Source organism: Podarcis gaigeae (assembly GCF_964106915.1).
Source record: "Podarcis gaigeae genome assembly, chromosome: 1".
Lineage (NCBI taxonomy): Eukaryota > Metazoa > Chordata > Lepidosauria > Squamata > Lacertidae > Podarcis > Podarcis gaigeae.
The window spans coordinates 87,231,357-87,303,445 of record NC_139678.1 but is presented as its reverse complement, the minus strand read 5'-3'; the positions used below and the strand labels follow the sequence as shown (position 1 = coordinate 87,303,445).

Genomic DNA, 72,089 nt, shown 5'->3' with positions numbered 1-72,089 from the left:
CCCTTCTGTACCATTTTCTTTTTCATTTACCTGCCAAGTTTGGAGTTTCTTACAAGACAGGAGGGTGTAGCACCCCATTTACCAATTAGTGGCCATGAGCATTCATTAGGAGGTTTGTCACTGGAACCAGCAGCCGTTTCAGCAAAGCCAGGTTCACTGACTGCTCCACATGAATGGTTTGTTTACAGCTCTGTATGTGACACTCTATCATGGACTTCAAAGAAATGGACCAGATAAGGAACCCAAGATTAGCTGGGGCACCCAGGCCTTTGTGGGGGGAAAGAAATTGAAAGCCAAAGTAAGCAAGTGGAGCTTTCAGATGAGGCCCACTAGAGGGATGGAGTTAGGCTGCAATGGCAGGACATGAAGCAGAGAAGTGGGCTATAGTGGGGCCATATTGCTAATATTGCTAAAGAATTGATGCTTTTGAATTATGGTGCTGAAGGAGACTCTTGAGAGTCCCGTGGACTGCAAGAAGATCAAACATCTCCATTCTTAAGGAAATCAGCCCTGAGTGCTCACTGGAAGGACAGATCCTTCCTCATGAGAAGAGAAGACTCCCTGGAAAAGACCCTGATGTTGGGAAATATGGAGGGCACAAGGAGAAGGGGACTACAGAGGAACGAGATGGTTGGACAGTGTTCTCGAAGCTACAAACATGAGTCTGACCAAACTGCGGGAGGCAGTGGAAGACAGGAGTGCCTGGTCCATGGGGTCACAAAGAGTCAGACAAGACTAAACGACTAAACAACAACAACATTGCTAATCTATAGATAGAAAATGATGGTTTAGAGAGTACTTGTTGGAGGATTTCCCCCTTTTTTCAAGAAAGAGATAGCCACAAACCAGAAACCATTAACATAAATTGGTGGAGAGTGTGTGATTTAAGTGCTGTTGGGTAGTGATTAAATAACTGAGCAAAGGATGGGGAGAAGATATTGTCAGGGATGTAGTGGAGCAGCGTCCTTAGATCTGATTGCCATATGAATATATGAAAAGAGGGTAGTGTAACCAAGGGGGTAGGTGTGACCCAGGACTCAAAGGAGTTCAGTGGCCATTTGCTCTTGGGAGATTATTGTAACCTCGGCTTCATCCGCTGACATGCTGTGTCCTCCAACAAGCTAGTTGGCTTGACCTCCTCATCCCACGGTCAAACCCAGCTTGAAACCCCAGGCAGGAAGTTCAGAGCGAACAATCCAGATTCTGATCTCTCTGGATAAATAAAGGACATAAGAAGCCTTGGCAATGAAAGTTGGATTCGACAAGGAAATGATATGTGGGTGCGGCAGGAGGCTGCCGATAAGGGAACAAGGCAACCTTAGAGAGAGCTAGCAGGTAAAGCCCTTGCATCCAACCTTACCCCTACTCTGACTCTCAGTAGCAGAGAGTTTTTACTTGAGGTTAACCTAGAAGAAAACTCCTTACTGGTGGAAACACCTGGCCTACAAAGGTGCAATTGAACCCCTGGCAGGCAGTGAAGACAAATTTATTCCAGTCAGTGTTTTCCTAGCTTGACCTTTTTGATGTTTTGATGTTTTTTTACTCTTTAATTGCAGGGTTGTATTTATGATTGTTGTGGTTTGGAAAGTTGGAATTAAAAAGTGTGTGTGAGAGAGAGTTAGGGTGCTAACTTCTGATGAGAAGCTTCAAGCCCCCTGTTGCTCTCCCTTCTAAGAGTTCTTCAACTTTAAATAAGACTTGGCCTGGACAGCCCTTTAAACAGAGCCTAGCAGAGAAAAGATTAGGTAACCCTCTCTCTCTCTCTCCCCATTCAAAATGCCCTCCTGCTGAGGTTGCTTTTATGGATAGCCTGGTGCTGCTATTGTGTTTACATTCAGAAAAATTGGCACAATTCATGACTGATAAAACTATCAGGGTTCAGCCTTGCCCAAACCTCAAACTTGAGTTCTCCTCTGATATGGAGTGGAACCTTCCACAGATATCCATACTGCCAATGATCCTGAGGACCCACTGGACTTGCGCATCTGCCCCAGGGCTGGAGGTCCCCACACTGGCTCTCAGGACCACCCCTCCATCATCCAGGGCCCAAGGAACAGAAAAAAAAATAGCAAGACAGAAAGAAATGAGGCTGCTGTTTAAGTGCCTGGCTAGCTACGGAAAAGTTCATGGAAACATTCACCAAGACCTGACAACTAAGGAGGGGTGGAGACTGCAAGTCCTATCTAAGTTGGCACTCTGAGCTATTTTGTTGCAGAAACTGCAGCTTTTAACCTAGCTCAAACCTGCCTGAGTAAGTCAAGTGAGCAAAAGCACAAAAGAGGTGGTCCCACATTAGCCTTTTCCTCTCCTATTACCATCTGGTGTTCAGACATTTTTTTTACAAAGCATTATTTCCCAAATTATTTTGTTTCCAAATTGCAAAATTGCAGGATTATATTTCTTCCTGCTGATCCCAGCTAGAGGAATTAGTGAGGAATTTCCCCTCAGATAACTTCTTTGTCAATTGCCCCTTTTCAGTGAGTGTGTGTGTGTGGGGGGGGTATTTATCATTTCTCTCTCTCTTCTTTTAAAAAAAAGGAAAATAGCTGCTTCACTCTTTTTAAAAGAAAAAAAAGGTAACTAAATGCTCACCCATTCTTACAGGAAAAGAATGTGACATGGGGCAATTCACAGAAAGGCTAGTTTGCTCACTAACCCCCCCAAATGTGATTAATAAGAATCTATAAAACCAGCTAATCCTGCAAGCGATATTTGAATTTTCCAGGGTCTTTTGTTGAATGGAACTTAACTTTTGATGATCTTGGCCATGGAGAGAGAAAACCTAGCTAAAATGGTCCTATATTAAATATTGTGTGGAATCTCTATTTCAATTCCATTTGCTCTAATTGTGGGAAAGTAACACCATAACAGTATTAATGGACCCTATCATGGAAGCATCTGAAGATGACTCAGAAAACACTGGAATGCAACAGGCTGGCAACAACATCATCTGGTTTCTCTATAAAAACTGAGTGCATGAATGCTTCCCATTTCAGAATAAACTTCGAGAATCTGGCTGAGACACAAGCCCAAAGCTCACCTCAGTGTACAGAGCAGAGGACTTTGACTACCATCATCTATGACCATTGGCCATTCTGGCTGGGGCTAATGGGAGTCCAATAACATCTGGAAAGTCTGACATTGGCTACCACTGGCACAGAGTGATAAGTTCTTTGCATCCTGGCTGAAAAATACAAACAACAGTTTCCACAGCACCAGAAACATTACTGTTATCCTCCACATGCCTGCACATCAACAGTTCGTACGCCTAGAATGTGTACTCAAAAATGCAAAAACAGAGATTCAGGCAATATGGTAAGAATAGCTGAATTTATCTTCCTTGAGGTTTACTTTGGAATAGCAAACTGGACCAAATCTCTTTAAGTTGTTGGGGTTGTTGTTTTTTTTACCCATGCTTCATATTCTTATACACATGGCTTTTTTACCTTGTGATTAAAAGTGAATTTCAAGAGCTGGCATGCACCACTCCAGTATTTATCAGCACTTTCTACATGCCTTGAAGATTTATGCATTTAAATAGCATCTTTGAAGACAGCTAAAGCAGGTTAATTATGGAATGACTTGGGCAATAAAGCTATTTTTAACAGCTCATTTCTTTCGAATTACCCTGCTGTGGAAAACCCCCACTGCATGATTAGCTAAACCTCTCCACCAAGGATGAATTTTGCATAGCTCAATGATTTTACAGCTCACTCATCATTTCCACCCTTCCTTATACAGGTGAACAAGTGCTGCAGTGAAAAAAAGCTTCCTTTATGGAATGTTTGTAATCTAATAATCCTTAATCTGACACCATTTCAAGTATTCAGGACTGGAGGAAGCCTTGCTAGTCTCTGAACACTTGCTCTGCAATCAGATCTGCACTCCCTGTGTCCTGAGGTGGTTTTCAGGGCAATAGGGTGGCCACATACGTATCATAAAAAAACAGATTTGCATAAAATTTGTCTATGCTGATTTCTAAGTATAGATGCAAATGTATAAATAATTACCTAAAAATTAGGTAGAAATACATCACACCACAGCAGGGAAGATTATGACCAGGTGGTTTCTGTGTTTGCTCAGTGAGTGCTAACTACCAGCAGGCAACTTTAAGGTCCTCACTCTCCATTCTTAGGGTTCTTTATCTTTGTACCAGACTTGATTGAAAAGGCCTTCAAGCACAGTGCTGTCCTCTGAAAAGGTTGACACTTGGCCCACCCCAAGGAAGCATTTCTCTGTGACCATGAGAACAGGAGAAGAAACTGGTACACTGCACTGGTTGCAATAGCCTCAAGAATCATGGCTTAGTGTGATAACCTTTATATGTGGATATGCCATTGTTAGTTCATATGGGTGGATGAAGGACGAAAGGAGGAGGCCTGAAAGGAGCAGGGACCCAAACCCATTGCTCCCTTTCACAATATTAAACAATATTGAAACTGGACCCAAAGATGAACCCAATTGTCTCCATCCAACTGGGGAGGTCATTTTGGTGTATATTCTCAAGGTAGGAAAGACTGAAGTTCTCCATGTTCAAGGAAGGAAGGAAAGAAGGAAATGTAGCAGAAACTTCAGTCCAACTCTCATTTGAACACATGCATGTCAGGGGGCAGTGCTTGTTGCCTCCCACCACAAGTATGTGCAGTGTATGAGCCCTCTTGTCTCATATACCTTATCACAGAAAGCATTTGATGTGTGGGGCTCCATGTAGTGACAAGCCTCCAAGTGACTGTAGTGGCTGGAAGTTCCACCAGCTTCCAAGTGTTCCTTCCAACTGCTGTTCTTAGACATCATTGCTCATCTGCTCGCTCACTTATCCTCTCCCACCTGGCTGCTTCTTGGACTCAGAGCAGCAAAGTAGTGAACAGTGAGTTCCTTGTTCTTCTCTGCTGCTGCAAAATCAAAGAAGGAGGCAGGCACTGCTAGAGGAAGAATGAATGAGTGGCTGTGTGGTGACAGTGCTCGGACAAAGTTGAAAGAGGACTTTGCACAGGTGACCATACAGCTGCTACAGTCATCCATGAATTTTTCCAGTCTCTGAAGCCTCATTCACCATCTTCGATGTGACCTGGGGCATCCTGATTTGTTTAAAGTCAATGGAAAGATTCAGTGAGGTCTGGGTTTTATGGACCAATTTGGCAAATAAATATGGTTCAGTGCCTTTGGAAAGAAGTTCAGAAAAAAATATTTAAGCTCTGTCATCACTCATTTAATTTTAGAGTAACCATTTGGATATTTCTGGCAATGTTTGGGCCCATTGTGCAATTGTTCATTTGTGTTGCTTAAGCTAAATGGAGATGGTTTTAAGTAATTTGGCTTCAATCATATACTCTGCTACCTCAGAGTATGCCCCACTGAACTCAATGGGATTTACTTCTTAGTGGGCAAGAACAGGATTATGCTGTTGTTTTCCGGAGTGGGGAGAATAAACAATATCAAAGTGAAAATGGCAACACACTGTAGATTATAATCACAAATGTGCGCACACATTTTTTTTCTAAGCTAATTGTTCGTTAACAGGGTTAAAAGGCTACTCAAAGGTATGTCCAGATGCCCTAGTATATTTATTGTTTAGAAAAGAAGAAGTGACCAGATTTGATTATATATGCAGGCCTGGGGAAAGTTATTGTTTCCTCTACAACTTGACTGATCATAGAACAGAATTATCCAATAAACATAAGGAGAGAACTGAATTCTCATCCCTGGATGGCTTTGAGATAGACAAAGTCTGTCTAGGTAAAGGTAAAGGGACCCCTGACCATTAGGTCCAGTCATGGCTGATTCTGGGGTTGCGGAGCTCATCTCGCTTTATTGGCCGAGGGAGCCGGCGTACAACTTCCAGGTCATGTGGCCAGCATGACTAAGCCACTTCTGGCGAACCAGAGCAGTGCACAGAAATACCATTTACCTTTCCGCCGGAGCGGTGCCTACTTGCACTTTGACATGCTTTCGAACTGCTAGGTTGGCAGGAGCAGGGACTGAGCAATGAGAGCTCACACCGTCGTGGGGATTTGAACCGCCGACCTTCTGATCGGCCGTCCTAGGCTCTGTGGTTTAACCCACAGCGCCACACATGTCCCAATCCACCCGCGTCCCGTGCATCAAAGTGAGGGGTCTTTCGTTTTAGATAATATTGCAAGCTTTTTAAAATAATTGGACCAGAATCCACTTAAAAACATTAAGACCAATTGACTTAGTGTACTTATGTCTGTTTTGTATTGTTTGCAAGAAATCTGGTCTAGAACTTAAAATGTGATACATAACCACAGATATGTTCTTTGATGCTCCAGGAATTGAATTCAGAGGCTGCATACACACCATACATTAAAAACATTATTTCCCTAAAGAATGCTGGGAAGTGTAGTTTACCCCTTCCAGAGCTACAATTCCTGCCCCCTTTTGACAAACTACAGTTCCCAGGATCCTTTGGGGGGAAGCCATGTGCTTTAAATATATGTTGTGTACGCAGCGAGAGAGCTAGGAGTTACAGCATAAATACCACCCACAAAGAGAACAATATTTGTCAATCCACATTCAGTAAAGCATGCTCACTTGCTCCTTATATGATCAGTTTCATTTCATTTAAAGCTTTAATCAAAAAAATCCAAAATGACTTGCTAAGCTGCAGAGGCATGAGAAAATGTTAAATATTCTCATTTTCTATATAAGAATGTTCTGTATTAAATACTTTAATGAGTGCTAGCTGAGATGTTAGAAATGAGCAATGCCAATAACCCATCTGGGACCAATATTTCACCATCATTGACGTTCAGTAGCGACTGTACCCTGCACTAAGCCTTTGGAACAGGACAAACTGTAAATCCAAATAAATATATAGCTAATAATTTAATTGCTCTTGTGTGGGTGGAGTGAACAATTTACATTCAAATGCCTCTGGCTGTTTGTACCATTCACGTGTGGGAGTGTGTGGGAGTTTTTAGTCTTATGCTTGTCATCCAAATCTGATGCTGCTGTCTGTATACCTGTAAATGGAAGATATGATCTGTTACAGCTCCTTTTAAGTCATTTGCCTTCTCAAGCAACATTCCCCATATGCTTCATTTGTTCTAAGTAAGGAAAGCACCTTTCAGACATCTACAAAATAAATTACAGAATCAAAGGACCCCTTCAATTCAGCTAGCCAATCGGATGAAGTCCAATGGCTGTGCCTCAGATGACCTCTGAGACAAGGCCTCCCTTCCTTGAGCAAATCTGCTGTCTTCCAAATTTCCACTTTTCTTTCACATCATCTGTGGGTCCCATTAAACTCCTGCATGTATGCTACATACCTTTGTATATTGAAAGTAAAATATGCACAGGGCCCAAAGACTGCAGCATTCAATCCAGCGACTGACTCCCCCCCACTCCCGGAAGTTAGATCAAAGAAAGTCTCATCTCTCCTCTGTTTGAACTTTCATTCACCTTTCATGTGCTGCACTTGCTATAAATCTAAGCAATTTAATGAATAATTACAAAAAGAATTAAAATGCAGGTTCCCTGTCACATGGTATCAACGACCATGACAATACAGTTTAATTATGTTCACAATCTTTTAGAAATATGATTTCTCTAACCTGAGATGACTTCAGCGTTTAACTCATTATTATTTTATTAAAATATGTACCCCACACATTTAATTTAAAGAGCTTGTGGCCTAATAATAATATTAATAATTTGTACCCCGCCCATCTGATTGAGCTGCCCCAGCCACTCTGGGCAACTTCCAGCATATATAAAAACACAGTAAAACATTAAACCTTAAAAAGCTTCCCTATACAGGGCTGCCTTCAGATACATTACAGAAAATATAATGCAAACTTACATAAAGTATAACATTTAAGTAACTCTAAAACTAAAATACAGCAGCCAACAGCTCAACTGAGCCAGCATTTCTGAAAATATTTTTTTCTGATGAAGTTTCTGAGATTTTTTTATGTTGCTCAATTTCCCCATCTTGCAAGTTTTTCTCTCAATCTTTCCTTACATTTGTGTGTGTGTGTGTGTGTGTGTGTGTGTGTGTGTGTGTGTGTGCAGGCCACCATTATCTGTCTTTGTCTCCTTCTCTCTCTTGTGTAGGACCATGTCAGATTGGGGACACTGTAGAAGATGCAAAATGGAGCCCATGCTGCCATTTTTCAACAAAAGCAAAGCAGAACAGAACCTTGGGGGGGGGGGAGAAGCTGTACCACAGTCATTAGAAATGGTGGGCCTCACACCCCTCTCTTGTTGAAGAGTTTCTTCTCCTCCAGGGAAAATTTGATGAAATATTTTCCCAAATTCCTCTGCCCATCAATAGGATTAAGAAGTTTAAGAAGCCACTTGCATGAAGCTCTAGCCTAGCCTACTCAAAGACTAAGAAATTCTGAGGTTGTTTACGCCTTATGTGAGGGTCATCTTTTGGGGAAACTTGGTCTGGATAATGTTTTGATAACTCCCAGGGATTATCATGCTATTTTATTGTTTTCTGGGTAAAGAAAGTGCCCTGCCTAACATATGTTCCATCTTCTTGACCAGCCAGCTTCACTAGGCTCACTGTGCTTTGTAACTGACTCTGCTGTTCTAAGTGGGAGTTCTAATATGGGCTAACCTTGCATTCTTCTCTGTTTTATGTTTCTTTTGACATGCTTTAACATCTATGCCATTTCCAAACTCAGGATCTCTGTGGGTACAGTGGTACCTTGGTTTACGAACTTAATCCAATCCAGAAGTCCGTTCTTAAACCAAAGCATTCTTTAAACCAAGCCGTGCTTTCCCATAGCAGCGCGGGACTCAATTTACAAATGGAACACACTCAACAGGAAGTGAAACATGTTCTGCTTCCATGGCAAAGTTCACAAACCAAAACACCTACTTCCAGGTTTGCAGCGTTCTTAATCCAAGTTGTTCATAAACTAAGCTGTTCTTAAACCAAGGTACCACTGTATATCGTTTTAGGGACTTACAGTTACTTTGGAGATATGAGTGAGGTGACAAAATAATGAAGCACCGAAAATTTTGAGGAGCAAAAAGAAAAGGGGAATAATTGTGTCAATCTGAAGAAAAGGACATAGGAACTCAAGGGCATGTATTTTAATGATATGGACATGATCTTTGAGGTTTTTTGTAGCCACTGCTTGTCACAGCTGTGGCTTTGGTTTATTGAAATGAGCTGCCTGTAGTTATTCGCAGAACTGCTGTGCTGCAATGGAATGCTCACAAATATTCTAACAACAATGTATCTTTCTATGTCTGTCTCTTAATATTTTGGAGATGCTGGCAAGTAATTTCCCTTGGTTGACAAATCTATTTGTCTCTTTTCAAGCAACTTTCCATGCCCACATTATACTAATTGTACATCATTAGATTAAACAGAAAATCTACTACAAGGTCACCCCGTTTTTTAAATTTAAACAACTGTATCTGAATCCAAATAACAGCAAACCTCTAAGGTCACACCCACACCATGAATGTAAAGCACTCTTATGCCATGTTAACAGCCCTGGCTCCCCTCTCCCCAAAGATGCCAGGAACTATAGTTTGTTAAGGAAGATGTGAGTTGTTAAGAGACTGGTAACAAACTACATGGCTCTTAAAGTAGAATAAGAATGCCTTAAATGTATTGTGTGGATGTGACCCTAGTATTAGTTGCTAAGCAGCAACAATGGGGAAGAGTTATTGGCTTCCTCTCATGCCTGTAGGCTTCCCAGGTGCATCTGGTTGGCTTCTGTGGCAAATGGGATATTGACGTACTCTTGATCTGATCCAACACAGCTATTGTTTGGTCCTTAAGTCCTTAGGAGGCTGTGATAAAGGAAGGTTCTGCAGAGTTGGATGAAGGTTTATTTAACATAGTTGTGTGGAGGGAGTGTCACTGAAGCCAATAAAAGTTCAGCATATAAAAATGTTTGTGTGAATTTAGTGACTCCCTCGTCTCTTTCCTAGTAGCAGAAACATGAATCATTGTACAGAGAGGTAGTCGGGCTGTTAGGATGGAAACTCACTCAGATATTATTATTCTCCTGTCCTTCTGATTGGATTTTTACGAGAGAGAGAGAGAGAGAGAGAGAGAACTTCTCTGCTTTGCTCCATGAAGGGCAGAGCAATTACTCCTACCCATTTGTCTGGATGGCAACTCATATTATATGTCTTGTTTCATAACTTTACATTGGGTGGAGGAATGTGTCTCGAAACATACAGCTCTTTTCCTGGGGCAAACTTGGCAGCTATACCTGTTGCTATAAGGGGGAAATATGCAGCAGCCTTCAATGTGTATGTTTTTCCTTCAAACTTTCTGGCCTGGTAAATGGCTCACAGCCACAACACCTTTAGGTTCCAAAACACATGCACATACACACTTCAGTTAGATGTAGACTATGGAAGATAGGAGGAACTATTAGTCTGTTTGGCTAAAGAGTGGGTGAAAATGTTATTATTGATATAGCTTATCTAGAAATATGGCAATCATGGAACTACCTAGCTGTTGCCCCATATGTGGCAAGGTACTGGTTACATGGCTTTTCTCTTGTGGAAACTCTGCAGATTCCAAATAGCTGGAAGAAAGATGGGACTTGTTTAATTTATCTGATTAATAAGGACTGTGAAAGGGGAGACAGAGAGCCTGTCTCCTTCCTCTATCCCAACAGTTGCTCTATATCAAAGCATAATTACATATCAGGGCTAGCCTTCAAAGTACCACTACCCATTCTAACCGTTCCTCTTTACTGTCATTCAAAAAGATTTCTTCCAGATCTTCAGGGCTGTTTTGCTTCTAACAAATGTTCAAGTGCTAGAACATCCCCTATTAGCACATCTGTCCTACTAAGCTGTCTTGACTCCTTCCCTTTTCTGTCCTTATAAATTTGCACAGGCAACTCCAGCCAGAAACACACTGGTGTGATGGGTCACCCACCCAGGCATCACAAACCCAACTTCTGCTAATTAACTGCCCGCGTTTGGATTGTATATTGGACTACAGTATCAAGATTAGTCAAATCATATGAAAGGAGAAAGTAACGCTAATGAAACACAGAGGCAGCTGTTTTTCATTTGACACATTGACACTGCAAGCTTTTCAGCATGGAGAAGTTGGAAGAAACATGGCCTGGGATAATCCATATTATTTTAAGCATTTTGGGAGGGGGAGGGCCATAGCTTTGCATGTAGAATGTCTAATCCACAGCATCTCTAGGTAGGGAGAGGAATGCCCCCACCCAAAACCCCGGAGAGCTCCTGCTGGTCCGTGTAGATGGACCAAGTTTCTGACTCAGTGTAACACAGGTTCCTATGATCCTAACAACACAGATAATAAAAATAATAAAGTACCAGTGTTTCAAGAGTGTAAATGTGCCTGACTTAGAAATTGTTAAGAGAAGGGAAATAATCAGTGGTGGGCTCAAGGCAGCTGGAGGACCTACAACACAAAACAGAATCAAATATAGAGTGGGGGGAATGCTCTCATTTTTTTTGCCGCAGCCTCTTTTTAAAAAGCATCAGCACCAACTGAGTCATTTGGAACTAGCCAGAACAAGGCAGCTGAGGGAACAGCTCTAGCAAGATCCAAAAGAAGATGGGACATGATGATTGAAGATGAGCTAAGAAGCCTTTTAGCCTTTTCCATCTGGAAGTTCTTTGATTCTGCACAGGGCTTTTAATAATCGTCTTTATAGGCCTTTGCATAAAAGAGCTATGGCAGAAGATAATAGGACAGTGGAGCGTCCACATCCTGGGCGGTGCGTCAGACCTTCGACAAACGGAATGTGCTGGAAAGAACAAAGAGGGCAATTGTAAGTCTTGGAGAAGATTAGATGTTTGAAGCCGCTGCTGGCAAACTGGCTGGGGACCCTGGTAGCTGGGTAACTACAGATGAATTCATGCATCCAGACTCCTAGTATATCAGTTACCCCGTAGTTACATGCAGGTCTTGCTCACTTAACACAACACATTATGTGGAAATCTTTCGTCAAGAAAGCATTTGCATAATGAGTCAATGATTTCCATTAATTCCTATAGAATTATATCCAATGCAGGATTTGTCTGTTCTCATTCCCCACCCTCTCTCCATGGTTTCTTCCTAAAATGCAGCAATCAGCAAATGAAAGAGAAAGGAGGGGGGACCAGATTTGTCCAATCTCTTCTGCTCCCTGATTCGTCCTGCTCTCTTATACTGCTCTCTTATACATTCAATCTCCCTCCCCCCCTTACTCTCTGTGGTTTCTGCCTGAAAACGGCTTCCGCACAAACAAATAAGGAAGTAAGGAAGCTGGCTATTTGGATAAGTGAGTCTGTGGAGTGTACAGTGAGGTTTGGCCATAATTCTTTGCATGTGGATGTGAATTTTCAGATAGCGAGTGTGCAGATAGTACAACCTGGATGTACTCAGCCTTGCAGAGATTGACTTTCTATTGTCAGTTATCAGATTATCTCCCAGGTCTAAGCTACCATGTGCAGCAGATGAATCTGGCAGAATCTGAAGTGGTGGCATATACTTTATTTCTTCAGTCTGCAAAAAAGAGGATGCCATTTTTTAATGATACCCAAACTCCCTGCAGATGATATTTTAAACCAAACAGATCAGAGGAAATGTTTGTAGCCCAGCCCACTGAAAAACTCAGTTTTCTATTTGCCTATAGTTGTGTTTTCTTTGTTTGTTTTACAGAAGGGAGCATTCAAAATTGTGCAAATTGATCTTCAGTTTTGCTATTGATTATAATTTTGTAATATATCTCTTATAACTTAAATCTTTTGAAATCACACACACTTGCTGTCTGACATGGCACTGTCCATTCTACACCTGAGTTCTGCTTCCTTGCTCATTACAACCTCATTCTACTGTTGAGAGGCAACTAAGAAATGCTTGAGGTGGTAAGAGCCAACAATCTTCCGTGACTCAACAAAAAGAATTGGATGAGATGTGCATCTTGACATATCAGATAAAAACCGAAATACCCTCCCCTGAATGTAGCAAAAAGGGAGAGAGATTCCTAGGATGAACAGGCAATAGATGAATCTCCTTCAGATCCAATCTCTGGATCTCCGTGTTTATATTTTCCGGGACAGAGGCCAAAACCCATCAGCAAGTATATAACATCCTGAATACCAAAAGGACTACAATAACAAATGACATTACATATCATCTGCACATTAAGTCAGATGCAATGGACCAAATTCTGTGGAATTACACCAGGGGATTCAGATCTTGCTCTACCTTCTGCCAAGCATTCCTTCAGAAGTACAGTCCTTCGCTTGCAGTGCTGTGACTAAAGTCAAACAAACAACAATCCCAGTGGACTTTGATCGTGTTTCCCCAGTTCTTGGACAATTTACTTCTTCTCTCTGTTTAATCTAAGTGAGATAGTCATATTGCTCGGTCCTGACTTTTCCAAGTTAACGGGTGGGTCTTCCAGCCTCCTGACAATAAAATGCCTTCCAAATGTTTATCACATCAAATAACATCTTTCCCAACCTCTTAACACTGGAAGCACTCCAACCTTCCATTCAGATGATGAGCTGTAACATGCATCCTTTCTCTTTCTTTCCTTTTCCTGTAGTCACATTTTTCGAGATTTCACATTTGTAAAGTGCATTTTAAGGAACAGACATACAGGGGGACATGGAAGGCATGTACATAGAACATATCATGTTACTTTGACAGAGTGCTGCATACAGGGAACTAGCAAACTGCCCAACATTCGATTCCATGCAAGCTGCATGCCTACTTGGAGGAGTGAGTCTTTCATATTTGCACCTAGTGAATAATGAGCCACAGCCATGGTTTGTTCTTGTGTTTACAGCTTGTGGCTTGTCCAGCAGAGAGAGAAAATGAGCCTGAGTTTGGACAATACTCTATGTCAAACCATCACTTTGCTCATGATAGTGCTGCAGCCAGAGGACCAGGAAAAGGGTGCAAAGGATATGATTTCCATTCTGGGAACCCTCATGCTCACCTGTTCTTGCTAAGCCATGGCTTGGTTTAGCATTACATGTGAACTAGTCTAGCAAATGGTGCAATCCCCATCACAGCTTGCTCCTACCATAGTAATGCCTGCATTTCCCTTGCTAATTACTTAGTTTAATTTTAGATCATGCTCATATGTAAACCACTGCCTCCCATCAACAGGAGGTGGAGGAGGAGGATCACAAGGAGGAAGATCACTAGAGGCTGCACCTCTGCAAAGTATGTTTCCTAACTACTTGGATGTGGATGTTAGAATTCCTGCTCCATGATTGCAGTCATGGGAGGGAGACAACATGCCAGTCGGGCATGTGTCTCTGCCAGGGTCCTACTTGAGAGTAGGATGAGCTCCTGACAGTGAAGTCAGGACCCCATTACAATAGGGACTCTGGTGGAAAACAGCTGGAGTTAGATGCAGCTGCAAGGAATGACCTTGAAAGTGCTTCAGATTCTATAAAAGGAGCTCTGGATAAAGGGACAGGAGGAGTGCCAAAGGGGCAAGCTGGAATCTCTGTCAAGCCAAAAGCAAAACTCTCAGAGGAGGAACCTGAGTGCTCCTTGTGGGAAGAAAAGCACCACCCTGGAAGCAGTAAGCAAGGGATAAGGAAGAAAGCTTCATTCAGATGACCCGTACACCTCACTATTTGCCTACCTAGAATAGTGGGAAGGTCCTAGAAGGGAACCACAAGAGGGTTTTTCCCTTCTTTGCACCTGCCCCAGGAAAATGCTGAGGCAGAGGTACCAGGAAAGGAACAGCCTTGCTTGAACAAGTAAAGTAAGGATTTTGCTTACTGTTGGCAGGAGAGCTCTTGAGTGGGATCATTGCCATGAACTGGGGTAACTGGAGTGTGCTGTAATACCAAATGCCTAACAAAAGCCATTGAGTATGTCTGTGTCCATTTGTATAAACGAAGAGGGCAGTGGGAATGGAAGCAGGTCCCTCTGGGGTGTGGAAGGATGGAAGAGGTAATGCTGGTCACTTTGGGAGCAGTCACCATGTTTCTATAAAAAGCCAAGATAGTCCTGAGGAAACCACGAGAGGGGAGAGTGCTGTTGCATTCATGCTCTGCTCATTGGTTTCTCACAGGTTGGTCACTGTGAGAACAGGATGCTGAACTACACGGGCCACTGGCCTGATCCAGTAGGCTCTTCTTGTACCCCCCCAAAAAAAACCCCACTTCTTGTCATTAGGTCACTTTTCTTTGGCTGTTCCCATTGGCTTTCATCCCGTCACACTCCCCTGTCTGCTGCCAATAGGGTGGTCAATTGCCTGGCTGTGTGCCCCATCCTTTCTCCCCCAGCTCCCACGGCACTGCAGGGGCAAAGATGCCAGGTGCAGCAGCGATGAAGTGTGGCAACTGGGTGTTCCTTTGACCAGCTGTGCCCTTGATAGAAATAAAAAGGAGGAGGAATAGGGCAGTGGTCTGCATGCAGAACAAGGATAAATCAGTGGCTGTTTGTGTAACCTAGGGATGCAATTGTCCTCGGAAAAGGAACTTAGTGCAGAGAGAACTTAGTATTACTCTTGATCATGCAGCCCCACCATGTGATGTTACTATTAGGTGTATCCAAGCCTTTCTTCTTGCAAAACAACTGCTGCAACAGAAAGAATCAAGAATGCTCCCAAAGGTGGATGCAGCTCAGCAAGTCTTCCCATTACCTTTATTTAGGCAGGTTTCATATGCCGGCAACGTTCTGATGACAGCCTGTTTATGCAGCCCCCGGGGGTAAATATAAGAGAGTTGGGTTCTCTCTCTCCCTCTCTCCGGTTCATTTGTCTTCTTTTGCTTGCTTCGCTGTTGATAGCTTCAGACCACACAGTGGCAGCCTGCGTGGGCTGGCTGTAAACACCACGTCCAAGAGAGTTCTGGTGAGTCGGAAGGGTCCTTGAATGGCTCCCGGAGGAGCACAGCTGTGCGCGAACAGGAAGGGGAGAGCTTCCCTGCACCTCTTTCGATTTCGACAACTTGACCACTGTATAAATCAACATCCAGCAACGACTCTGCAGCACCTTCCAAGGCAAAGCAGTGCGAGGAAATTGTTAAGGGGTCAGTCCTCATTAATATCTAAAGTTTCCTCCATTGGGGCACCGGTAATAAGGCAGGCTGTGGAAAACTTTATGAACGTTTCTCTCTGCTACAGATAGACCAGAGCAGATGCACTCCTATTAAATGTAACCTTTCTATTGTGCCAAAAGCAATAGCAATTGAGGGATATTCAAGTAGCTTTGTTTTCAGAAAGGGCAAAGGTGATGTCCACTTAGTCATTGTCAGCCTACACAGGGCAGAGAGCCACAAAGAATGTTTTAATAAAATATTATTGGCCTGTCCCTGGGAGAGTTGTGCAACAGTTGCCAAAGGAGATGCTGTGTTAATAGGGCTGACTGGATGTATCAACAGAACACTCTACTTTGCCCAAGGGATTTTCCCATATCAGGCAAGGCACAATATCAGGCAAGCCACAATCTCTGCACTCCTTTCCTGGGAGCCACCACTTGCTCTTTAATGTATCTTCTCTGGAATAAATCACTGGAGGCTAACGCTCCAGGAGCTTAGATGGATCCCATCAGCAGAGGTTGGCTGTGGTCATTCTTCTGCAGCTCCTACATTACCACATTACACACAAGACAAACCTTTGAGGTTATCATGTTTTACAAAATGGAAAGCTAAGTAAAGGTAGACTAAATTGTTGGTGTGAGACAAGTGATTACAGTACATTTATAGTGAAAGGACCTTGCCCCTCCCCAAGGATGAAAGGAGCATAATTTACTGTTTCCTTGAACTGCATTTTCTGTTCCGTTTGAACTGAAAACATTGGAAACATTTAGCTCTCTCTGGATTTTTTAAGACAAACTTTGCATTGATGCTTCAGTATTACATCAGTCATGTTTCACAAATATCCTGGAAACAGCTTACTGGATTCATTTCAAAGCTTGCTTTCATCCTTCTGATATTCCAGAAATCACAAATGAGAGGAAAAGCAAGGCACTAAATATTTGCACTCTTGCTCCCCACCCCCACCCCAGAGATAGCATGTTTGGAAATGCATGTATATTCTGGAAACATACTGCCTCATTTATTTATTTATTTATTTTTAAAAAAGTGAAAATCTGCATCTTACTGCCTTTGAGCTTGGAAATAAAATAGTGGCTCTAGATTTTCTCCATGAAAAGCAGGATGCAGATACATGTTTGCAGCCCAGCCACCATTTTGTATTCTCCCCACTGCCTTAGAGGTGTGGGGAGAGGTAGAAATGATGCCTGCCATACTCGGATAAAATTATGTGAAGTGGTTAGGTGGGGCTGGCTTAGGAAAATGAAAAATCTCTGGATTTTTCTCAGAAATAAATATTGCCAGGGAAATTTCAGTTCGGTTCTTGCATGAAGACATCTTGTGGCAGAACCTGATTCTAAAGGTCTATCACAGTCATAAAGGGTTAAATAAAACAGGCACTTCTAGTGCATTATTTCTAGCATGTGCTCAGTCCCATGCTGCCAGGGCTATGCATGGAGCCAGCTGTGTGCATGCCAGAAGGATCCTTTGTGTATTGAGTTTTAGCAAGCAGTGTCCAATGCTCAAAAAATTCACTCAGAGAGCAGTGTGTTAAAGGCAAACTCATAGAGCTTTGCACGTGCTCCTCAGACTACATGCGGCACAGGCAGCTGTACTATGGCCTTTAAGTAGGCAGCTAAATTCCATGGAAAGCTGAGCTAGACTAGTGAGGTGATGGTGTGGCTAGTCAAAGATGTTTACCAAGTGCGGTGGAATTGTAATGCTAGCTTTCTGGCAGCTGGTTTGCTGCTGCTTACTGGGTGAGAGAGGAGGGAGGTGGCCAAGAGGTCAGTCTGGGCACACTGGTAGAACCAATCCAGTGCTCCCACTGGTACACTCCCACTGCACTGACCTCTCTAGTGCCTCATCCCTCCCTCTCTTTCTCCTGGTAAGCAGCTGCAATGCCAGAAAGCTGGTATTGGGCCTCCACCCCACCCAATGAACCACTTCTGGAGGCTGTTGTGTAGGGAGGTGCAGCTTCTGCCCTGTTGTCATTAGGCTGTTTGCTAGTCTCTCAACCAACCTATCTCACAGGGTTGTTGCATGTATTAAAAAGGAGAAATGTTGTCTACAGTGCCCTGAATACATTAGAGGAAGATGGTGATGATCATAGGGCAACAGACAAGGGAGGCCAAGGTAGGTGGAGCCAGAGACAGTGAGAGGGAGAGCCAGAAAATTCATGTTTTGCCCCCATCCTTCGTCTCTCTGCTGAGTTCTACGCTGAACCTCAGGAGGAGGAAGCTGAAAAGGAAGTACCACCCCCTAGACTGCACCCAGTCGGAAAGCAGACTGAGCTCAGTGGGGGCAGTTCCCCATTTGCCCTAATGGACCAACCTCCACTGACTATGAGAAACAAATCTAAACATTGCCTAGATCAAAACCTTAAAACAGGGATAGTGATCCTGTGGTCCTCCAGATGTTGTTGGACTACAACTCCCATCAGTCCAAGACAATATGCCCAGCGATGGTGGGCCATTGCTAAAAATGCCAACCCTCAGGACATGGTCTGACTCTGGTTTCTTTTCTTTTCTTTTCTTTTCTTTTCTTTTCTTTTCTTTTCTTTTCTTTTCTTTTCTTTCTGTTTGGCTGCCTATCTTGTTCCGCAATCAGCGCTGCTGATCTGCCATTGTAACGGTGGTAGCTTAGTGCTTCATTCATCGCATCACTTAATATTCTTGGCCAAGGTGATCAGATGCAAAAGAAGATCCAGAGGCCAACAAACTATTTTAGCAGGGGGGCAGTCCACTGTCCCTCAGACCTGGGGGGGGGGCAGACTATATTTTTTGGGGGTGAACAAATTCCTATGCCCCACAAATAACCCAGAGATGCATTTTAAATAAAAGCACACATTCTACTTATGTAAAAACACACTAATTCCTGGACTGTCCACGGGCCGGATTTTGAAGGCGACTGGGCCGGATCCAGCCCCCGGGCCTTAGTTTACCTACCCATGCATAGACCATGGATGGAGGACTTTTTTCAGAGTGAAAGCCACCATTTTTTTGGGGGGGATACCCTGCTGGGGGCCACATGCCAGTGGTCAGTAGGGCCAGTAGCAGAAGTGGGCAGAGTAACCAATATGCATTTTACCTTTGTAGAGTAAGATAGCTTCCTCACCCTTTGCCACCCCGGTCTATCCTCCACCCAAAGAAGCAAGGAGCATGATCAGAATTTAAGGATGTGTTCAGGCCTGGCAAAAACACTAAAAGAGGGTGCAAGGCAGAGCTGGCAAGGGGTGTGGATCATGAGGGTCCATGGCCTGGAGAGAGTTCCAAGGGCTGGACAGAGAGGACTGGAGGGACACATTTGGCCCCCCAGGCCTGAGGTTCCCTAGCTTGAAAGATCTTTAGTGAGTACAACAAAGAGAACGTCTTTAACAGTTTCATATTGCCATGCCTATGAAGGAAGATAAACCACACCTGACAAAATTCCTTCTTCTGCGCAATTATTAAAGGTGCAGGAGTCTTGATCTCTGCTGTATCTTGGGCACCCTATTTTTGACCTTACTGATGAGATCGGTGGTTCTAAAAATAATATACCAATAAGTACGTAAGACTTCAGTTTCATAACACACATTAGGTAACACACACACACACACGCCCTGGCAGAAAAGAAAGAGAATATGTCATCAGGAAAGTGGAGCATTGTTATTTTTTTATAAGAAGCAATGATTTACCACTCACACATAAATAATCCTGCCCTCTGCAAAGGCAGGTTTTGTTTTGCTGCTATTTGCGGCAGGCAAGAGTCAGGGAAAGAATGAGTTGTTCAAAGCCAAACCGCATTCCACCCTTTGTTCTACCCAGATGATCCAAAATTCATATTTGTTGGTGTTTTTCAAACTGTTTCAGAGTCTTTCTCAGCCTCAAGATATGGGTGTCTCTCTTTGTGTGTGTGTGTGTGTGTAACATTATTTCCAGAAATAGCAAAATCCTTGAAGGTTTTTTTTAAAAAAACTTTCTACCTTTTTTTTAAACTTTCTGCAAGTGCTGTCTGCATGGGCTTGTTTGCTCAAGAGTCCCAGAGCATATGCTATGGAACCTTTGTCCCTAGCAAGTTACACAAGGGCTTGCTTGAGGGTTCACCCAGAAGTGGAAAATTTGCAGTCTTTGGCAAATGAAGGTATTAAAATTATTTCTGAGAAAGCTGGACTCCCATGGATGCTGTTTAAGGGGGGGTGGAGGGGGGGGGAATGACATTTTCATTGGGTGTTTTTGTTGTTGTTAATGGTAGCATTGTTTTATAACTTATTAAAGCACTGGAAACTTTCACCATTGTCTTTTTAAACTAGGTGTATATTGCAGGATATCAATTTAGCTAAAGCAATTTCCAAAGTGATAAACTGTAGGTAGGAGCAAGGTCTGTCCATGCAAACAGGCTGCTGAGTACAGTGGAACCTCGGGTTGCGGACGTAATCCGTGACGGAGGCATGTCTGCAACCCACAGCGTTCGCATTCTCAAGTGCCGTGTCTGCGCTGGCAAGATTCGGCCCTTCTGTGCAGGCGCAAAGTGTGATTTAGCGCTTCTCTGCACGTGCGAGTGGCGAAACCTGGAAGTAACACGTTCCGGTACTTACAGGTTTCCCGCTGTCCGTAACCCAAAAACACACAACCTGAAGAATTCCATAACATGAGGTACGACTGTACTACTGCCTCAGAAAGAGTCTTGCATTTGGCACTGAATTCAAATTCAGGACCTAATGCAAGGTGTACTTAGGATGCTCTGATGAAAATCCACTCAGCTGATCCACTGATTTGCTCTGATAGGGATCTTGCAAGTGGAACCAACTTAGATCCAGCACCAAATCAGTTACGTATCCCTGTGGACTGGAAAGAACAACAAAAACAAATACAAATCATATTCACTGGATTGATTTCCATTTTGGACATGGGGCAAATAAGTGAACACCAGCAATTTCCATAGCCAGTGGCATTATATGACATCCCTATTCATCACAATAAAAAGGACACTAAAAGTGCACAATACATCTCATGTAAAACCTGCATGGCAGTATACATGGCTTCAGAATGGTGTTCTGCGATAATGTAGGCCTCATCCTGAAGCCAGGCAGAGTGAAAACATGCTGCCTGCAGAAAGGAAAAAAATAAATAGATAAATTGGTAGCCAGCAGCAGCCAGAGCACCAGGGAGTGCAATGGCTTCAGGTCAGCTTGCTCACCTGTTGGCGCCTTGCTCTACTCCCAACCTACAAAATGGCAGACATCATGGCTGTCTCCTATACTAAGGCTGAGAATCGACACATCTCTGAATGTGAGCTGCTGGGGAGTTACAGCAAAAGAGAGCTATTGGACCAGACAGATATGTGGCCCAATTCAGCAATGCCCTTCTTAGCTTCTTTATTTTAGCAGGAAATCCCGCAAACGGGTGTCAGGCATCATGATTCAGGGTTGTATCAGGCCTGCCTCACATTTTACATAAAGGGAAGCTTCCCACACGATCTATTTCTGTGAACCTGAGGCACTTCACTCTTGCAGTTAATCACATTATGATATGGTTTTTTTGTTTGTTTGTTGTTTGGTCTTTCTCCCTTTTAATTGCTCACCCAGCTGTGTATTGCTTTATAACGTATCCCTTCAGGGGAACCTCCCCAGCTGCAAGATGAACTGTCATGGCAGTTTTCAGAGTTGCCAGCTTTTATAATCTTGTCATGAGCCTCAACATGTCTGAAGGTTTGTTTGGGGTTTTTTGTCTCTCCCCCCCCCCCTTTCTTAAAACTCCTTGGAGAATGAATATTTGCCTTCTCCAACTTCTCCGAAGGGAAGATTATATGGGGGTGGGGAGTAGGTGAGTTCAGCGATAACTGATCTAAAAACCACAGACATAGTCAATCTAAATTGTGCTATGACTATTAATCTGAGCTCATGATGTTGACATGGATCCAGCAGATTGGTTGAGATGTACCTGGGATAAGTAAAAATACTGAACCCAAGGGCCTAAAAAAAGGCTTCTAGGTAGCATCACTTGCAGTGTTGCCTTATAGCAGCTGTTACCCCATATCCGAGGAAGTGTGCTGTATCCTGGGCCAGTTCTGCTGCCATCAGGTGACGGCAACAGGTCCAAGCGAGAAGAGCTCTTTGCTTGCCAGCCTGGGAACTGGCTCTTCCAATGGGAATTTTCCAGCACCACCATCTTCAGCCCAGTGTGGTGGGCAGTGTGTAGAGGCAGTGGGATGTAGTGGTCAGAGTGTTGGACTAGGACCTGGGAGGCAATCGACTCAGCTCGATTGGTACAGAAAAAGTGTTTTATATGTGTTGTACAGGTGATCTAACACTGTGACACGAGATGGCGCTGTGGAGTCCTGTCTTTCCCAACCAGTTTTTGCTATATGAGTTTGTAACTCATACGTAACTGAATCGTTCTTTAGATGTGTCTAGATCTAGCCCAGGGTTCAAATCCCCATTTGGCCATGAAGTTCTCTGGGTGAACATGGGCCAGTCACCTGTTCACAGCCCAGTCTACCTCACAAGGCTGTTGTGAATATAAAATGGGGAGGGGGAGAAGTGTGCATGCAGCCTTGAGCTCCTTGAAGGAAAGATGGGATATAAATGCAATTAGTAGTAGCAGTAAATTAGATCACAGCCTGAGTGCTTAAATTTTATTCCATAGGCCACTTCAGAATCCAAGGATGGGAAATAGTCTGGAATTGATCTAACAAAACAAATAAATGACTGCTTGTTTTATTTATATTATTATATTATATTATATTATATTATATTATATTATATTATATTATATTATATTATATTATATTATATTGGTCTCTTTTATAATGATTGGCTGCACCTTCTCACTGCTCTCTTTAAAAGTTTGTCTTTGTCCTGGTACACTCAGTGCCCCAATGTGGAACTCAGAGACAAAGAGAGCTTCTTTTCCATATCCTGACAAGAGTCACAGACACATTATTATTTTCTCCTCCATCCCCCAAGTTTGCTTTAAATCCCAACTTGCAGTCTCTTGAGGTTTACTTAATCGTGAATGGATGTTAGAAATCTCTGATTGGTTTTGCTGGGAGCTTGGTTTTTTGCCAACGCTGTGGAATCAAATGAAAATTACCTTATTTGGCATTTATGGCCTATTTCCCCTTCCTTTCAGGCTGTCCCCCAACCCTCTCCCCGCTTTCTCCTTGATGTGATCATTAAGCACCACCTATAAGGTAGAGATACTCTTATTAAGCCTTCAGAGCCCGTCCTCGCCCCTCGGTTTACCTTAGAAAGATTGGGAAAGAATGCTTTAAAAGAGGGAAGCTGGGGTCCATTTATTAAACTCCTCCAAGCAGTGTTATGATGCTCTTTAACCTTTCACTGCAGATGTATAACATTGCCAAGCCATCAACCTGGAAATGTTGAGCTTTGTGTGTACATTAACGCATGGACAGATAAATACCAGATCCTTAGGAGAAATGTCTGTGTCAGCATTTCTTTTCTCTTTCATTTAACATTCGCTACTAATACTAGCTCGTTTAACTCTTTCACTCCTGTACCAGTCACTCATTTTTGCTCTTCGTGTGTGCTAATCTTCTGGAACACAAATCATTGTGCTACTTTCAAGCCACGCCAAAGCCAATGCAGCCATTAGGCAGGGTGAGGTCACCGCCTCAGGTGGCAGAAGCCCCAAGGCAGTGCCCTTACATGATCCCTGCCTGCCCCACTACCTGCCCCACCAGTGGAAAAGCGGCACCAGCATCAGTGCTGACTTTGGGTGAGAACTCGCTGAAATAGCATGAGATCTCCCCCCAAATCAGCAAGATCTCATTCAAAATTGACACTTATGCCAGTGCCACTTCTCTGCCTCTGGTGGAGGTGGTTATAGGGAAAGACGCCACTTCCCGTTTCGTCTCAAGCAGCAAAATGGGATACACTGCCCTGGGCCACATTCAAAGGATACAGGGTTCCTTTAGAACAGCGGTTCTCAACCTGTGAGTCCCCAGATGTTGTTGGACTACAACTCCCATCATCCCTGAGCTCTGGCCTTGGTAGCTAGGGATGATGGGAGTTGTAGTTCAACAACATCTGGGGACCCACAGGTTGAGAAAGGCTGCTTTAGAAGGAAGTGGTCCCACCTGGATGGCTTTAGGGGAATAGACAAATTTACGGAGGTTAAGGCAGCCAGTGGCTGTCAGCCATGATGGCTTTGCTCTACCTTCTGTTTTGGAGGTTGTATGCCCCTGAATATCAGTTTCTGAGAATTACAGGTGGGGAAAGTGCTTTAGTGCCCATGATCTGCTTGTAAAAAAAGGTAAAAGGGTAAAGGACCTCTGGATGGTTAAATCCAGTCAAAGGAAGCTATGGGGTTGTGGCGCTCATCTCAGGCTGAGGGAGCCAGTGTTTGTCCACAGACAACTTTCCAGGTCATGTGGCCAGCATGACTAAACCGCTTCTGGCACAAGAGAACACCATGACAGAAGCCGGAGTGCACAAAAACAATGTTTACCTTCCCACCACAGCGGTACATATTTATCATATATATATATATATATATATATATATATATATATATATATATTAGAGTTTTACGGAAAGACAAATACATACATGCAACAAAAAGAAAAAGGAAAAAACCAACATAGCCAAAAATGCAGAGAAAATACAGAAAACAGAAAATACACAAAAAAGTCATCAAAAAAGATAATAAAAAACATAAAAAAGAAAAAATCCAATTTTTAACTTCATACTTATTTAACCCTCTTTCTTGACTTCCTCACACCTCCTTTTTTGTGTTCCCCTTTGCCCAATCAAGTTCAACAAATCCTTACCCTCTTTCAAATCTCAATTGGTAATTATATAATTCAACCTATTGTGTCTCCGATCTTTCTCCTTATAACTTAATCACTTATACCATATTGTTTAAATTTGACAGAAGCTGGGACAGAACAACGGGAGCTCACTCCATCGCAGGGATTTGAACTGCTAACCTTTTGACTGGCAATCCCAAGAGGCTCAGTGGTTTAGTCCACAGCACCACCCGCGCAAGCAAGCAAGGCTGCTTGTAGCTTTACATGGGCATCTGGTTGCCCCCTGTGACAACACAGTGCTGGACTAGATGAATCTTTGACTTGATCCAACAGAGTTCTCCTAAAGCTCCTAAGTTCTTTGATTTCGTGCAAGGACACCCTACCCATTCCTCTTCCATACCACTTTCCTATTCTGTGGTTGTGCTTGCCAGAAAAGGCACACAACCCAGTATTCACTACAACTATAAAAAAGCCATGTATTTCAGACCTATCAAGTTTGATGGGCAAGTGAGGAAGAAGGATGTATTTGGAATGGAAGAGAAGGAGGCAGCGGCAAGGCATCGTTCCTTTCCTCCAGAATTTCTTCCTCTTCTGTTTTTGGTTTCCGAGTAGCCTTGGAAACATCATATCCCCCTCACCTCACCACTGTCCTTTAACTTCTTTCAGAACAACAGCAGGGATGGGGACCCTGCCTCTTGAGATGTTGCTGGACTCTCAGTTCCCATCATAGCCAATAAATGTGCCAATAAAACTGTAGTGCTGCAATATCCAGAGGACCACAAGTCTCCATCACTGTTCTGTGGTGTCCCTTACGGTGCTGTCTAGAACAGCGAGTGTCAGGGGAAGTGGGGAAGAGGGCAGGTTTTGTCTCCCCTGCAACCTTATCTACAAGTACAATGCTCTCCTTCTCTCTTTAGGAATCAGTGTCAGGTCCTCTTTTATGTGAGGAGAAGTAAAGGACTGGGATCTGGCACCATCCCTAGTTCTGCTTTTTGTCCAGGCTAGAATGTGACATTGAACACCAAAAGAGAGGAACAAAATGTTGGAAAGCAGCATTAGTATATAGAGAGATAACGTTCTTTTGTTTTCTTTTTGTCAAATATATCTTTATTTCATATTGTTCCATAAGTGGAAGAAACAGTTTCAGACCTCAGAAAAAGTCCCACAGCAGTAGAAAAACAATTAAACAAATACAATACAATACAAAAGTAAACAAAGTGGTGGAGCTACAGATATTTAGCAGCACATTCAATATGGGAGGAAGCACCTCAAAGCTAAAATCGTAAAATGTGCAAATATTATTTGAGAGATACTAAGAATCACGAATGATCACCGTCCTGAAAAAAGTACCTCCAAAAGCTGTACTGTGAGATTGGAGGTCGAATGTTCCCTTCCGATCTCAATCTTTTCCAAAAGGCAATAATATACTTAGGTCTGCTTTTTCTGTGTATGCAAGGGACATTAATTAATTAACCGGGACATCTGCTTAATTGAGACATTTCCTGTAGCAGCAAGGAGAGAGGGGGTACAAATTAACTCTAATAATATTTAATGGCTGCTTAAATGGATCACCTGGAAGTGATTATCTGTGACATGAACACAGCTGTCTGGTCTTTGTGCCTTCCATTTGTCTTTGAATACACGTGAGTAGAAAAGAGGTCTATAAAGGATGTTAAATGATGTTTTTTTTAAAAAAGTATGTCTGCCTACGTAGCTTCGTGGAAGACGCCTGCTCTGCATGCAAAGGGCCCCACTTTCACTCCCTGTCATTTCCACGTAGGACTGGGAGAGACCCACATATGAAATCCTGAAGAGTTTCTGCCATTCAGTGTAGACAGAGCTAATTGGACCCATAGTCTGAAGTACAAGGCAGTTTCTCCTATCCAAGAGGTTCCTACAAAGCAAAGATGATTCCTCATACTGTTCTGGGCCCTTTCTTACATGGGTCTGTTTCTGCTGGCTTCCATAAGTTAGTGGTAGGAACTCCTCATTGCCCCATTACTTGCAACCTACTGTCAATTTCGTGTGTGTGTGTGTGATTTTTAAAAATGCCCTCATTCTCTTTATGAGGAATGTAAGAACAAAGCAATTTAAAACAATAAGGAGCTCTTGGAGGATATGGTGTAAAAGAACACTGTGCCTGAAAAAGCACTTTTGGGGGGGCTTCAGTCTCATGGAGGTGGGGATTTGGGTCCATTTCAGGCAGAAAAATGTCTTGGGACAGTGCTGGGGTCCACTTCTCCTTGCAATTTAAAATTAATTTTAAAAGTATTTTTTCTCTCTGGAGCAATTATCCTTCTCTGAGGAGTTGGTGTGGCTCTCATGCCCGTTCCTGAGCCACTAACGATGCCAGGTGTACAATAATTGGCCAGACATGCATGGCCTGTTGTATCTTGTTGCTTAATTATCCCGATCACCTCCTTTCAGCTGTCTTCTAGTGTACACCATCTGATGATGACACTCTTTTTTATTTCATTTATTTTTTCCCCACAGAGACCTCAGGCAACTCCCTCTTCACCCTGCTATATGAAGCGTAGGATTAGGCTGAGGACAGCTCCCAGCACTGGTGCAAAGGGAATGCATCTTCCCCTTGCTTCTGAGCTTTCTCCATGGCACAATAAACTTTTGATGAGTCAAGGAAAGGGATGCAGAATATGAAGGGACAGTTCTGTGGCCCACCTTGGAGTTGGCCTAACATTCCTTACTGTGTGCGGTCTTGTTTGATCAGAAGGTTTAGCAAGAGGATTCTGCCGGGGGTGGGGTGGTAGTGGGATGAAGCTCTTTAGATCTGCCCTGTTTGTCTGCCCAAAAATGCCACAGAAGCTTTCGCAGTGTGTGCCTGATTCTGACACATCACCCCTCTAACAGTGAAGTCATTTGGTGAGTGCTGATAGGGCTGGAATCATAATGGGGCCCCTGAGAAACAAGAGGGAGGTTTCAGTGTATTTGGGACAACCACAACTACAAACTTGAGTTTTGCAAAAGTTTAAAAAAAAAATCCCAAAGGGCCAAAAGCAAGAAAGCCAGTCCATTGAGCATTGAGCATGCTTAGGAGACACAAAATGTAGAATGACATTTGGAAAAGGAAAATGGAACATTCAGTGGGGCGGGTGAAAACTGGTTGCCTTGCTTGGCTGGCTGGCACTTTAAACAGGAGCACATCTTTTCAGAAGACAGATACAGCCAAACTTCAGTTCCTTAACGCCTCCGTTATCATACGTTTCGGCTCCCGAACATCAAAAACCCAGAAAAATTGGACGCGGCTTCTGCTTGAGTGCAAGAAGCTCTTGCAACCAATCCGAAGCCATGCCTCAGTTGTCTAATGTTTCAGAAGATGAACGGTCTTCTGGAATGTTTGAGAACTGAGGTTTGACTTGTAGACTGCAATATTTTGTCGCAAGTCCCCTTTGGTCCCAATGAAAGGCAGCCTAGGAAGTAGGAGCAACACCCTTTATAACAGGGGCGGGAAACCTTTTCACTCTTTATCTGGCCCTACCCATGGGCCAAATTTGACAGGTGGGTAGGAAAACCTCCCTGTCAATTGCATGGCATTAAAACACCACATGATCGAGAGTAAAGTTGTCCTGCATACCTGTCAAAATCCCTTCTGCATTTTTTTTTGGGAACAGGCGTGCGCCAAAGGCAGAATTGAATCCTACTCTCAGTGTCACCTGATTGACAGATGGGAAATGGCTGTGTGGGTGAAATTGGACTCCCTGGCAGAACAAGACACACACACACACATATTTACAGCAGAAACAATCTAACCTCAGTTTGCAAAACACTTTCATGGCATTTTAAGCCTCTGCAGACAGGGCCTTCCATTATGCTGGAAAGAAAGAAAAACAATTGATTCTTTTTCTGTTCTAGAATTATTGCATACTGCCCTTCTCTTATCCTCTTCCACACTGGATGTTGTATTTAATTTTCATTTTGCTTAACATCTGGATAGTCCTGGTTTGAGCTTTGCTGATTACTGCAAGTCACCTTGATTAGATATGGGGGATAGCAGGATAGAGAGATACCCAGCATCAGTAAAAAGTACAACAAATTATGTTGAAAAATTTGCAATTTTAAAGCCTGGGGGAAAGGACCTCATCTGGCACCCAAAACACCACAAAGATTGTGTCAGGCAAGCTTCTCTGAGGACAGCATCCCACAACTGGCATTCCACCACCAAAAAGGCCCTTTTCTCATAGGCTGACTTCTCCTAGTGAAGGGCCTCTGAAGATTATGTTAATGAACCCTGGGAATGGAATAGACTGTAAGGCAGCGCAGTGCATTGTATAGTCAAAATAAATGGTGAGGAAGCAAGTGCCTAAGCTTCCTCATGGCAGACAAACACTTGGAGCTATGTTGGCAGCCTCTGAAATAAGACGGGAGCTGGGCAGGGCTTCTATACCCACTGCTATAAAAATCTTTAGTCAGGCCTTTTGCCGAACATAAAAGTTTCTCTCAGTAATTCCCTTCACCTACCCCAGTGTCTTGTGGTCGAACTAATAGCAACCTACAGCTAGAATCAGTTGAGGAACAGCTTTTTGTGGATTTCATTTGCACTTAGTATGTCTGTGGTTTGAATATTTTTCTTATTTCAGGAGGAAAAGGTAGCAGAAATACTAGCTTTCCAAGCTGCCAAAGGTTTGTTTCTCTTTGTTGACCTTCTGTTAGGTTTGGAAGCTTATTAGAGCAAGACAGTCAAAACACAGACAGGAAACAACGTGCAATGTTGTCCAACTAGAGTATTGATTACCTCCCTGTGATTTTCATGTTAAAGAGACATTGTCAGATCAAATTCAGTCCAAACTCTGGATTTTTCTTTCCTTTTTAAATAAAATAAAATAATGACCCTTGGTTTATGGGTATATTTCTGTTCCTCCTTCCTTCATTCCAAAATTTCCAAAGCAAACATTCCAAGGTCGCTTTGGAGATTCAACCAGACTTGGGTTCTCTCATAATATTTAACATGCTTTTGTGGGATCTGAAAACAGCCTACCAAACCTGATATTCTTTACAAAAGAAAGAAAGAAAGAAAGAAAGAAAGAAAGAAAGAAAGAAAGAAAGAAAGAAGAAACCAATGATATATCTTCTGCAATGTCAACTGCAAAAAATTGTATTTTTCATTGCTGGGGGAACACCTGTACTACTCACTGGCCCAGAATGCTCCAGGACATCACTGGGGGATTTTGCAGCAAATTCATTCATTTCTGTAACTCCCATTCATTTTTATTTCCCCTTGCTTCCACAGGGAGACCCAGGTAGTCTTCTGTTTCTGAATGGACGATTTCCAATCAGTAACAAAACAAATGCCATTATAAAGAATGAGTAACACAATGAATGACATTTTAAACAATGAAAACAAATGGAGTCCAGTAATTCAACAAGCAATAAATAAATAAATTCTCGCACATATCTAGTATGTAATATAGCTATTCTATGGAGTAATGGATGATGCATCAAACTTTGCCCATTATCTATCGTGTGCATTATAAGGAGCTAAAAAGAAATGAATATTCCATTACACTAGAGGGCCCTGAGAACATTGGGCTTTGTTTTCCCCTTTTCATCTGAACTCAGTGTATACACATGCCAGAAAAAAAGATGCAAAGGTTTTTCATATATAGCAACTTAAAGCTTTGCAGATTTTGAAATGGTGTGGGCATTCTGTTTACAAGCTAATGGCAACTGGTAAGAAAGAATTGGGTGCTGCTCCTGAATCACAACGTGCCCACAACTTCATTGATCTGTATAGGCATTATTCAATCTATCATCAATTCAGCAAAGATGAGGGGGCAGAGAGAGAAGGCCATCTTTCAAGCACTGCCTCTCCCCATATAAATCCACCCAGACTCCGTGTTCATCATCTGAGGCCCTTATTTGTGTGCCTCCTCCATGTGAGGTCCAGAAGGTGGCAACATGAGAACGGGGCTTTTCTGCAGTGGCTCTCCATTTGTGGAATGTTCTCCCCAGAGAGGTTCACCTGGTGCCTTCATTATATATATTTTAGGTACCAGGCGAAAATGTTCCTGGCTGATTAATATTCTAGAGCCTTTTAAATGTGTTTGTGAAGGAGAGGGGGGTTATTGTTTGGTTGTTTCTGATTTCACCATTTATTTGTGCTTTTACCTTGTATTTTTACCTTGTGAACTGCCCTGAAGGGTAGTATATAAATCTAATAAATAAAACGGAATAAAATCTTTCTTCTCCCTATCTAGCTGAGGTAGTGGTCTGGCTTGCTGTGCTTCTTTAAGCAATTTGATTGTGCTTGCTCCTTCCATCTGTAGCAGAACCCTTCCTTTGGACATACAGTTAGATGAGGCACAGGCCCTTTCTCCAGTAGCTGCTGAATTAGTTGGTCCTTACTCTGTCCCATGATGCCAATAGCTACAGTGGAAACTTCCCGCACGAATGTGTTGAGACCAGTTGTGTGGGAATGTGAGGGGAGCCATGGCCCTGGGCCCAGAATTTTGAGGGGGTACAACCTGGCACCCCCACAACAGGCTCCCTCACCAAGGCCATGTGGCTGCTGCCTTCCAGAGTCACAACTCCACATCTCTTTTGCAATGTTTAGCTTCATTCTCGTTTTGGCTAATTTCAGCAACATCAGAATTTTGTGAGATTCCAAACCCACATTTGTTCTTGTGAGATCTTTGCACCCAAATCCCCCATCATGGCAGCTACTGTTCATATACGGATTGATTATTGCTTGATTAATTCAATCACAAAACCAATGTAAGGCCATATTTTCAATATCAGAGGAAGACTAACCTTTTTAAATAATCATCATCATCATCATCATCATCATCCACCCAGGGACTGGACAAAAGGATGGTGTGAAGTTGTTTTTCTGAACTTTGTAAACTGTTGGATAAGATTGGAACAGATGACCTAGGGGTGAATGTTTCATATCCTATTACCAGTCTCTGGAGCCGCAGAGTCCCCACTGAGGAAGTTTTCCATTTAAATTCTCCCCATCCACCCCACCAGGACTTCCTCCTCCTCCGCTCTCTAGTTCATGTTCCGTGTGACTAGAAATTGGAACCATTAAAAAGGGAAGCTCTGAATGAAAAAAGAGGAGCCAGAGTTTATTTTGTTTTCTCTGAGAGAAGATCCGGTCACTGACCATCCTTAGAAAACTGACTCCAAAGTTTCCTTTAGAGAGTTCCAAGTTGGAAGGGGCTCTCTTGTGCTAAGCTATGCTCAGATGAGAGAGGAAGGCTTGTTAATGGTTTCAAGCACCATGACACTATATCTAAGGCACTACATCGACATCTAAGAGTGGGTCTATAGTTGGGCCAAGCCGAGACATTCTCTTGCTTTGGAGCAGATCACAACAGGTGACATTTCAGCAACATTGGGGGGGAAAGAGAATTCTCTCATTCAGTTCATGCTTACATTGCGATGAATGAATTTTGCAGAGTGCCACTTGAGCCCAAGCTGAATTGCACACTTAATTCTGGGAGGAAGCTAGAAATAATTATCAGTTTCTTGTCAGTTTCTGGCTGGGATCATATGTCAAAGACATAAGATGTATATCAACATCAAATGCCAAATGGATATGGGCCCAAAATTTGTGAATTTCAGGTATGCCTGAAGCTGCTAATGTAACCATTTTCCCAACAATTCTTTCCAGAGAGGAAATGCTGGAAATAAGAATAGCTGGTTGGGATTCTGCATCCATATTGCATTATGTTTTAGTATGGGTCAAATGATACTGCAATCTTAACATCCCCCTTCAATATTGCCACAAGGTGACCTATCCCACTGGTGGCAGTCCATTGCTCCAAGGTGAGCTGCCTTCTCTGTAGGAAGGTCATTGTGAGTGTACCAGGTCAGGGACAGGAGTTTGTCTTCATCATGATCGACATTGACAATACAAGTATATTCAAAGGTAGGTTTATGGTTTTTGTTGACTGTTCTGTAAAATGCTACATGTCAGAGGATTGGCCATTTGGCCTGTCATTCTGTGAGCATGGATTTAACCCTAGAAATACATAGGGTCCAATGATCTCACTATTCTATTTGAAAGCTCCACATTAGGGATTGGGAAACTGTGGACCTCCAGGTGTTGTCCAGCTCCCATCATCCTTGACAATTAGAACATCTGGGAGGCCACAGGATCCTTAACCCCATCCTATATTCACCTTGCTTCCTGAAGTCTTTGTAGCTAAAGTTTGCCTAGCAAGAAAGGAGCGAAAGAAACCAGTTTGAACGGGCTTTGTTTTTGTGAGGCAATAGTAAGAGGTTAGCAATGTATAAGTGATATGTTATCTAATAAATCCCTGTAAAGGCATGTAGCTTCAAGAAGTTACTGCTTTCGTGCTTTCGTTATTATCTTTTAAAAAAATCTATCATTGCTATTATTTCAGCTTTGAGAACATGCAGGCAGTGTGCCATGAGCCATAAAACCACCACCTCCAATGCGTTAATTTTTGATGGGGAACGATTTAAAAAAAAAAAACCAAGAGGAAGATTATAGCATTTGACTGCTATCCAGAAGGCCCTGAATAGAGCTTGGCATTTGGCATCCGTTAATTAAGCGGCAAGAGAAGCATCTTAAAAATTGCAGAGGGATAATAGAAACAAGGCTGGGGTAGGAGTGGTAACAGGGAGGAGGCAGTACGTTAATATAAAAAGAGGCCTGCCAGATCAGGCGAAAGGCTCCATCTAACGCAGCATCCTGCTCTCACAGTGGCCAAACAGATGACTATGGGAAGCCCACAAGCAGGAACTGAGGCAACAGCCAGTGGTTCTCAGCAATTGGCATTTAGAGGCACACTGCTTCTGACCATAGACTGAAGAAAGCACACCAAATATCCGGGTCTTAGCAGAGGTCTACAATGAGCTTACTAGGAGTTTTGATTTGTTATGCTCTTCCATGGTGAGCTTTTGGGATAAGTAAGTTCCAAGTCACGGTTGGCATCCCTAAGGAGATGCAGGGGAGGTGTGATTCCATTCCTGATTTCCCCCTGGCCTTTTGTATATATTTTGAATGCCCACTTATTTGCTATCCAACCAGTACCATGTGAGAGGCTACATGCCCTTCCACTTGGTCTTAATTGACGGTTAATTGCATCTTAAGTGCTGTAAAATCCTTATGTTTGGCACATATGGAAAAATTATTTTGCTTCATTTGGAAACTAAAGCTAATGATGGGCGGATGCCACTCAGCTCACCCTCAAACTCCATTAAAGCATTTTTTGTTTTCATTTAACTTTCCTGGAGAAAACTTGAAATGCCCTCATACTACTTTAATTCCAGTGCAGGCCCCCACCCTCTCTGCCTTAGCAATTATGTGTACCATTCAGAATCATAACTTCAGGATGTCTCAAGATCACTTAATGTTGATTAGCTTAGCTACAAAATAGTATACCAAGGAGGTTTAGGAATCTACATTATGTATGTGTGGCATATGGCTGTCTAATATAGAGGGGTTGTAGCCAATTATTTTTTACTCAGAGTAAACCCAGGGGAATTATTAGACTTTTGTTAGTCATGGCCTTAATTTTAATGGGTCCACTCTGAATCTGATATACTTTGAAGATTTCAGGGCATTTATTTTGGTGAATTCAAGATTCTAGCCCTTAAGATAGTGGGGAATAAAACCTGAAACTCAGGGCCAGTTTCTGCTAAAAACAGCCCAGAAAACAGATGTATTCAGATATTGTTCAGGAAGGCCAAACACCTTTGCTCATCTGCCAAACTTCTTTGCTCATCAGCCATTTAGAGAAGGCTGTCAATGTTCCTTCCAGACCACATGTGATCATTTCTTAGGAACAACTAAAAGGCTTCTTACTATGAGGTATGAAAAGTAAGCAGAACTCTTGTCCTTAAAACACATTGCCACTTCCTTTACCCCAACCAGTGCTTTTTTCGGGGAGTACTCAAGGTACACAGTACCTGCACCTCTTCTTTCTCTTTTTTATCTAGAAGAAAAGCACTGACCCCATCCCTTTCAATTTGCTCTTTAACATTTTGATGAGCAGGTCTTTGAAACTGACTGAGAAGTCTCTCCACCCTCCTGCTTCCCAATATGGAACTCCTGGCTTCCTTGCATGGACCTGTTCCATCTTCTCCAGCTGCTGCTCCCCTTACAGCATCCACATTTGTCCTTTCTCAAGACCCCTTGAATCCCAAGTTTCCTTCTCCATGCCACAGTCAGATCCAAGGCAGAACAGCGACTGCGGAACACTTAAGATTTCACCCAGTAGAGGGGAGTGTCTCACATATGGTGCATGCAAGTTAGCTAATTAAATCATCTGAGCAGCTTTAGGCACTGCCTCGCCAGGTGGAAACAGCATTTTGCCACCCCTTCCTTTAACACCATTACCTTTTCATCTCCATCAGAAGTGCTCAGGGCAAAATACCCCAGCTGTGCAGCAATTTAAATGAATGGAGGACCAACAAGGAACCTAACCGGCTTAGGCAATTCCAAGCAGCGTATCCATCTGGACCTTGGAGATTTCCTGCTCGTCTTCAAGCCATGACTGCATCAAATTCCCAGCTTCAACTGATCAAAAATCCCTTTGCAATCCTCTTTGATCATTGTTTTTCTACTTTCCAGACAAGCATGGCAATTCTTCTCTTGGCCAGGAGTAGGTTCTTCAGCACAAGCCTATTGGGACTATCAGTTATCTGAGAGATCCATTGTAAGTTACCTTCCCTAAAGGGTAGAGGCAATGCCATTTGCTAGCAGCTCACCCAGCTCTTTACCATTTTGCTCTCCGAATGTTCTTGGGCCATAGTTACCATAGACCCCCAGCCAGTAAGGTCAATGTTCAGGGCTGGGAAGAGTTGTGGTCCAGCAACATCTGGAGGGCCACAGGTTCTCCATCCCCTATGCTGGCTAGCTTCTCCAGCCCATTTTCTGGATTATATTGCCTCTGAATTTATCCATTTAGGGAATTCAGGCTGGGATCTGCTGTTCTGTCAAATTGGCATATTGTTACTAATATGTTGTCAGTATTGCCAAAACGACGATGCTTTCGTCACATCTGCTGAACACTCATCCAGGAAGCTTTCAGTGTTTTTAACATTGTTTTTTTCTCATCAAAGCAACAAGTATTCTGGATTTTTTGCCGCATATTTATTCCCATAATAGTTAACCTCTTCATGCCAAACCAGTCCTGCAATCTCATCTGTTTGTGTGATTGTGAACATTTCTTGCTTAATGTTTGTGGGTTCCATTGCACTTCATAGACCAGGCTTCCTCAAACTTGGCCCTCCAGATGTTTTTGGCCTACAACTGCCATGGTCCCTAGCTAGCAGGACCAGTGGTCAGGGATGATGGGAACTGTAGTCTCAAAATGTCTGGAGGGCCGAGGTTGAGGACGCTTGCCATAGACCCCAAAAAGTGGATGTTCAAGAACAGTTAAGCATTTACATAACTTTAACACTATCGAGTCTATGATGCATTGTGACTTAAAGTAAAAACACATGTGGAGACTTCCGGGTTGGCGCCATCGATTAATGGCAGATTCCCTCCAAGCTCCGGAGGGAATCGGCTCTGCAGAGACCAGGTCTTGCCGCTGCGTCGACGCGGGGACCCTTAAAATCACAGGTGCAGAAGCCTGTGAGTGTAGTGACTCGGCGGGCACCATTTGCACCCCAATCTGTGAAGGAGCCTTTTTAGAGGCTTCGGATCAGGGACGGGGTGCGGTGAGAGTTCTCCTGCATCTGCGGAGTGAAGCCGCAAGCCATTATCGGAGAGCGCTGACTTTTTCCTTGGAACATTCGGACTTTAAAACATCAACCCGTGAGTAATACAGAAATAGGAACTTTAAATAAAATTTTAGTGGATCAGGAACGAGCGGGGAAGGGTTAAAAAGGAAGTCCACCCCCCCCCCTCTTCATAAACAACTTAAAGCAAAGGACCTGCTAGCTAAGGTCGAGAGAATCTTTTCTTTCTCTTTAGTAAAAGACTTTAATTCCACGGTTTTGACATTATAAGAATTTCTACTGGAGGATAATAAGATTAATTTTGGGAGCTGAAGTTTCACACCCCCCCCGGACCCGGGAGTGTCCCACGAGAGAGCCTGTTGATGAAATACTGAAAAGTTTGACAGCTGTCAATTTAGCTGTCAAGACGGAAAAAGAGAACCTTGTTTCTGTTACTTCTGTTGGTTAATTTGTAATAATCTGTTGAAAATAAGGAAGGGCTGATACAAAATAATCTGACTTTTGGACTTGAGCTGAAAGGAATATAAAGGAACTAAAATCCCCCTAGAGGGGTTTAGTGACATTACAGGAATGGCTGGAGGAAAGAAAATTCAGGCTGAACTGGACAGAGCATTTGTTCTCTTGGGAAAGTTACAAGGCCAAACCGATGTTTTGGCTACAAATGTTACAACTCTGGACTTAGCAGTAAAGAACATTGTTGAACCTGATAAGGACTTGAAACAGGAAGCCTATTCAACTGAACAAATAGAGAAAACAGAGAGCTTTGACAATATGGAGCAGGTGACATATGTTGCTCCTGAAGAAAAGGAAGGAGGAGCTGAAACTTTGCAGATGTTAAAGGAGAGTTGCAATTTGAGGCCTGACATGATGACAAAAAAGGAAAATAAAAATCTGATGTGGAGAGCCTGGCCTTAATTGGAGGTGGAAGCTGGAGCTTGGGGGACATTTGGACCTGAAAGGAGTATAAAACAAGATTTGAAGTACCCCATAGGCTTTACTCTTAAACATGGAGGTCTGGCTGGTTAAAACATGGATCCTGTTGGGCCAGAGCTTCTTCGAGATTTGGAGTTTAACATTAAGGACTATCAAAAAGACCGACAGAGAGGAACTGAGAGAGATTTGAGAGCCTCGGATGTGAGATCTCCAGGCTAAACAGTATATTGAGACTGATGGATTTTTGTTGAGGACTGAAACCGGGAAAAGGGTGGGTGGAGTTTGGGAATCCAAAGGGGATATAAATATAGTTTGTTCTGTTTTTACTTTGATTTGCTATTGGTATGGAAATTGGGAAAGTCGTGGAAGGGAAATTTTGGTCGACTTTAGGAAAAATGTTTAAGAAAAAATAATGAGGTATAAATATTGATGTCTAAATTTGGATAAGTTAAAATTGGTTATTAAAATGGTCTAAACTAAATGAAAATAAGGTTTGTAAATATAAATTGAGGAAATGGAAGAAAGAAGAAAAGTAAAATAATAACATGTTAGAATAAATTAAATTAAGTTAAAATGGAGAAGTAAGTTAAGGATTTGCTGAGCTAATAATTTAAATTGGAATACAAGAAGGGGAGGCGTGAGGAGGTCTGAGAAACAAGTTAAAAGAAAATAAGTATTTGAACTTTTAAGTGTTTTTAAAGTTTTGTATTTTTGTATTTTTGTTATTTTTTTGTTTATATTTTGTTTTTGTTTTTATATGTTTTTTCCTTTTTTAAAAAAATGGTAATAAATATTCATTTTTTAAAAAATGCAGGATCCAACAAAAAATAAAAAATAAAGTAAAAACACATGTGAAACATCATCTGGGGTTGAATAATTAAGAAGCCTACATGGAACCAGATGGAGGATCCACTGCTTAGTGCTAGGACAACCCCAATTTGAAAATAATTTCTCCTCTGTTTTTTGCACTTTGGTTCAACTCTGTAAAGGGAATTGGGGTTGCTTGTGCGTAAGTGGCCGCTGCTTTTGGCAACGTTCCCTGGCTAAACTTTTCCCTGGCTGAACAGCCCTTTCTCCGTGGCTGTATCAGTCACTGGCAGAATCCGTCAGTGGGCGTTTCCTGAACTTCTTCCAACATAAAAGCTGTTTGACACCAAGTCGCCGCCTAGCCTCCCTGCGCAGAAGTTTTCTGCGCAGAGTGGGTGTGGCCAGTGGAGGTCCTGGGCTCTCCCCGCTGGTCTCTGTGGAAGAGTCTTGGAGCCATCTCTCCGCCGTCCCTTCCGGCTCTCTTTTCTTCCTGGTGTCACGCTGATCTCCTTCCTCCGATGAAGTGTTCCCTCTGTCCCGGCTGGGCCCTTCTCCTGCATCGCTAGGGAGCCTCACCTCCACTCTTGGCTCCGATGGCAGTTCCCTGACAAACTCTAACTCTGATTTCTGGCCACCAACCATTTATTGTTCCTCTCTTTCTCATGCAAGAATTGGGAAAAGCACACTTAGCAGGCCCAGATCTTTCTGGCTCCTTCCCAGCTTGTGAGAAGTTGATTCTCCTAGAATCTTTGGATGAACTGTGGTGTTCTAGATAGTTGTATTATACATGTGTGACCTTATTATAACCCAGACCAATCCTATCTTAAAATCCAATCCCTTACACCTTAGCTCTTATTTTATCTGCTGTTATTTGTTTGTATCTTCCCTGAGTGTTTGTTTTAGTTTGTTAGTTATTAGATATAGTTATTAGATAGGTCCCTTTGATTCACCCCACCCCACTCTGACCCTTGTTGTGTTTGATTTAAATTCAGTATTAAATATTTGTAGGTCTGTGTGTCTCTGATCAATCTTTTCTGCCTTTAGTGGTATAGTTGCGTGTGAGCATTATGTTAGTGTACACTTTCAAATTTCAGTGAAATATTGCCCACTCCACCAAGGATGGAACAAGATCAGTTCTCCCCCATCCTGAATCATGGGATACGTCTTTCTGAGATTTGAGTCTTCATCACCTTCAGAAGGGGCTAGTATACCTGAAAATTCCATCCATTTCTGCCAAAATAAAACTTTTTTTACATACTCCTTATATTCAATGGGGGAAGTATTTGAAGTTTCTAGAAACTGCAGCACAGCTTCATCTCACATCTGAAGTGAAGCGAGTCTTGTCCAAAGTGAAACAGATCCATATCTGAAGCACTTAAGTAAGTGCCAAAGTGACCTTTCCTATGCACATTTTTAGTACAATTGCACTGATTTCTGTTTGTACACCAGCAACGTGCCATGAGATAATGGATTTTTTGCCCAATACACTGTTCTTTGTGTGCCTGTTTCTCCTTTTCTGAGAAATAAATACTAGGTCAATCTTAATTCTATTAGTAATTTCTCGGTTGTTTTTCATTGCAATTGCTTGTCCTAGGGGAAGGGACTGGAGACAACATTATTTTTAACTCCCAACAAAACAATCAATTAATTTCCAGCCCTCTGAAACTCCTATTGATCTCAGACTTTGTAATTTTTTAATCTTTTCTTTTTCTCTTTGTGCTCTGGATGAATACATCAGAGGACCAAAGTCGAGGCATGTTCAAGGTATATTTCTAGAAAGGTGATTATCCTATTTAAAATTTCATTCTGTTACTGAATAGTAATTACATGTCTTCTACCAACAGTCCTTTGAAGTGTTTTCCAAAATTGTACGCAAGCCACAATACGTCAGCATCATGCAAGGAAGCAAGAAAAGAAGAATGTGGGATGGAATTTAGTCTTCTGCCATTCCTGTGTCTACCTTGACTTCTCCCACAAGGAATGAAATATTGAAGGGAAACATCCACATTGTTTTTCTTTAAAAAACCACATATACCTGAGAAACGTAGGAAGTTGCCTTGTACCGAGTCAGACCTTTGGTTCATCTAACTCAATATTGCCTGCTCTGACTGGCAGTGACTTTCCAGGGTTTCAGACTGCAGACATTCCCAGCCCTACACAGAGATGCCTGGGATTGAACCTGGGACCTTCTGCATGCAGAGCACATGTTCTTCCACTGAGCTACCGACCTTCCCGAACATTTATTTGGACTGCAACCAATACTTGAATCCACACAGATTGTTTTTTACTCAGCACTGAAGACAAAACATGGTTGCTTATTGTGTCACAGTTATACCCCAAATGCTTCTTATTTCTTCCTGGACATACCCTATTGTATCACACAGAAACTCAGGACAACACTAAAGAGGGCGCAAGTGTGGACACTGCAGTTAATTTGAAAATCAATATAGCCTCTTCCCCTAATTCAAATTGTTAGAACTGAATAGTAGGAAGTTACTGCTGACAGTAGGAAGTAAATGGCCTCAGTCCAGTATACCTGAAGGAGCGTCTCCACCCCCATCGTTCCGCCCGGACACTGAGGTCCAGCACTGAGGGCCTTCTGGTGGGTCCCTCACTGTGAGAAGTGAGGTTACAGGAAACTAGGCAGAGGGTCTTCTCGGCAGTGGCATCTACCCTGTGGAACGCTCTCCACCAGATGTCAGAGAAAAACAACTACCAGACTTTTAGAAGACATCTGAAGGCAGCCCTGTTTAGGGAAGCTTTTAACGTTTGATGCATTACTGTATTTTAATATTTTGTTGGAAGCTGCCCAGAGTGGCTGGGGAAACCCAGCCAGATGGGCGGGGTATAAATAATAAATTATTATCATTATCATAATCCATCATTATTATCATCATTATTATGACATGTAGTGCAGCAGCCACACACAAACATAACATAAAGCACCTGCCGTTTTAACCAACAATGCTTCCAAATTGTAAGGGAAAGTGATATTTATAGAGACAGTAGAAGCTATAACTCCCATCTGACTTCACTCCCCAGATTGAGAGCTTCCTGGTTCTTTGATTGACAGCAATGTAGGCACTGCCCCACCAAACTAATTCTGTTCTCAGTCCCCCTCCTCATACACCTGCCTCCCTTCCTACTTGCAACCAGCCCCCCACCCCTGGGGGGCACTGCCTTTCTGCTTCTTCCAGCTTAGTCTCAGCATTGTCCTTGTAGAACTCAGCCAGAAGGAGGATGGAGAGTAGAGTTGGCTCTCCAAGTCATCAGCTGTGGCCCCACCTATCGTTGGGCTCCCTGCCTCCTTCCCCACCAGCCCCAATGGACACCAGCCACCTAAGTTTAAGATATTAACTGATGCGAAAGAAAGAGGGGGCTTTGCCCTGCCAGACTTAAGGTTGTACTACGAAGCCGCAGCTTTCTGCTGGCTAAAAGACTGGCTACTTCTAGAGGACACTGATGTGTTAGATTTAGAAGGTTTTAACAATGCATTTGGCTGGCATGCATACTTATGGTATGACAAAGTTAAGATCAATAAGGCCTTTAAGAACCATATTGTCAGGAAAGCAGTGTTTAATGTCTGGACAAAATACAAAGACCTATTGGAAAATAAAACTCCAAGATGGCTATCACCTCTGGAGGCTAAGGCCCGAAAAAGACCCAATATGGAGGCCAAATGGCCGAAATATTGGGAAATAATAGAGAAAGAGGGTAACAATTGGAAATTGCAGAGTTTGGAAAAAATGAAAGATAAAGTGCGAGACTGGTTACATTACGCTCAGATTCAAGAAATTTTTAAAAAGGATAAAAAGTTAGGATTCCAGGTGGAGAAATCGAAGTTGGAAACAGAATTGTTAGAACCTAAGACTAAAGTACTTTCAAGAATGTATAACTTGCTGTTGAAATGGAATACACAAGATGAAATGGTTAAGTCGGCCATGATAAAGTGGGCACAGGATATTGGGCATAATATTATGTTTGAGGATTGGGAAAGGTTGTGGACCACGGGGATGAACTTCACGGCATGTAATGCTCTGAAGGAAAATGTAATGAAAATGATTTATAGGTGGTACATGACCCCAGTTAAACTAGCCAAAATATGCCATGTGCCAGACAACAAATGCTGGAAATGTAAGGAAAATGAAGGAACATTCTTTCACCTCTGGTGGACTTGTCCCAGGGTGAAGGTCTTCTGGGAAATGATATATAATGAGCTGAAAAAGGTATTTAAGTATACCTTCCTTAAGAAACCAGAGGCCTTCCTCCTGGGCATTGTCGGCCAGATGGTGCCAAAGAAGGACCGAACATTCTTTTTGTACGCAACAGCAGCAGCAAGGATACTTATCGCCAAGAAGTGGAAAACTCAAGATCTACCCACTCTGGAAGAATGGCAGATGCAGCTGATGGACTATATGCAACTGGCCGAGATGACTGGCAGAATTCGAGACCTGGGAGAAGAGAGGGTTGAAGAAGATTGGAGGAAATTTAAGATTTATTTACAAAAATATTGTGATTTGGCGGAAAGTTAAGTAGGATGTTTGATCATAAATAATTGGCCACCACAAAATCGGATCGAAATGGGATGTAAAGTGAGATTAAGAGAAACTAATTTACAGAGGATTATATTTAAATGAGTGGTTATAAAATTTGCAAATTAGATGATAAATTGCTGGGAAAAATTTATGATGATGAAAATGGCAGCGGGAGATGTGAGGAAGTCCAAAGAAGTTATGAAACTTTGTTGAGATAAAAGAAAGGTTGTTTATTTCTGTACTTTATTTTGTAAAAACCCCTAATAAAAATTTATTATTATACAATGGACACCAGCCACCAATGGCTGAGAGGAGGTGGCAGACTGGAATGTACCACTTGGGATTTCAGGTAAAGGGATACACTGCTTTTGAATTAGCAATCAATAGTGGCATTCCTCATTTCTGTAGTCCAAACTGGTACAAACCGTTCTGCTATCTCATTCTGTCCCATGTGAAATTGCTTCCTGCTTGTAGAAAAACAGCATATCAGAGAAAAGGTTCTAATTCAGCATTTTGCCTGCTTTACTGGTTTCACTGACTGCTCTCCTTCTCCTTTTTCTTGTCACGGATTACACCCTGGGAGAGGACACATGACCAGGCAGCAACAGCAGAAAATGAAGAGAAGCACAACGAGTGAAGCTTTGGGGCTTGGTGGTGTAGGCCCCCTTCTGGTGTAGGGGCAGGTTCCCTACAAAGCTGACTCCCAATGCCAGCCCTACCAACACATCTCCTGAACATAGTGCTCTGTGCATCTTTTGGACTCCAAGGCCCATCATCTCTGATGGGAGCAGTAGTTCAAGACATCTGGAGGCACCACACTGAAGAAGGCTAGTACATCATGCCACAAAAAGTCCACTGTGGCAAGATAGCCTCCATTTGGAAATTATATACATATGAAACAACCAAGTATTTAAAAGGGAAATGCCATTACATGTGGCTTAAGACTTGAGCAAAGGGGAAAGAAATGTTATACAGTCGTACCTTCGAAGTCAAATGGAATCTGTTCCAGAAGTCTGTTCGACTTCTAAACATTCAGAAACGAAATCGTGGCTTCTGATTGGCTGCAGGAAGCTCCTGCAGCCAATTGGAAGCTGCGGAAGCTGTGCCGGAAGTTCAGCTTCTGAAAATCGTTCAAAAACTGGAACACTCACTTCAAGTTTCGATTGTACAGAAGCCGATTTGTTCAGGAGCCAAGGCATTTGAGATCCAAGGTACAGCTAATCATATATAATCATACACCGGTATACACTTTCCTGGGAGTAACTTCCACTTCGTTCAATGGTATTTCCTTCTGAGTAGACATGTATAGGATTGTACTGCATGTTAGGGCTTTGTATCTGTCATTTATTTTCAATCCGTACTTTTGTTCAATATGGGGGTGGAATCCATTTTCAAAAAGGACACCTGAAATTGGTTTCTTCATCAACAACAGAGAGAAAGATTAAAGTGGACATTCTAAGTACATATTATTAATCACTGCCCAAATGTATATTAACCAATAACGTTCCTTTTACCTGGAACAATAATTAGGTTAGGGAGAAATAACAAATTGACTCAGGAGCTGGGACGCGTCCAGGACTGCCCCTGCAGGAGATCAGGACGATGTGGGGATGTGCGAAGCTGGAATATGAAATAACATGTGGTCAGACCTGTCCCAGGCTTGTGCAATTGTTGCCAAGATGAAGTGAAATCATTATTTTTATTTATTACACTTGTATCCAGGATGGAAGGATTTAAATCAAGGCCATTTTAATCCCTGATTTAAATAACAAAGTGGGGGGAAAGTCTGGTTTAAATCCTTAATTTATGTCATCATCATTACCCCCATTTTGAAATATATTTCCTGGACAAGCTTTCAAACTAACTGGTTGCTGTGATTAATAATTAAAGCAAATTGTTTTGCAGCTCGGCGAAGCCTTTGTACAACCTAGGAACATGATCCAAAGCCTTCGCCCAGGCAGCCCTTGAGTCCTTTTGTACTGTAGAATTGCATCTGCTTGGAGAAAAGCTGTGCTCTCAGTGGGACTTACTTCCTGGTCAATGTGCGCCATAATAGGCTGTAAGTGCCCAGAGCTTTCCAGAGGGAAGTACAAGCAGCAGGGCCAAATCAAATCATAGCACACAGAGTTGTAGAGTTGGAAGGGACCCCGCAGAGCATCTATTCCAACTCCTCACAATGTAGGAATCTCAACACACACAGTCCCATAGTATTTCTTCATGGGATAGGAAGTAAATGTCTCAACTATTTATCGCCAGGCCAGGCCAGTTGGGCACAGGTTACCATTGGAAATACGGTGACGATCTGGCATGCTATCCAGAAGGAAGTGCTTTAGCAAGGGCATCACTTTAATGGGAATGCAAAAGGGGAGAGGTTCAGCTTGCTGTGGTGGCTCCATTTAGGACAAATGTGTCACATGGGGGCTGGGTTTGCATGGAAGAATTTGGATCAGAAAGAATTTTAACAAGGATTATCCACATACACAGGTAAGGAAACCGTTTTCTGCAAGTCTGAGCTTTGTCTGCCCCATAAATTCTTCTGGCATTCTCTCTCCCTCTCTCTTTTGGTATGTATATCTCTGTATGCAGATATGTAGGTAGGTAGATTAATAGATACACAGATACACACAGATGCATGCACATACTGTGTGTAACGCACCATGCACGTATACTGTATATAATATTTTTTTTTAAATGCTATCAAGATGCAATCACAGAACATATGTATGTTGTGCTTGTTTTAGGAATGTAATTCTATTATTGATTTTATGCTGCCCAGTGTCATTACCATTCATATAGGGACATGGGTGGAGCTGTGGTCTAAACCACTGAGCCTCTTGGGCTTGCCGATCAGAAGGTAAGCAGTTTGAATTCCTGCAGTGGAGTGAACTCCCATTGCTCTGTCCCAGCTCCTGCCAACCTTGCAGTTTGAAAGCATGCCAGTGAAAGTAGATAAATAGGTACCACTGCGGCAGGAAGGTAAATGGTGCTTCTGTGCACTCTGGTTTTCGTCACGGTGTCCCGTTGCACCAGAAGTGGTTTAGTCATGCTGGCCACATGACCTGGAAAGCTGTTTGTGGACAAACACCAGCTCCCTCGGCCTGAAAGCGAGATGAGCGCTGTAACCCCATAGTCGCCTTTGACTGGACTTAACTGTCCAGGGGCCCTTTACCATTCATATATTGAACACCTGAGTGGTATTACCACATATCTTACCACATTGCCATTCTAAGAGATTGAGGGAGGTGTTCTTGCTGAGTTCCAGCACCTCTTTTTCTAGACAAATTACACTGAGTCATAATCTACCCATACACACTTACTATGTATACATTTGTTTTCCCACCAGTTAGGCTCACCTGTTGGAGAGGCCATTAGGATTCCCCTGTGCTCTGTGGAAGGCTTGCAAAGTGCTGGAAGTCAACAAGCTCTTTCTGTTTCAGGGTCTGGGAGGCTGCTGCCTTTGGGCTGCCTTTCCATTTTAAGTGCATTTATTCCCTTCCAAGGTCAGCTTCAGATATTCAATTATTGCATCTTGAGTAATATAAAACATGTATTACGTGCATGAGCATGAGCACACATGCATCACACACACACTTACTTCCAGTGGCTATTAAAACAAAATCCTTTGAGTCTATGGCAGCGGCAGGAGCAGCTACAAGCAGCACCTCCTGTTACAGGGGATCTCGTTTCATGGGCCAAAGCAAGAAGTCACGAACAGTTCAGTAATTCAGAAATAATCTCCTCCGTAAAGAAGAGACCCTGCACTGGCTCCCCTGGGGGTTTCCCCTTTCCTGGCCCAAACAGCTGTGTTGGTATTTAGACATAGGATACCAGCTCAGCTTCAAGTTCCAGCACAGCCTCGACTCACATCCTGCAGGCTTTAAAGTTCCCAGATGGTCTGCACAGGGCTCAGCCAGCCAGCAAGTGCTTCTATCTGGTGTATAATGCTTTGGAATGCATGTGTGTCAGGGGGAAAGTTGGAAGGAAAAGGAGGAGGAGGAGGAGGAGGAGGAGGAGGAGGAGGAGGAGGAGGAGGAGAAGAAGAAGAAGAAGAAGAAGAAGAAGAAGAAGAAGAAGAAGAAGAAGAAGAAGAAGAAGAAGAAGAAGAAGGCGGAGGAGGAGAAGAAGAAGAAGATTCCCAGGACATTTCCTTTCTCATCTCTTCCCTACTCTCAGACAGAAACAATCCTATCCTTGACCTGAGTAGTTAGTTGCCTTACATAGTAAAGGACCCACCAATTTGCCCCAGGATGCACCTGAGCGGAACCACATGGTCCACTAGAAGGGATCAAAGCTACAGGTTGCCCAAGCTGCCAGAAAGCCACAAGGTAGATGCTGGAAACGGTTCCTGTCTTGGCTTCTCTCCATGCCCATCCAGCTGCTTTTGGACATGTAGTCCTGGGCCTGTCCATTCAACATGCACAATATCACTCCCAATTAGGAACGGGGAGAAATTCTATTCAGTTGGCATCTGAATGTCATTCTAACCTGAAATATACTCGGAGTCGAGAGTGGATTTCATGCTCTTTATTCAGCTCATAGTGGTGAGGAGGAATGGAAGTTCCCCCTGAATGTCTGCTTTATATACATTATTTACACAATGGGCCCCATGTGATTGGCTAATTCCGGGATTCTCCTGTGGGTTGCGGATTCACTTCCACCTGGAGCTGGATTGGGTGGCTCCTGTGGACCAATCAGACTGCTGCATTCTGAATCCTATTGTTCTAGGACCAATCAGACTGCTGCATTTTGGATCCTATTCAACTCAATACATAAAATAAACCATTTGCACCTCCCAAAACAAAATACAAACCAAAATGCACCTATCCTTCAAAAGTCACATTTCTCCAAATTTCTCAATGCAGTTCTCCACCCTCCACCCCCCAAAAAGATGGGGAAAGTAGGCATAAATAATTCATATATTAGTGAAGATATCATACAGAAATGCACTATATGACAAAAAGTGTCTTGCAAAAATAAGACAAGATTGCTTGCAAAAATGGGTATGTTCAGAGAAATGTGGCACTAAAACGCTGATGAATTTCCATGAGGACTTTTCAGCTGCTGTCTTGAAAATGGATCCAGCCCACATTGCCATTTCATGTTCAGTATCATGCCAGTAAATCTACCTCCAGTTCTCTTAATGTCCACTTTAATGACTGTAATAATGATTTGGATTGGACTGGACTGGAAAGTCCACTTTTCAGATTGACAGCTTCTACCTCCAGTCAGAATACTGCCTTTCATCACTATTCTGTTCGTGTCCTACATTCATCATTTGCTTTTTCAACTGATCATTTGGAGGGGGGGTCTTTAAAGCCCAGAAAGGTGTCTGTTGTCCCCAAACACTCAGCATTGGGGGGGATAATATCCCCTGGAGATGTTCCATCTCTTTTCCTTAGAAAATACCACGCTGACTTAAACAGTCCTGGAAAAAAGCAAATGAGAGACCAAGGCAAATGCATGACATTGAAGGTTCAGAAATGCCAAGTTCAGTAGCATGCATAAAAACCATCTTAACCTTCCAGGTCATGAGATCAGCAGCTGGAAGTGGAAAATCACCACCAATAAATTGTAATGGAGTGGAGTGATGAATGCTACTTAGAACGAGTGGATTTCAGAAGAGTATCAGCAGCTGCTTAAAAGGCAAGGCAGCACTGAACAGAAAATGCCCATGTATTTACTATCAGGATACTCTGAATGCACAACTGCCCGTCTCTTTTTCTATTAAACTTCAGTCTGTCTCCATTTTTCTCCTCCTAGTGATGTTGCGCAATGAGGGGGGATCGTATTGGAATAATCAGCAGAATAAAGAGATGAGGAACCTGGGATTTTGATGGACACAAGTGGAGCTCAGTGAGAAAGATATCACCCCAAAACAGGCCTCCAAAACTTGCAACTGATCCATCAAGCTGAGCGTAGCCCACCAACTGCCTATGATGATCCACAGTAAGGACTTAACATACCTCCTGTTTTCTGTCTGCTTGGGACTCAGAAAACAACGGGAGTTGTCAAGCACCTGTAGGACACAGGAGCTGAGCTGCATTAAGCTTCATGGGTCACAAGCTGGGCAGCTGATGGTTGCAGCTGCTTTTATATACTGCCCTTCCTCCCATTTGAGCCTGAGGCTGCTAACATCCATCCCAATATGCCTAAAACAATAATTAAAATAACCATGAACAACAGGATGCAATGTAGCAGACATTAGAGAGTATACAGGTCAACTCCAGCTATGTACCAAAAACCCAAAGATATAAGTATATTTAGAGTTGTTGCCTGGATGATAACATGGTGGAGGATGGGGGTGGGCAGCCAAATCTCCACAGGGAGGGAATTATTTGTGTTACTCAGAAGTCACCTAATGCTGTTATCTGATGATGGGTCTGAAGGTAGGAACAGAACCACAGCAACATAGTGCTTCCAACTCAAAACCCACAGAGTCATTCCTGAAGGATAAAATCTTCAATGGGTTCAAAAATGATGGAGAGATCAAGGAGAATCTAGAGGGCAGCACTTGCCAGCCCTAACTGTCTCCCAATGAAGGTCATCAGTCAGGATGTCCAAGGATGTTCCTGTACCATACTCAGGAATGTCCTGCTGATGGATCACCTTTCCCACCATGATGTGAGGTAAGGAGGAAAACCAGAAATGCAGAAGGTGGGAGACAGCAATGGGTCCACCTTTAAGTTCTTGTGGCACTCTCAGCAAACACAGGGGAGGGGTTTTGCTCAGAAAACCATCCATCACCTTTCTGTGGGAAGGGTCATAACCCAATGGTAGAGCCTCTGCTTTGCATGCAAGTTCAGTCTCTGGCATCTCTACGTAGGACTGTCCCCCAATTTGACACCCTGTATGACCACTGTTGGACAATGTGGACAATACCAGAAATGGTATGAGGCTGCATCCTACAGTCCTGTGTTTCTTTTGTTGACCAGAGATCCTGTGATTGGTAGTTTCGGTTTCTCCTGGCTGAATGAATCCAGATGAATTAAAACCACAAATCCCAGAATTCATGGTAGTACCAAAGGTTTCTGAGCAAACTCGGGAGATCTCCCTTTTGTGGTGGGGAAAGTCAGGATGAAATTGTTATTCAGCAGGGGTGAAAGGAGCTTGGGTAAGTCCAAAAGCCGCTGCAGGGAAATAACTAATTGGGAGACTAACTAAAATGTCACAAAATAGGGAGGGAGCTTTTGATCTCCTTAAGTGATGCTGAGTAGGCAGCTGTGTGAGAAAACGTCTGATATTCCATGCTGTAATCCAGTTCATCTCCAGCTTCAGTCACACGAGATTGTCAGTATAACGAAGAAACACACGGTAAAGATTGAAAACAGTTTGTATGACCCCATGGGTCTTTTTGAACTATATGAAATTCTTCATGACCTGTAGTCAACTTTGGGGGTCAAATTCTTTAGCAGTGTTTGTGGGTCTTTCCGTTTTGCAGTCATTTGTTGCTGCTACCTGTGAAGAAGAAGAAGAAGAAGAAGAAGAAGAAGAAGAAGAAGAAGAAGAAGAAGAAGAAGAGGAGGAGGAGGAGGAGGAGGAGGAGGAAGAGGAGGAGAAGTTTGGATTTGATATCCCGCCTTTCACTCCCCTTCAGGAGTCTCAAAGCGGCTAACATTCTCCTTTCCCTTCCTCCCCCACAACAAACACTCTGTGAGGTGAGTGGGGCTGAGAGACTCCAGAGAAGTATGACTAGTCCAAGGTCACCCAGCAGCTGCATGTGGAGGAGCGGAGACGCGAACCCGGTTCCCCAGATTACGAGACTACTGCTCTTAACCACTGCACCACACTGGCTCTCGCCAGTGACAGTAGTAAGAGGAGCATTCTTTATTTTCCAGTGGCAATTCTCTTTTTCCCAAACTACTTGTAGACACAGCAGCATCATTCAAGGTTGATGGACAGGTGCTTCATTCCTTCTTGGGGGCGCCTAGTTTGTGACTGTGGCAAACAAATATGCTGCACTAGTTGACTCTTTTGTCTGACCAAGTCTGTTCTTCTTATATTCTTAGGCTCCTTAGAGCAAAGTTCCTGGTGCAGAAGCTCTTAGGATGAGCAATTCCATGGTTAAGAACCACATGAGGGCCCATACTCCAGCAGAGGAACAATCTAAAAGAGCCACCTGGACCCACTGCTGTGAGGATTTAGACTTACTGGGGAAACTCAGGTCAATGGAGGCTGCCTTGACCGTTGGCCCTCCAAAATAGTGGATAAGAGCATTGCACAATCTGCATATTGATAACTTTGTGAACAATCTTAAGGACAGAAAAAGAATTGTTTTAAGTCTGCAGTGGGCAAACTTTGGCCCTCTGGATGTTGCTGAACTGCAACTCCCACCAGCAAGGGCTGCTGGGAGTTGTAGTTCTGCAACATCTGGAGGGTCAAACAGTCTCCACATCTGTTTTAAGTTGATGCAAAATCAATTACTGTGTCTCACCCTTAGGGCACGTCCACACCATACGTTTAAAGTCCTCTTACACCAATTTAACAGCCATGAATTCTTCTGAAGAAGCATGGGAAGGATAATTTGTTAAGGGTGCTGGGAATAGTAGTTCTGTGACTACTCCCAGCACCTATAGCAAACCACAGTTCCCATGATTATTTGAGGGAAGCAACGTCAGTTTAAAGTGGTATGATACTGCTTTAAATGTATAGTGTGGATGTGACCATCATCAAATTTCAAGCAACAGCCTGTAAGCTTAATGTCTGTGAGCACCAAGAGAAAAGGAAATGGGGAAAAAAGGGAGAAGGAACTGTTTTCTTTTTTTTCTTTTTTTCCTTCTTCCTTTCATCTTCGCCCACCAGTAAATAAAGGGGATAAGTGGAAGGTTGACTCAAGCACTTCACTTCCCCAAGACCCTCCCTTTCTCCTGCTTTCATCTGCAACCACCAAAACCCAAATGCAAGACACATGATCTGGGACAAAGGGAATCTATGATTCCCCAACGGCCTGCAAGTCAGCAGGGCAGGCTGCCCTTGCTTCAAAGCCATTGAGCTGTGAATGTCTTTAACATGTGACACTGCTTAAATTCTAAATGTTCCAGAATTTTGGCCTCTAGGCCATCATGAAACGTCAAAGTGAACAACAGCATCTGGAGCTAGGGACTGGGAAAGTGGGGCAGGGCTCAGTTTTCATGCCGCCCTAATTACTTTCGAAATGTGTCCTGTTGAAATCAAGTTGTATAAGGGAGGATAGAAAGAACTGGGTATGTTCACCTGGAAGAAAAGAGGATTAAGGGGAGACATAAGAGTGGCTATTCCAGATGTGAAGGGCTGGCCGGGTGGAAGATGGAATAAAACTTGTCCGCTGTTGGTCCAAGGGGGCAGGACTGCAGCCAAATGAGTGGAAATAGCAGGGAAGCAGATTTTGGGCATCTGAATTTATTAGGCATCTGCTGTTGTTTTTCAATGCTGCTGCTTGAATTGTTGCTGTTTTTGTCAAATGTTTGGTATTTTAGGCTGCATAAGGCAGTCCTATGCCTGCTTACACAAGAAGAAGCCCCATTGGAATCATCAGGACTTACATCTGAGAAATCAAGTATAGACTCAGGCTGGAGAAGTCTCCAACAATCATGTTAAGGCTTTTGGAAACATTGTCGGGAAAGGTTTATTCAACATTGCTCATGAGTTGTATTGATGTTCCTTTCTCCATAAATTGATTGTATTTACTATTTTACCATATTGCATTCAGCTTCCTTATATAACAGTCATATTCACTTCCAGATGAACTATTTTTGTAACAGCTATCTCCATACCATGAAAGTGAGTTTTCAAAAACAATGGTATGAGCTCTAGATGTTGTGGTTTGTACTGAACAAATTCTACATGAAATCATTTTTCCTATGGTTCCATATATTTCTAATATATCATCCCCACACTCTCTTTTCTGGTGGAGAATCTGAATTCTTAAACTTTCCTCTGTAGGGGACGCATTCTGAGCCCTTGATGTCCATCTCTATACCCACTTGATTAGCTGATGTCTTTATGAAGCATCTGCTCTTATTAAGCCCCAGAACAACAATTCATAAAAAACTAGCTTCAATTTTTTTATGTGGATGGATATTTCAGCTTGCATTGTACATAATTATTTCTTATACCAAATAAAAGTGAAAAACTGCATGTTTTGACAGTTTCACCATCTTTCACACTGATTACAATATTGATTTTCCTGAGATGATTTGGGTATCCCCATCTTTGGCAACAAAAACTAATCTGCTGTTAATAATTGCAGTTTGTCGGGCCGAGCTGATGAAATATCTTAATGGGAAGAAATGTGAATGGGTGCGACATTTCTGAGTGCTGGAGATCCAGTGAATTGAAAAATGAGTTACGCCTGATGGGTTTAGTGGAATTCCTGTTGAGCAATTATATTCCATAAGGGTCCTTCATTGTACAATGTGCTATCAATTTTCACTTTATACAGTAGAGGGGATAATGGCTTCAGGTGCAGACTATGAGTTGGTTAGGTTCTCTCTCTTTTCGGCTGGGGAATAGAACAGTGATTGTTTAACATCTGACTTTTCTCACATAGTTCTCACATTTAGATTTAGTGCTGCATTTTGCATGCATCATAGATATGATCTGGGTTTTCATTCTCAATGACAGGAACGTAGCTTATCTCTAAAAACTAACAACCCATGGATACTAAAGAGCTGTCGTCAAATGGAACAAACTTTTTGAAACCCTCCACAGGCCATTTCTAGGTATTACGATTCTGCAGAACTCTAAACTCTTCCGCAGATGTATGTTTGTAAGAAGACTGCCTCTTTCCAAAAAAAAGCCCAAGTTGCATACTCAATGCAGCATGCAGAATGGTTTAAAAGTAATAATAATAATAATAATTTTTATTTATACCCCACCCTCCCCAGCCAAGGCCAGGCTCAGGGTGGCTAACAAGCAATAATAAAAACAAGTTGAATGCATTAAGATGGTTAATCGTGTGCTTTCACATTATCCCACATTCTACAAGTTAAAACAAATCTAAAATATAAAAGTGTGGTTGAATTCTAATTACATCAGTCACGGGAAAATAAAAAGAAGAAAGCATTTTAATTTCTTTTGTTTGGCCCACTTTAATGCACGCACAAAGTTGGCTTAATCTACTGACATAACACACAGTTTGCCGACATCATGTGTGGAGGCTCCACTGGAATGGACATTTTATTGCTGTATTTCATGAAAGATGACATGTTGGTGCCAAACCAATCACTTGGTATGCCTTTCAAATCTTTTCCCATCCAGAAGGGCCCTGGATGGGTGCAGCAGTGGATGCCATGGTGTTGCTGCATCACTGACCCCCATCTGACTGAGTTGCTGCAAGCATACTGGCATGGAGAAGAGTTAGGGGTGTGGCAGCAGTAGGGGTCTACACTTCAGCAACTCAGTTGAATGGAGCTCAGGTGAGCCGTGCAGCCCTGCCCTGCCCCACCACCTCATCCTCAATACTGGAGGGAACGATCCCATCTATTTCATGGTTGGTGTGGCCTTGCTAAAGCAGTAGATAAAATGAAGACATTATAAAGTACACCAGTAATATACAATGGTAGCCTGCTACTCAAAAGAGGAAGATTAGTCAATCTTTGGTAGAAAATCCATGAATTTCTTTAGCCATGGCCTTGTCCAGTCTACTCACAGCTTGCCACAATGTAGTTCGTACTGTGGAAAGACCATCTAGTTATGGGTCCAACATAACCTGGTCCTGTATTTCTGTCTGGATCCTTTCCATTCAGCCTAGTAAGGCAGAATCCAGTATGACTCCAGCTATGAAGGCTTTCCTGCTGCCGAAGGTGATGTATTTTATATGTTAGGGAAATGTCAATATGACTGTTTTAGTTTGCTAGCAAAATGCAATCTATTTATGTAATGTTTTCAATATATTTCTTACTACATCTGTCTTTTGCCTGTATACTGACTTGACTGTTTTTATGAGCCTCTTTGAGCATATTTGGAAAACTGACAAATAAATAACCTTGATGATAACAATGATGAAATCCCCATCAAATTTCTAATATCCTCCCTACCTATTCCACCTGTTGCCCCACTTTCTCCTCCCACCCCACAAAATGCCGTGTCATAGCTAGAACCTGAGGATCATCTAAAGATGGTCTTGGAAATGTTGTTGCATGTCACACCCTGCAAAGGCAAGTTTGTACTCACCAGTCCATAGCAACTGCAACAATTGCCCAGCCATAATTACTGGTCATGACAATCTCTTGACAATCTAGTGACATTCACAACAACAGCATCTCACTCCTTTGTTTTACATTTTATTACATTTCCACTCTGTGGTGAGACATGCCTTCGCATCCACATTTTTCAGACAGAGGGCTGTTGAAAAGTGTTGTTGAAATCAAAGATTGTGGGGCTATTTTGATTTGCTAATGAAACTTTTGTTTCTCCTTTCAAAAAACAAATGAGGGACATTGGAACATTTGGACTCGATCTGAGCTGTTCATCCGTCAACTGTAAGATTGCCGCTGAGCCCAATATATACTTGGAACTGGCTCCTCTGAATGAAACGAAGGAATGTGTCACTTTCCCTATTAGTAAGAAATGAAGTCCTCAAAGACGACCTGCATGGATAAATGATATGTGCAGCAGATGTTAAAACAGAGGGAGTGGGTAGAAACAAGCTGGCTCGCGCAAAACAAAACAAAAACACAACACAAAAATTAAAAACCTGTTTCTCTTTGACATTTTGCTCAGCTGCCTCCCAAATCTTCTAGGAAAAACATTTTTTTCTAATTTTGTTATTCTGGACTAATCTTAACTTGCTTTTATCTAAAATTATGTGCATTTTTAACATCTGCACATATTTTGGAAACACTCGAATGCTGTTGCTTGGGGAAACTGAAATCACATTGAAAAACTCTTTGCAAGGCAGTGAAGAAGGAGCTTCTAAGGATCCTGAGTAGGGAGGATTTAATCCTCTGAAATAGAGGCAAACTGGCATGCTAATAAGGCAAACAGAGAAGGCATGGGATGGGGGAAAGGCACCCCAGAATAAGAGGATTATATGCCTAGAGGATGTCTGCGGTGGAATGGCTATAGGGCTGGTCACTCTTAAAATGATGAAATAACTTTCCATCTTTGATTGCTTTATTCTGCTTCAGAGCCTTCAAATACACAGCTGACTTTATCCTTCCCCCATTTCCCTTTCCAGTGATGTCCACCCCATGGCAAATATTATGGGCTATGAATGATTCAACCTGCATTAATTCAGTGCAAAAGCAAGAGCTGCGAGTCAAACATACACTTCAAGTTGCTAGCCCTGGTTGTTTGAGTAATGCATTTCAAAATGTGTACATAATTATCTGCAAAATTAATTGTTGATAAAATAAAAGTTCTCTGCCCCTGCATGGCTTTCTTGAGTTTGATTTGTGGCTCCCAGACATTTAGAGTGTTTTTCAACTAAACAATTGTGTTGATGGAACGACTGTCTTTCTCCGCTCTCTCTGTCCCCCCCAATGTGTCCCTTGCTGCCCCCAAAACTACCCCAGAGGGTTGAGGGACCCCCCCCCCCCAGAACAGTCTTAGTGGGTATGTGGAGGGAGGAGGGGGGAAAGTCCCAGCACAAAAGCAGAAGTAATTCCTCATGCCCAGTGGTTTGATTGAAGACCACCCATACACACTCACTGTTTCTTAACTTGTATCCCTACATTTCCTATATATTACTGCCATTCTTCATACTGCCACAATCATCTCTCACACCCTACCCCCCAAAAAATCCCCACCAAATGTTCAAAAACCATGTTGAATCAGAAGAAGCAAAATGAACAACTGATTTGCATCCTTCAGGTTGGAGAGCAAGTAAAAGAGGGCTTTCTTAGTCCAGGTTAACATGTGATTTAATAAGGACAGGTACCTTGGAACACAGATTTCAGTTTCTTGCTCAGCACTTCGATTCTTGCCCAGCTCTACTATCCATGGGCTTGCATCCAGAGGCATGTACTAAGCCCTCTGTCTCTGTGAGCCAAACTCCCAAGCTGAAAAGCCCACACACATGGAATTTGTGAAACCAGCACTAAGGATTTCATGTCAAACTGACTCTTTTGCTTCCTTGTTTTCATCTCTGGATTGAAGCAGGCAATGTATGGTGGCCTGGGGGAAAGTCTGTAATAAGGAACGCTGAAGTTTTCAGATAAAATGTAATATAGTTAGTTCTATTTGGAGCAGATCCTTTAGGGAAGCTCATCACCAATCTAGCCTCCAAAGAAGCTTTTGCAGCCCATTCATCAAATTCAGAATTGCTTCTGGTACAGGAACGGTTGAGGAGGGGGAGGAATTGGGCTGTATTTCATCAGTGCTGGTTCTCCTGCTGGTTCATATAGGCCCATACAGTTTGGAGGCCACATAACCAGCCTCCTGCTGGTTCATATAGGCCCATACAGTTTGGAGGCCACATAACCAGCCTCCTGCTGGTTCATATAGGCCCTGACTGGTGCTTGACTCTCTTGACCACTGATGCTGAGCCTGGAAGCACTCATAAAGGTCACTCATGCTCCCAGAATCTTATTGACTAAAAATATATATGAAAAGATAGAGTAGCCAAGGAATGAGGAGAAGGCTTCAGACACTTCCTGCCTAAGGGGCTATTTGCTGGAACGTTCTGCCAAGAAATGCATTGGGGGAAGCAGATGTTAGTGTCCAAGTGCAGATGTGAGCATCCGAGATCAAGGCCAAGATACAGACGTTTAAAAACTTGGCCAAACACCGGACAACAGATCAGCTTCTGGAACATTTGATCAAAGATTTCAGTCCTCAAAACACATGCCCTTTAGTACTCTCCTTGAAGTGACTTTGTAGGCTGCGGGGTTTTTATCCGACTGTTCCAGAATAAATTGGTTGAGGATTGTAGCCAAAGGCATTTAAACAATGTGGCTTTGAAAGCAAACACACAGTTAATTATGTAATGGGGGCGGGGTCTGATGCTCAGATAAGAAGTAATCAGTCTAACTGCCTTTTCTTAACTTGTTTCCATAAGGAATTGTGTGCAGGGTGGTGGTAGATTGTAACTCCAGGTGCTTGTATGAATTTTAAAAAGTACTACTGTGCATATAGTTTTTTACAGTATGTAGAGAAAAGCAGTGATGGATTATTACGATTATTACTTGGAGCCAGGATGTGGACTATGGACTGGTCTGGACCTCTAAGAATTAAGCTTTTTCCATCCTGTATTGTGGTATAAATATCATACTTGATCCAAGACGTCTACACTCTTAATCCATCCACCCCTTGGGCAATATGAATTCTTTCATATTTCTCAGTGCATACAGTTTGGAGGCTACATAATTGTTCAGATCTATTGAGCCTCAGAACTATGCAGCGTGAGTTTAATAAAATGGCACTGGGCTGTCTGTCATTGTGGTTTGAAGTGGAACCTCGCTATCTAACAGTGAGGAAATGAAGCATTAAGGAGGAAATCCAGGCACTGCGGTGAATGTGTGAAAGACATCACTCAGGGAAGTGGCTCGTCTAGCAGACAGGAGGGATGTGTGCAAAGACATGAAGGAAAATAATTGAAAGCAAATCTAGGCTTTTAAATATCAGAGCAGAGGAAGAGCCTACTGGATCGGGCTGGTCACCCATGAAGTCCAGCATCATGTTCACACAGTGGCCAACCAGATGCCTGTGGGAAGCAAGCAAGCAGGACTCTGCCTTCCTGATTCTCAGCAACTGCTGAAAGGAATAGTGCCTCTGACAGTGCAGGTGGGACAGGGTCATTACAGTTAGTAGCCCTGCTACCCTTGTATTCCATGAATTTATCTAATCCCCTTTTTAAAGCCTTCAAGTTGGTGACCATCACTACCTCCTGTAGGTTCCATAGTTTAGCTATGCACTGTGTGAGTTCCATAGTTTAGCTATGCACTGTGTGAAGAAGTGCTTACTTTTATCTGTGCTTAATCTTCCCTGATCCAGCTTCATTGGTTGTCCATGAGTTCTACTGATAGAAGAAAGGGAGGAAAAAACTTTTCTCTATCCACTTCCTCCATGCCATGCATAATTTCATAAGCTTCTGCCATGTTGTCTCCTAGGGATCACCCACATTTACCTTTTGCCTTGTGCTTTCTATGCTCAGGTCTGCAGTTTAAAGCTTTGTGTCAGAGCACACATTTTCTGCCCCACTGCTTTCCTCAGGAAAAATCTGCTCTTTAATGCTGAATTGGAACAAAGAGTGTAACCACTAAGTACAGTGGTACCTTGGAACTTGAATGGCTCCGTTCTCAAATGCTCTGGCTCCTGAACAGCAAAAACCCAGAAGTAAGTGCTCCGGTTTTCGAATGTTCCTCAGAACATGAACACCTGATGCGCCTTCTGCTGTGCAAAAACCTAGCTGTCGGCCAATCGGAAGCTGTGCCTTGGAACTTGAATGTTTTGGAAGTCGAACGGTCTTCCGGAATGGATTACATTTGAGTTCCTCTGGCAAAATGTTTCATGCCAGTAGGACATTGTTGCAAACAGAGAATGCAAAAGCAAATTGCTGGCAGCTCTGTTGTTGGAATCTGTTGTGGAAGCTGTTCTGCTAGTTTCCACTACCACAACTGATGCACTGGATTCCTTTGCTGCATGGTATTAAAACTCACCCAAGAGATCTTGTACTAGCAGACAGAGAGTTCTGGATACAGATGCTGAAGATTATACATTTCTTTCCTCCCCTGCCTCCAGAGGGTGCCCAGGGTAGGTGTGCAACATCATAAATGCAATTATTAAATTGACGGAAATGTTTTGCCACAGCTACTACAACTACTATGCAGGAGCCAAATGCCTTGCTGAAGAAAAATGTCTTCAGTTCGAAATGGTGATAATGCTGAAGCAGGCTTCCCTGGGGAGAGAGGAAAAGGCCCTTTCTCAGATCACCACAAACTGGTCCACACCCACTGACAACCCAATGAACAAGGCATTCCTGCATATCTTAAAACACACATACTTGCGAACAAAGCCAGTCATCGATTTATTAACATTTATTACTACTATTGTTACTATAATTTATTACCTGCTCTTCACCCTAAAGTCCTAAGATGGGTTACAACAATTAAAACACAATATTTGAAACAGTTTAAAACAGCTTACAATGACTGAAATAAGGTGGATCCTGAAAATTTACATCTCAGGTGTCAAAGCCAAAGTAAACAGATGTGTCTTCAGCATTCACCAAAAAACTGTTTAATGATGATTTCAGATGCACTTGTGTGGGGAGCAATTTCCACAACCAAGGGGCTGCCACAGAGAATTCCCTCTCCTGAGATATTGCACCTTTCACCCTAAGGTCACAGATTTGGTTTCAAGATCAGATAGTGCAATGAAATACAATCAGTAAACACACAATTAAATTACTGAAACATTTATGCCTAGTATCAACAATCTCCATCATATTATATTTAATCTCTGGTGCACATTATAATTAACATCTGCTTCTACTGCCTGAAGGCCCAGGGAAATAAAAATGTATTCAGCTGTTGTCAGAATGGATTCAGCATGGGAACCTGCCTGGTTTTGGGGTCAGGTGGTGGTGGGCTCATGCCGGGACTATGCATACCAGGAATTCAATCTTTGAGACTTGTGACATGAATTGACCTGATCCATACTTTGGTCACATTCACATCTTCCATGATACATCACCACTACGATACCACTTTAAACAGCCATGGCTTCCCCCAAAGAATTATGGGAACTCTACTTTGTTAAGAGTGCTGAGAGTTAAGAGACCCCTATTCCCCACACAGAGCTAGTTGCCAGGTTATTGGTGAAGATGGCAATATCTCAAGTGAGACAGGAATGGAAGAAATTCATTCAGCTTGGAGTTCACAGTGTTTGGGGGAGCAACTTTTCAGCAGTAATTCACTATCTTATTCCTTGTAGGCATGCAACAAACACTTCACAATATTGACACTATAGGCTGCTGCTTCAACACTTGGTCTGCTAAGGGTTCAACCTTATGCTTTTGTTGATGTAAGTCCAGCTCTGGGACAGAGTTATGGGGTTTGAGCTAGGAGTAGTGGTGTGAACTGCGCCTGGATCCTAGGTGAGCCTTCCCAGTACCAATTCAGGCACACAGAACAGGAAGGTGATCAATGTCTCTGAGGGGGTGGTCCCTGCCTGTTTGAAGGAGGCAGTGGTAAAACCACTCCTTAAGACACCTTCCCTCGACTCGGAAAACCTAACTAACTACCGGCTAGTTGCTAATCTCCCTATCCTGAGCAAGATGCTGAAGTGAGTGGTCACAGACCAGATCCAGGTGCTTTTGGAAGAAACTGATTTTCTGGATCCATTTCAATAGGGGTATAAGCCCGGTTTGGGCACAGAAACGGCTTTGGTCACCCTGTATGATGACCTCTGTCGAGAGAGAGACAAGGGAAACATGTCCCTGTTAATTCTTCTCGACCTTTCATCAGCTTTCGATACCATCAACCATGGTATCCTTCTGGAGTGACTGTCCAAACTAGGGGTGGGTGGCACCGCTTTGCAGTGGTTCCAGTCCTACTTGGATGGTAGTTCCCAGAGGGTGTTGCTTGGGGAATGCTTTTCAGCCCTGTGGAACTTTCAATGTGGGGTTCCGGAGGCCTAAATCCTATCCCCTATGCTGTTTAACATGTACATGAAACTACTGGGTGGGGTTATCTGGAGGTCTGGAGTATGTTGTCAGCAGTCTGCTGATGACACTCAGCTCTGTTTCTCCTTTACATCTGCAGGTGAGGCAGTGGATTTGCAGGACTTCCACTGCCTCAGTAATGGACTGAGTGAGAGCCAACAAACTGAAACTCCATCCAGATAAGACTGAGGCACTGTTAGTGGGTGACGAGATGGGTGGGAGATCACCTCCTCTTAATGGAGTGATCATTCCTTTGAAGGAGCAGGTTCATAGCTTGGGGGTATTCCTGGATCCTTTGCTGTTGCTCAAGGCTCAGGTGGCCTCAGTGGTCTGGAGTGCCTTCCTTCAGCTTCGGCCGGTGACCCAGCTACACCCCTATCTTGACAGGGATAGTCTAACTACTGTTGTCTATGCTCTGGTAACCTCAATATTAGATTACTGCAATGTATTATATGTAGGGCTGCCTCTGAAGACAGTTCAGAAACTTCAGCTAGTGCAGAATTCAGTGGCCAGATTGCTCACAAGATTGCTCTCAAGACAGTTTGAACATACTACACCGATCCTGGTCTAACTGCACTGGCTATAAATTAGTTTCCGGGCCCAATTCAAAGTGGTGGTTTGACCTATAAAGGCTTCAGTGTTTCAGGACCAACCTCAAGGACTGTATCTTTCCATATGAACCTATCCAGACCCTGAGATCATCTTCTGAGGCTCTTCTTCATGTGCCTCCTCCTTGAGAGGTCCAGAGGGTGGCAATACAAGAACGGGCCTTCTCTGCAGTTGCTCCCTTTAGGTGCCAGACTTAACCACACAATGGGATGCAGTTGCTCTTAACCTAGACCTGGTTCTAAACCTGGTCCTGTCAGTAACCTTCAAAGAAAATGTGACCATGACTGACTTTCCTAATGATCAGTTAGCCTGGAAGTGTGGAACCTCATGTTTCAAGCTAAATATGGTCCTCCAATGCTCTCTTTCTGCCCCTTGAGTCTTCCTCTTCAGTGTTCATGCTTCACAATTCACAATCCCCTTTGAGTAGGGTTTTTTTTTTGTTCCCAAGGCCCTACAATTATATAATGCCAAAACATTGGCACAGCTCCTTTACGTATCCTTTTTGGGCCCACCAGCCTCTTCTTTCACTCCCCTCAAGAGAGTCCAATCTAAATTTCTCAGAGTCCTTTTACAAGTCCCCAGATGTGTTTCAAATGCATGGGTCATATTAGAAACAGGGATGGTGAGAGCTGAGGCTCATATTATATTAACATCAATCTATAAGTGGTTGACACTGAAAATGCACCATTGATTCTTTGTGATTGGTTCCAGTCTGGCTGGCAGATAGCAGTCCTGAACTCTCTGCAGAAACTGGGCCTTGCTCCTCAAGCCATCCTAAATTTGGGATTGGATCAAGCAAGATCCGTGGTCAGGCAAAGAATTATGGACATAGAGAGACAACAGGACTGCTTGAAGTCCCCTGATTACATAATTGCTGAACACAAGAGATATGTTGCTGTCCCGGCAGCATACCTCCATTTCCTCATATCCAGAAATGCAAGAAGGGCCTTTACTCTTGCTAGAAGTTCAGCTCTGCCCTCGTCAGTTCTGGAAGGATCTTTTGGAAAAGTCCCGTACACTCAGAGACTTTGCACCTGCCCATTATGGGAAATAGGAAGCCCTGAACACTTATCTTTTAGATGTCCTTTTTATGATGAGGCACGTAGAGATACCATCAACCCCCATCTGGTGAGGCTTGCTGACCTTCCAGACAAGACTAAACTCAATTTTCTCCTCTTAGACAAAAATCACAAGATGACCCAGATGGTCGCCAGATTCTGCGCACAGCTTTGTAGGCGTAGAACACCCCCTGGAACAAATAGATTGCTAGGAAAACTGCCATAGCCTGCCTCCTGGGTGTCCCAGGGGCAATCTGTATGTTAGTTTAACCTTAGGTCTTTTTGTGTTCATGTGACTATTTTAATTTTAATCTATAAGCTGTTGCTATATATTGTTTAAAATGTCTATTTCACTCTTGTGAAAGCAGTCTCAGCTGTGCTTCTTGAACTGGTCTTTGACCGTAATAATAAATTATCATTATTATTAAACTTTTGCTAGTGTTTTTGGCTGCCTAGAATGTGTCCTTGAACTACGTCTCTTGCTTGTCTGGATGGAGATGGAGAGTTGCTTGAAGGCATGGGCATAACCAGGGGGTGCAGGTGGGCAGCTGTTCCCCCAATCAAGTAAGTAAGTAAGTAAATAGACATACTTAACTAACTGACCCCCCTTCATGGATCACTGCCTTGCCGTGGCGAAGGGGCTTGAATAACTCAGAGAAGCTATGAGCTATGCCGTGCAGGGCCACCCAAGATGGACAGGTCATAGTGGAGAGTTTTGACCAAACGTGATCCACCTGGAGCAGGAACCGGCAAGCCACTCCAGTATCCCTGCCAAGAAAACTGCATGGACAAAGACAACAGGCATATGAAAGTTATGACGCTGGAAGATGAGCCCCTCAGGTCAGAAGGCGTCCAACATGCTACTGAGGAAGAGCAGAGGACAAGTACAAGTAGATTCAGAGCTGATGAAGCGGCTGGGCCAAAGCCGAAAGGATGCTCAGTTGCGGATATGCCTGGAAGCGAAAGGGAAGTCCAATGCTGTAAAGAAAAATATTGCATAGGAACCTGGAATGTAAGAACCATGAACCTGGGTAAGTTGGATGTGGTCAAAAATGAGATGGCAAGAATAAATATTGACATCCTGGGCATCGGTGAACTAAAATGGACGGGAATGGGTGAATTCAGTACGGATGACCATCATATCTACTACTGTGGACAAGAATCCCATAAAAGAAATGGAGTGGCCCTCATAGTCAACAAAAGAGTGGCGAAAGCAGTACTGGGATGCAATCTCAAAAATGATAGAATGATCTCGATACAAATCCAAGGCAGACCTTTTAACATCACAGTAATCCAAGTTTATGCACCAACCACTGGTGCTGAAGAAACTGAAATTGAGCAATTCTATGAAGACTTACAACACCTTATAGAAATGACACCAAAGAAGGATGTTCTTCTCATTATAGGGGATTGGAATGCTAAAGTAGGGATTCAAGAGATAAAAGGAACAACTGGCAAGTTTGGCCTTGGAGTTCAAAACGAAGCAGGGCAAAGGCTAATAGAGTTCTCCCAAGAGAACAAGCTGGTCATCACAAACACTCTTTTCCAACAACACATGGACATCACCAGATGGGCAGCATCGAAATCAGATTGATTATATTCTCTGCAGCCAAAGATGGAGAAGCTCTATACAGTCACCAAAAACAAGACCTGGAGCTGACTGTGGCTCAGATCATCAGCTTCTTATAGCAAAATTCAAGCTTAAACTGAAGAAAGTAGGAAAAACCACTGGGGCGGTAAGACACAATCTAAGTCAAATCCCTTATGAATACACAGTGGAAGTGAGGAACAGGTTTAAGGATTTAGATTTGGTGGACAGAGTGCCTGAAAAACTATGGATGGAGGCTCGTAACATTATACAGGAGGCAGCAACTAAAACCATCCCAACGAAAAGGAAATGCAAGAAAGCAAAGTGGCTGTCCAACGAGGCCTTACAAATAGCGGGGGAGAGAAGGCAAGCAAAATGCAAGGGAGATAGTGAAAGATACAGGAAATTGAATGCAGATTTCCAAAGAATAGCAAGGAGAGACAAGAAGGCTTTCTTAAAGGAGCAATGCAAAGAAATAGAGGAAAACAATAGAATGGGGGTCCTGGAGGTTTTGCTGAATATGATTAGAAAGGACCAGTTGGTTAAAGGAATACAGGTCGGAGCGAAACAATATAAATTGAGAGCATTTGCAGACTGGTACTTACATTACAAGAGCCTGAATCCAGTACTAAAAGAGTTTTAGAATTAATTCAAGAATTTGGTCAAGTGGCAGGATTTAAATTGAATAAGTTTAAAACGAAGGTTTTGGAGAAAAATTTAAGAACATTGGAAAAAGAAAAGTTTCAGAATGAGACAGGGTTAATGGTGGTCAAGAAAGTGAAATATTTGGGGATAAATATGACATCTAAAAATCTGAATCTATTTAAAGATAATTATGAGAAAACTTGGATAGAAGTAAAAAAAGATTTAGAAACTTGGTCAAATATGAAGCTTTCCTTGTTGGGCCGAATTGCTGTTATAAAAATGAATGTATTGCCTTGAATGTTGTTTTTGTTCCAAACATTACAAATATTGGATAAGATGGATTGTTTCAAGAAGTGGCAGAAAGATATCTCTAAATTTGTCTGGCAGGGCAAGAAGCCTAGAATAAAATTTAAGATATTAACTGATGCGAAAGAAAGGGGCGGATTTGCCCTGCCAGACTTTAAACTGTACTATGAATCAGCAGCTTTCTGCTGGTAGAAAGACTGGCTACTCCTTGAGAATACTGATATACTGGACTTAGAAGGTTTTAATAACGTTTTTGGGTGGCATGCATACTTGTGGTACGACAAGGTTAAAGTTCATAAGGGTTTTAAAAATCATATTGTCAGGAAAGCATTATATAGTGTCTGGATCAGATATAAAGATTTGTTGGAAAGTAAAACTCCGAGGTGGTTGTCGCCAATGGAGGCAAAAGCCGTCAAAAAACTTAATATGGAGGTTAATTGGCCGAGATATTGTGAAATTTTGGAGCAAGAGGGGGACAGATTGAAACTGAAAAGTTTTGAGACGTTAAAAGGGAAAGTAAGAGATTGGCTTCATTATTATCAGATAATGGAAGTTTTTAAAATAGACAGGAAAATTGGCTTCCAGGTGGAAAAATCAAAATTAGAAACTGAACTGTTAGAACCCAGTACTAAGAATTTGTCAAGAATCTATAATTTGCTGTTGAAATGGAACACACAAGATGAAACTGTTAAATCGGCAATGATTAAATGGGCACAGGACATTGATCTTAACATTATGTTTGCTGACTGGGAAAAGCTATGGACCACCGGGATGAAATTTACGGCGTGTAATGCCTTGAGAGAAAATATAATGAAAATGATTTACAGGTGGTACATGACCCCAGTCAAACTTGCAAAAATCTATCATTTGCCCGATAATAAATGTTGGAAATGTAAGGAAACGGAAGGATCGTTTTATCATCTTTGGTGGACGTGCCCAAGGATTAAGGTCTTCTGGGAAAAGATCTATAATGAACTGAAAAAGGTACTTAAGTACACTTTTCCTAAGAAACCAGAGGCCTTCCTCCTAGGCATAGTTGGCCAATTGGTGTTAAAGAATGATAGAATATTTTTTATGTACGCTACAACAGCAGCAAGAATACTCATCGCGAAGTACTGGAAGACACAAGAGTTACCCACCGTGGAAGAATGGCAGATGAAGGTGATTGACTATATGAGTTTGGCAGAGATGACGAGCAGAATCCGAGACCAGGGAAGAGAAACGGCGGAAGAGGATTGGAGAAAATTTAAGGACTATCTAAAGAAATATGCAAAAATTAGGGAATGTTAGGTTGGTGTTGGATGAGAAAATAGGGGTTAATTGCGGTAATGGACAAGTGAAAAGAAAATGTGTGTTATGAAAATTAAATTGAAATAAGGTGGAGATTTGCTTAAAAAAATTATCGACATGAGAATGCAGGAAGGGGAGGTATGAGGAAGTCAGGAAAGTAAGGTATATGAAACTAAGATTTGAAAGTATATGTGTTTTATGTTTTATTGTTTTGTATTTGTTTGTGTTGAAAATGTTCTGGAAACTTTAATAAAAATTAATTTAAAAAAAGAAAACAATAGAATGGGAAAAACCAGAGATCTGTTCAAGAAAATTGGAGATATGAAAGGAACATTTCATACAAAAATTACCATAATAAAAGACAAAAGTGGAAAGGACCTAACAGAAGCAGAAAAAATCAAGAAGAGGTGGCAAGAATACACAGAGGAACTATACCAGAAAGAAATGGAGGTCTTGTATACCCCAGGTAGTGTGGTTGCTGACCTTGAGCCAGACATCCTGGAGAGTGAAGTCAAATGGGCCTTAGAAAGCACTGCTAATAACAAGGCCAGTGGAAGTGATGATATTCCAGCTGAACTATTTAAGATTTTAAAAGATGATGCTGTTAAGGTGCTACACTCAATATGCCAGCAAATTTGGAAAACTCAGCAGTGGCCAGAGGATTAGAGAAAATCAGTCTACATCCCAATCCCCAAGAAGGGCAGTGTCAAAGAATGCTCTAACTACTGCACAATTGCACTCATTTCACACACTAGCAAGGTTATGCTTAAAATTCTACAAGGCAGGCTTAAGCAGTATGTGGACTGAGAACTCCTAGAAGTGCAAGCTGGATTTCGAAGGGGCAGAGGAACCAGAGACCAAATTGCAAACATGCGCTGGATTATGGCGAAAGCTAGAGAGTTCCAGAAAGACATCTACTTCTGCTTCATTGACTATGCAAAAGCCTTTGACTGTGTCGACCACAGCAAACTATGGCAAGTTCTTAAAGAAACGGGAGTGCCTGATCACCTCATCTGTCTCCTGAGAAATCTCTATGTGGGAAAAGAAGCTACAGTTAGAACTGGATATGGAACAACTGATTGGTTCAAAATTGGGAAAGGAGTACGGCAAGGCTGTATATTGTCTCCCTGCTTATTTAAATTATATGCAGAATTCATCATGTGAAAGGCTGGGCTGGATGAATCCCAAGCCGGAATTAAGATCGCCGGAAGAAATATCAACAACCTCAGATATGCAGATGATGGCAGAAAGTGAAGAGCAATTAAAGAACCTTTTAATGAGGGTGAAAGAGGAGAGCGCAAAATATGGTCTGAAGCTCAACATCAAAAAAACATGAATGGTCCCATCACCTCCTGGCAAATAGAAGGGGAAGAAATGGAGGCAGTGAGAGATTTTACTTTCTTGGGCTCCATGATCACTGCAGATGGTGACAGCAGTCACGAAATTAAAAGACACCTGCTCCTTGGGAGAAAGGCGATGGCAAACCTAGACAGCATCTTAAAAAGCAGAGACATCACCTTGCCAACAAAGGTCCGTATAGTTAAAGCCATGGTTTTCCCAGTAGTGATGTATGGAAGTGAGAGCTGGACCATAAAGAAGGCTGATCGCCGAAGAACTGATGCTTTTGAATTATGGTGCTGGAGGAGACTCTTGAGAGTCCCATGGACTGCAAGAAGATCAAACGCATCCATTCTTAAGGAAATCAGCCCTGAATGGTCACTGGAAGGACAGATCATGAAGCTGAGGCTCCAATACTTTGGCCACCTCATGAGAAGAGACGACTCCCTGGAAAAGACCCTGATGTTGGGAAAGATTGAGGGCACAAGGAGAAGGGGACGACAGAGAATGAGATGGTTGGACAGTGTTCTCGAAGCCACAAACATGAGTCTAACCAAACAGCGGGAGGCAGTGGAAGACAGGAGTGCCTGGCGTGCTCTGGTCCATGGGGTCACAAAGAGTCGGACATGACTAAACGACTAAACAACAACAACAACAACTAACTGACCAATAGTGTTGCAGATAACTTGGTTCTGCCCCCCCAATAATGCCTGCCCCCCCCCTAAAATAAATCCTGGCTATGCCCATGCTTGGAGGAGGTTAGAAGCCCCTCTGGAATGTTGCCTACTGCACAACTGCTGCTCCATCAACTTTTGCCTCTGACCCCACCTACCACTGGCATGTGGACCCCATAAATTTGCTTATGTTGGAATGTGGCCCTCTCACACAAAATGGTTCCCTATTCCTAGGCTAACCAACTCATTAACAAGTTAACCATCCCTGGTGGGACTAAGTAGGATAGCAATGTTGTATCCTATACAAATTAGCTTTAATGTCACAAGTGATTTCACAAGTGAGCTGATACCTCTAGTGTTAATAGGGTCATTATTATTCCTTAGATGCTGAAGATAGTGTACATAAATATTGAACTGTTACAATTGATTATTTTGCAAAACAATGGGAGCTGAAAAGGCAAGAATCCGCAATGAAATTAAGCTATAGCCCACATTCACATCTCTAAGACATGATGCACACTATCAATGCTGTGGGGTGGTGAGGATTACTGTATGGGGTTACTATTTGATTGGGTTTGTTGTGCATTGAAAGTGCAGATCATCAAATCTTCCTTTGGAATATTTGTGATGTGATTTTAGGAAGAGGGTGCTATTAGCTGCAACATCTCTATTCAGAGCTAGTATAGTATTTTCTTACCAACATAATAGCACTTGGGACTTTTTCATTTAGAGAAAAGGGAAGAGGTGACGTGATATAAGTTTATAAAATTATGCATGGCATGAAGAAAGTGGATAAAGGAAAGTTTCCCTCCCTCTGTTTTAACACTAGAACTAAGGGACATCTGGGGAAGCCGAATGTTGGAAGATTCAAGACAGACAAAAGAAAGTGCTTCTTCTCGCAGCATATGGCTAAATGATGGAACTCATTCCTGCCACCAACTTGGGTGGCTTTAAAAGAGGATAAGACAATGAGATGGATGATAAGCCTATAAATACCTACTAGTCATGGTGGCCAGAGGCAGTATGCTTCCGAAGGCCAGTTGCTGGATACTGCTGGATACTGAGTGGAGAGTGCTCTTGTGCACAGGTCATTCTTGAGGGTGTCTTATAGGTATCTAGTTGGCCACTCTAAGAGTGGGATGCTGGACTAGATGGGCTATTGGCCTGATCCAATATGTTCTTCTTATGTTACTATATTTTTAATAACAGTACATCAAGGGTGGGGACTCTGTGGCCTTCCAGTTGTGGTTGGATTACCACTCCCATCATCCCTGGACCCTGACCATTGAGTATGCTGGTTGGGACTGATAGATGTTGGAGTCCAAGGAGATCTAGAGTAGGCATGGAAAGAGAGAAAATACTCAGTGCACATTTTTATGAACTGAAACTACCTAGCTCACACTTCCAGGACAAGCCGAAACACAGCCAGCCTTCAAAATGTTGTGGAGTTGGTTTGCAAGGAAATAAAAATGTCTGCCCATTTACACTAACAACAACCTTCTGAGAATCATGTACTAGTGCTGAATGGGGCTAGAGGCAAAAGTAGGCAGAGCAACAAATGTGAATTTTACCTTTTACACACTTGCACACTGCTTCTATCCTCCATCCGAGACAAGTCAGATATGTTATAAGAGTTACAGATAGGTAGCCGTGTTGGTCTGCCATAGTCAAAACAAAAAAAATTCCTTCCAGTAGCACCTTAAAGACCAACTAATTAAGTTCTTGGTATGAGCTTTCGTGTGCATGCACACTTCTTCAGATACCAAGTGTATTCTTCAGATACCATGCACACGAAAGCTCATACCAAGAACTTAATTAGTTGGTCTTTAAGGTGCTACTGGAAGGAATTTTTTTTATGTTATAAGAGTTCAATGGCACATGCCGGTCAGGCAAAAATGCTTGGAGTGCAATGCAGAGCTGGAGATGGGTGTGGTCTGGGAAGAGAGGGACACATTTGTCCCTGAGCCTGTACTTCTACACTCCTTCTTTCCACAATGGAAATGTTGCATTAAATTTCAGGAGGCTCTGTTCCTTTTAAAAATAACCCCACGTGTCTGCATTATCCCTTCAAATATCCTTTCCCTCCCCCCACCTCCAGCCCTTCAGCAATCCCCTTTTCAGCTTGTAGAGCGATGGATCATGCAAAGGTCTGAGTATAAATTTTGCTCCTTGCAGACAGAGCAAGGAAATGCTTGAGTCTTCCCAGGGAGTGGTGATTTTTCCTCAGGGCATCTTTTCCCATGATGCAAAATTGAATTTGTTCAAAATTTCCAACCATGGAAGCAAGAAGATTTCCCAACTGAAAACATGAGAAGCTTTCCATGAAATGCCAGATTGTGTGATACGAACCATCAACAGCCCTCCCTCTAACCACAGCTGCTTCCATTTAGTCATAGTGCAAGTGAAGAGACAGTCAAATAGCTCACATTCACTGGAACATCATCTCTCACAATAGCACGTGTTTACTGAAGCTGGAGCTACATCAAACCCCTGTGTATTGCATGGAAAGCAATTACCCACTGGAAAATGGTGGTGGAATGAAAGAACCTGCGGATAGCTCTTGTCCTTCACAGAGTTGATATGGGTTGCCACTGAGGACTCAAGCCACCATGCTGCTGCTGCTCTGGTTGTTATTGTTCAGAATTGGCTCAGAATTTTCAAAAGCACCAAGAGAATAAAATCCTCTGCCAAGATAGACTTTTGCATGGTATATCACGGTTATGACCAGGACTGAGTCAAAACAGATTCCCAACTTCACAAGCAATTAAAAGGGCACTGCATTTCCATCACTTTTGGAGGAGATCCAGCAAACATCTCAACTAAGGAGGTGCCAGCAGCAGTGGCAATAGTAGCCTTGCTCCCCTTCTCCCCCAGTTTGTCTGGGTACCAGGTAGCTGGCCTGGCAGCAGCTGTGGTTACAATGGCAGCATCACACCTCTTCCTTCTCTGCCTATTTCTCCATCTTAGAGCTCTTTGAGTGTGTCAACAAGCTTATAGATAAAAGGTGAACCAGTTGACACAGTGTACTTGGCTTTCAAAAAGCTTTTGAGAAGGCACCTCACTAAAGATTCCTGAGTAAGCTTAGTAATAAGGGTTGAGGTTCTCTTGTGGATCAAGAATTGATTAAGCAGCAGGAAGTAAAGAGTAGGAACAAATGGGCAGTTCTTCAGATGAAGTCATGTAGAAAGTGGAGTCCCCTAAGATCAAAGTTGGGACCTGTACTTATTACCGTATTTTTCCTTCTATAACACGCAGATTTTTTCTTCTAAAAAGGAAGGGGAAATGTCTGTGCGTGTTATAGAGCGAATGTGTGGT

General features: G+C 42.7%; 2 long non-coding RNA genes across 2 annotated transcripts; both read left to right on the top strand.

Moving 5' to 3' along the window:
• The first annotated feature begins 51,755 nt into the window (after positions 1–51,755).
• Positions 51,756–52,810, top strand: LOC310837473. The gene is made up of 2 exons (XR_014560554.1): positions 51,756–51,883; positions 52,136–52,810. It is a non-coding gene; the product is annotated as an uncharacterized lncRNA (long non-coding RNA).
• A 783-nt stretch (positions 52,811–53,593) lies between these two features.
• LOC310837468 lies at positions 53,594–56,035 on the top strand. Its single transcript, XR_014560551.1, has 2 exons — positions 53,594–54,463; positions 55,840–56,035. It is a non-coding gene; the product is annotated as an uncharacterized lncRNA (long non-coding RNA).
• Positions 56,036–72,089: the final 16,054 nt, after the last annotated feature.